At 37.4% G+C, this 72089-nt stretch overlaps 5 protein-coding genes and 1 pseudogene across 7 annotated transcripts; 3 read left to right on the top strand and 3 right to left on the bottom strand.

The window, feature by feature from the left end:
- Positions 1-28208: 28208 nt before the first annotated feature.
- Positions 28209-29825, bottom strand: LOC104430225 (UPF0496 protein At4g34320). The gene is made up of 3 exons (XM_039317729.1): positions 29413-29825; positions 28762-29140; positions 28209-28433 (listed from the first exon to the last, which is right to left on the bottom strand). Exons 1-3 carry the CDS (start codon positions 29823-29825, stop codon positions 28209-28211), a joined length of 1017 nt encoding a protein of 338 aa, XP_039173663.1.
- Positions 29826-33551: 3726 nt separating this feature from the next.
- On the top strand, positions 33552-41139 carry LOC104431272 (bifunctional ribokinase/ribose-5-phosphate isomerase A-like). Of its 3 annotated transcripts, none has more exons than XM_039318385.1 (9): positions 33558-33719; positions 33872-34000; positions 37099-37201; positions 38076-38123; positions 38383-38480; positions 38572-38686; positions 38809-38891; positions 39819-40383; positions 40803-41139. In XM_039318385.1, exons 1-9 carry the CDS (start codon positions 33627-33629, stop codon positions 40856-40858), a joined length of 1290 nt encoding a protein of 429 aa, XP_039174319.1. In that variant the 5' UTR covers positions 33558-33626; the 3' UTR covers positions 40859-41139. The 3 variants fall into 3 exon arrangements, with proteins under 3 accessions (XP_039174320.1, XP_039174319.1, XP_039174321.1); XM_039318387.1 differs by having other exon boundaries at positions 33579-33719; positions 33879-34000; XM_039318386.1 differs by lacking the exon at positions 37099-37201 and having other exon boundaries at positions 33552-33719; positions 33879-34000.
- A 1109-nt stretch (positions 41140-42248) lies between these two features.
- Positions 42249-45129, bottom strand: LOC120296078 (rust resistance kinase Lr10-like). The gene is made up of 2 exons (XM_039317728.1): positions 44383-45129; positions 42249-43244 (listed from the first exon to the last, which is right to left on the bottom strand). Exons 1-2 carry the CDS (start codon positions 45127-45129, stop codon positions 42249-42251), a joined length of 1743 nt encoding a protein of 580 aa, XP_039173662.1.
- A 2858-nt stretch (positions 45130-47987) lies between these two features.
- Positions 47988-51671, top strand: LOC120296077 (putative pentatricopeptide repeat-containing protein At3g18840). Its single transcript, XM_039317727.1, has 5 exons — positions 47988-48663; positions 48843-48933; positions 49042-49309; positions 49427-49660; positions 51408-51671. Exons 1-5 carry the CDS (start codon positions 47988-47990, stop codon positions 51669-51671), a joined length of 1533 nt encoding a protein of 510 aa, XP_039173661.1.
- A 7715-nt stretch (positions 51672-59386) lies between these two features.
- Positions 59387-62928, top strand: LOC120296076 (annotated as a pseudogene).
- A 1819-nt stretch (positions 62929-64747) lies between these two features.
- Positions 64748-66158, bottom strand: LOC120296075 (rust resistance kinase Lr10-like). The gene has a single exon (XM_039317725.1). The coding sequence runs from the start codon at positions 65864-65866 to the stop codon at positions 64748-64750; it is 1119 nt and encodes a 372-aa protein (XP_039173659.1). The 5' UTR covers positions 65867-66158.
- Between the last annotated feature and the right edge of the window lie 5931 nt (positions 66159-72089).

The following is a 72089-nucleotide window of genomic DNA, read 5'->3' as shown; positions in this document are numbered from 1 at the left end:
TCCTCTTTCCTTCCACTCTCCTAATGTGATTTTTAGGTCAACCCTATCAACAAACAAGTCCATTCCCCCCCCCAAAAAAAAGAAAAAGACACTTCCCTTTTCGTACGCAATCTCTCTAGGATGCGTTTATTTCACAAAAAATAAATATTTTAAAAAATATTTTCTTAAAAATTGAAGAGATCATTTTTCACATTTGATCATTCTTTATTCACTATTTCTCCTGTTTTCTTCCACTCTCTCGACGTGATTTTGGGGTCGACCCCATCAACCACCCACCCCCCAACACAGCAGCGAAAGAAAAATCACTTCTTTTGTTATACACAATCAGACAATCTCTTCTTAAGACATATTTGGTTCACGAAAAATGAATACTTGAAATATATTTTCTTAAAAATAATAACTTGTATCAGTTGAAAATAAGTAGCCAACGAAAAATATTTTTATTGTCAACAATAATTTGTGTCGTAATATTTTCATGAATGATAAAATATATTTTTCGTTTATTTATTTTTATAAACAATACGATGGGATCTTTTTTAAAAATATAGTTTCTAAATCATTCATTTTCTGTAAAATAAATAAAAAAAAAAATTATTTCATTTTTTTTCCTCATTTCTTCTTCTTCTCCATCTTCGTTTATTCATCGTACAAGTCATGATTGTGATGTCTGGAATTTGAGCCCATACATGAAACTCAATCCAAAACGAAGTGTTGGAAAATCTGACCGTAGAAAGAAAGTCCAAATTGTTTTGTGGCCTCCCTCTTCAAGACTGACTTGTTTTGCACTTTTGAGTCCTAAGTGGAGTTGCAATTTTGACCATGAGAAGAGGACTCAAAATAGGAAAGCTGTTGCTGATTTTTATATTAAAGATTTTGGAATTCAGATATCGAGCAAAGTAAGATTCGTGAGTCTTTTTTCTACACGTATGAGTCGGTCTACAGCGTTTCCATGTAGGAGACAGCGTGACGTTTAGTTCCACAGCCCCGATATATAAATATTTATTTTGTCTTGTATGAGAGCGTGAAGCATAAGGCATTAGTGGTGGCACATCAATTAGTTTACATTGAATTCTTTGAGATTTTCCCAAGGGCACAAAGGCTAATAGTCTCTCAAGCCTACCAATTCATAACTTATGATGCGAACCTTTAACTTGCAAGCATTTTCAAGTAATAGTCTCTACTAATCAATTCGTAATGAGTTGATTAGAAATTCAAGTAAAGTATTAGAATAAATATTTTACTCCTACAGTATCTAATATTCTTTAAACCTTGAGTTTTGATCTTTTTAAAGGATTTTCATGCATTTTCAAGAGAAATATACCAAAAAAAAAACACCATTTTTAAGCCTTTTGCTAATTTTTAGAAAAATAATTTTTTTTGTTAGTTTTTGGTTTTTCAAATTTTTATTTGTATATTCAAATTTAATTCTATCTTATAATATAAATTCAGTATATAAATATGTTTATTATATACTTTGGGTATTTTAGTATTTTAGGTATATTAGTACAGTTTCATATCTAATAAAATTTTATTAGAGAATGATCAAAGAGGAAATAGAAACCAAAAAGAACTTAATTAAAAAAGAGAGGGAAAAAAGCAAATAAAAAATAAAGTAGGCAAGAATATCGGAAGAGATTTTTACTATTTTCGTTTGTGAACTTTTACATTCAGTTACATTGATATGCAGTTTATACCAAACAATGTATATGATATAATGTAAATATATCCGACATTAATAATGCAATTCACCAAACATTAGATGAGATATAACAAAATTTTTGAATTTCATATCCTATTCTATCTAGTCATATTCTAGTTAGAAAGCCAGGCTACTAAACGTAGCCTATGAGTGTTTCAGTGACTCGAGTGTGATTGTAATCTCTATTGTATTACTTGATCTAATGAATTTAATGCAACCTTAAAAATGTTGTTCAACTGAGGCTCCATTTGTTTTGTAAAAAATGAAATTTTTAGAAAAAAAAATTCCTAAATCACTTATATCACTTGAAATAATTAGTCAATGTAAAATAATTTTGTTTTCAACAACAATTTTATGTCTACATATTTTCATGGATGTGAAAACATTTTTCCTTTACTCATTTTTGGAGGTGATATAAGCAATCTTTTTAAAAAAATATACATTTTTTTCCAAATTATTCATTTTCCACAAAACAAGACAAGAACACAAAAGATCACCGAATATTTTTTTATGCATTATTTGAGATTAAAAATCAGTCAACAATGGCCAACTTAAGAATAGAAGTTTTTCATTTAATAGTATAGAGTAACCTTAGATAGGAAGAACTTACTAAGTTAGGTTAAACAACGAATTGCATTTGTTAGAGAAACTAACTTTTTTTTCCCTTTGTAACACTTAACAGTTTCATTCGGTTTTATTGATTTCCAAAGTTATAAACCAAAACCAAACCACTAAATTAATAATAAAGAAACCAAAACAAAACCAATTAAACCGACAAACCATACTTGTCGGTTTGATTCGGCTGGATTTATCAATTTTCGGTTTATGTTTTTTTAAATGAACAGCCCTACCCGCGCGTAACTCTATTATAAAAAGGGAAAAAAAAAAGGAAAAAAAAAAAGAACAGGAGAAAAAAGAAGAAGTGGGAGACGGACAAGTGCTAGCAGATGGAAGGATCCATGTGTTGGTGATGGAGAGATCTATTGATAAGATCCATTGTTGGAATTTGCGTATGAAAATCTGTGGAGATTCGACTACAATACAATGGCAATTATAGGGCAATCTATTAGTCTAATCCCCTCGCATACAATGGTGTATATTTAAAAGAGATGATTTAGTTTAGATCTTGTCATGCCGTTATATCTTTTATAAATTGCCTCAAGGCAGTTTCCAAGGGCAGTTGTCATTGAAAAGGTATGAACGTGGGAAACCGTATGGTGGAATAATGGTCACTCAAAAGAGAAAATGTGGGTCAATATCAAGGCTAAGTTTTATTTTAAAATCCATATCCTTAAAAAATGTCCGGTTACACTATAGATAACACGTGCAACATAAATCAAATATCTTCATGCGAGGAGATAACTAAGAGGGAGCCTAAAGTTAGAGCCCATCAACAGATCCAATTAAATTCACATTTACTCAAAAGTTTAAGACAATGAATGATGGAACAATTAAGATATGTTAATCCTTCCATATCATATTGATTCTTTAATGTAGGATTTTTCAAATACAACTTCACATGCATCTAATATTCAAATGCTTATTATAAATGTAAGTACTTCTTTTTCCAAAAGCCTAGGCAACGTGAGGACCGGAGAAGGTAGATATTTGTTCCTCATATGACACATGCATTTCCCGTTTCAGTGAGATTCTCACTAGAATTTGAGTTATCCTTTTTCCCTTGGTAACATATGCATTCAACATCGTGCACCAAAAAAATCTCATTGTTGCTATATGATCCGAATGTTTTGTTAATTTTTTGTTTGTGGAACCTTCAAGTCGAATTTATGAATAAACAAGATGAATGACTTTGTTCCCATTAAAAGAATGACAAAAGTGCGTTCTTGATTTGCTTAAGATACAATCACTTTTTTTATTTTTCAAGAAATGCAAGTAAATCCTAAAAACTATTAAATTGGTGTAATTGTTGACTTTCGTTAGCTCCATCACATTCAGCTAATGGATTATGCTCTCATGACATTTTGTTATGTTTAGGAACACATGGGCACAACACGAAAAAAATGTTGCTACAACAAAAAACCCAAAATTGGTATATCTATGATAAATTTACCCTCTGTTAGTTTTTATTACATTTTATCGTTAGATTGTTGAGTTGGAGGACTCGTAGTAGTTGACAGACTAGGTAGCTCCAACACCGATACGCGATACGCAACACGACACGACACGACACGACATAGCATGCCAAAACATTATTTCTCAAAAAAATAGATAATCCCGATACGTTGGAATACATTGTATATTATATATATTTTTATATATTTGATAAATTATCATATTAATGATTATTTTAATCAAATTAATTTGATTCAAATTCACAAATAAATGAATAATAATAAAAGAGTCTAGAATAAATTTACACTAAAAACATTAAGTCACCATTTATTAATATAATTCATTATTTCATTTTGACAAATTCAACTCTATTTCAATAATCCATAAAACTTGGCAGGAAAAAAAATAAGTAATCCATATTCTGGACACAAGTGTCAGAGCGTGTCGGAAGAGAAGATTAAAAAAAAAAAAAAAAACTTAGTAGTGAATTGTGTGTCACAGGAAATAAAAATTAGAAGATAAGAGAAAAGTAGGGTTTTCTTCTTTTCCCATTTTTTATTTTATTTTTTTTACTTATTTACACTTTCACCTTCATTTATTGAAATTTTTTTAAATTGATCCCATATGTGTCAGAATTACGAATCGGAATTTCAAACTCATATGTTGGAATTATGTACTTGAGTATCAGGAGAATTGATTAGGTATTAGATTTTTCAAAACCCATTGACCAAGGGTCGGAGGATGCAGAAGAGTATCTAACACGTGTCGAAGTATCCGATACAACACGAAGGCTCTCGAAGAATCTCAGTACTTCCTAGTTAAAGGGTATATAAATTTGTAAATTTACCATCTGTTTATTATGGGTATACCAATAATTAATCCAAATTAACGGAAACTAACAAAGAATAAATTTGTGACAATTAGACTAGTTTGAGGTTCTTTGTGGTCAACAAATTAGTTTTATGATAAATTTGTCACATATATACTAGTTTTAGATTTTGTGGGGTCAAAAAATTGGTTTGAGATTTTTTTGTGGTATTAACTAAAAAAAGCCAAAAATTATCAAGAAAAAACAAGAAATACCAAAAAATGGCTATAAAAGGCCAAAAAAGGAAAAGAAAAAGCAGGGGAAAAAAGAGAGAGGGAACCTGAGAGATATGATCCGTAAGCGTTGAAGGGGGGCAACCGAGGCCCCAACGAAGACTCACCCTACGACAGGCCAGGGCTGTTAGTCATCACCGTGAGAAGGCGACGGCCTTCCTCACCCAGAGCGAGGGTTCGCCCTCGGGCATGTTGCTTCCACACCATTTTTCAAGCCTATTATGTCGGTCGTATACCATTGATGGGTATCACAAGCCGGTTGGGTTAGCGTCTCTTATAGCCACCCTCCTAGGCTCGCTTTCCAATTCCAAGTATCATGGGAACCCCCCTCGCTGATGGAATTGAAGAACTTTCGAATCTAAAGGCTAATTACCGGTGTCAGTGAAGAGATGGTTCCTCCCAATGCAATTCTCTTTCCTTTGTCGTACATCTACTCGTTGGAAGATGTATACTGGGGCTGAGTCTACGTGTCCTGTTGAGTGTTTTTTTTTTTTTGGACAAGGTCCTGTTGAGTGTTTGGGAGGGAAGAGTTTCTACAGAAATGTCTGGAGACCCAAAAAATTGTCATAGCGGTGGAAAATTGATAGATAGCTTTCGCGTTAACTAGGAAGGAAACTTCTCCAAAATTCAACCTCCCTCTAAATTTGACATTTGTGGATATACAATTTCCTCGTATCAGTTTTATGATCGTAGAAATGAATCAACTTGAATGTTGAGTCAAAACCATTTTGGGTGAGCCACCCATTGCAATTTATTCGAAGACCAATAGTGTCATCGATGTCACGCTGTTTAATATGAAGAACGATTCTCTAATCAATCTCAATGTCATCTTCACATTGGGACGCAGAAGAAATTAGCATAACGGTTTCATCTCGGTTTCAATCTCGGTTTCATCATCCTAGCAAGGTGGCACATGATCTCTAGAGTATAAAAGTGGCTTGGGAAGCATTCTTACCTTACCAATTTGTCCTTCAAGCATTTCCAACACTTTGTTCATTGAAGTCCACCCTTTTCGTGATTCAATTGGTCATAAACCCATAAAGAGAAATAAATTTGACCTTACTGACTTTGCGTTTACATATAGATTCTTCCTTTAACCTACTATTTACATTAGCAGCCTACATAAGGCATTAGTGGTGGCACATCAATTAGTTTACATTGAATTCTTTGAGATTTTTCCAACGGCACAGAGGATAGTGATATTGCTAGTATGAGTACCTAGAGGGGGGTGAATAGGTGCCTAAACAATTTATCGATATACGGAAGCGATTCTTAGCAAATGATAGAAAGTAAATTCTCTCTTAAGTAACAAAATGAAATACGATCGAGGTAGAGAGAATGAGGAAGAGAAAATTAAACACAGGATTTATAGTGGTTCGGCTTATTCCAAGCCTACGTCCACTCTTCCGCACTGACAGCCCACCGGCTGGATTTCACTATGATCAAAAGAGAAGTTACAGCACAGCTTTGCCTTGATTCCACAGTGTAGATGTTCTACCACACCTCCTCAAGGTCTCTCACAAATATAGACTCTCTTTTGTATACAAGTATTCGCTCAAAGGATTTATCTAAACAAATAGGAGCTTCAGACTTTGGAATTCTTCTATCGCGCACACCTTGAACAACTAAGACAGTCTTCCTTATATACTCCTTTATGCCATCATACCCGTTGGCACTTACCAAAGGAATTCCTCAAATCTACCCGTTGGACGAAATCAATTAGGAAGATTGTTCAAGCTATAAAAGGAACGTGTTGATAGCCCATCAATCGTTCGCCCATACAATCGGGGATCTCGGTTTCCATAAGCAGAACCTTCTACTAATATTTAGGCAATCACCGGATCTTCAATTATCGAGTCAATCTTCGATCAATCAAAGGACTCCGTTATGTCTTCTCCAACCACGAGATCTTCTCCAGTTGATAAGGTCAAATCCTCAACGAAACATCCAGTTCTGGATAGCCTTTCTTCAACGGATTATAGACTGTCAATGAGGATAGACTTTGAGTCTTGAGTCGGCTGTCCGGAGGTCTTCGAGACTTTAAATAGCGAGTCTGCACGCAAGCCTTCGACTAGATCGATAGAAACGTTTTGTCAACTTCAAAACACTTGAAGAAGATTTCTCCAACAATCTCCCCATTTTTTATGGTGACAAAACTTTCCTGCAGATTTGGATATCTTTGACCTGCAAAACATTCCTCAAACACATATGCATATCTTATAGAAATAAATGGCTAACAGAATAACACTAGAATCTGCAACCACAGAAAATAGGTTAGTCCAGTATATGATTAAGCCATTCATAAGATATCAATATTGGTTAATAGAAGCAGTCAAGTCCAAGTCTAGTTCAGTTCTCATCCAGACACAAAACAAAGTCAAACAGGTTCAAACCATAAACCTCAAAACAATCCAACAAACAAAAAGTTTAATGAATGAAAAGTTTTTGATCAAATTTTGATCAAATCTCTCCCCTTTTTGTCATCATTAAAAAGGATGAGATGAAGTTAAGATTGCTTGGGAACGCGGACAAGCTGGAAATCTTCCATAGGCGAACGATGCCTTCCAGCCTCTTAAAGTCTTCCTTTAGTTGTGCAATCTCCTCACTCTTGGCATTGGACTGATTCTGAATAGAGAGAGCTTGCATTTTATCATTTAATGAACAGGAAGAAGCTTGACCTTCATTCTTCAAGCTTTGAACTTCGCATCCCAAGGCATAAATCTGACCTCGCATCTCCAAGAGAATATCCATGATTCTCGCGAAAATCTGCTCCATTATCGGTCCGAGTACTTGCTTCGGCTCGATCGATGGAGTAAATCGGATGATGGTAGATCAGCATAATCTTGTAGATTTGGCGATGACACTTCATGACCTTCTTTGGAAACCGAGATGCATAAACATCCTCTAGGTCCGCTGGTGAGCGGCCCGACTCCTTCACTTGCATCGGGACATGAAGACTTCACTCCTTTCTCCCGATCTCCCCTTGTTTTCATGCCTACGGGTGGAGAAGAGTGTTCCTCATGTTCTCCTTCTTCTCTTCTTTCTTCTTCTGGTCTTTCCTCCTCTGTTTTTTTTTTCAGCTTCTAATTCTTCTCCTTCCTTCTCCTCTCGCTTCTTTTGTCATTTGTTCCGAGTCTTCTTTGTGGAACGGGACGACTTAAATTCTTTAAGGCCAATGCGAGAGAGGGTGATGTCTTCCTCATCATCTTCATCCTCTACGAGGAGAGCTCTTCTTTTCTTGGATGGAGCAACCATGGGCTCCTTCCCTTTTCTTTTAGCTGCAGAAGATATTTGATGAGATTTTGCAGGAGTCTTCTCCTTGAATTTCTCCAACTCCTTGCTCAGTTCTTTCGAGACGCATTTTGGTAACCATTTTCAGACCTACCACCATATGATCGCATGGTCGAACACAAAGGATTTGTGGAGGCTGAATATTCAGATGTCCGAATAACTTCGTAACAAGGCTTGGATAAGGAGTTGACCTCTGTCCTTCATCATTGCTCTATACATGTGAAACATCACAGTATGAGGGAGAGAAAACCTTTTTCCAAAAAGAATGGCATACATCAGCTTGGCCTCTGAACTTGAGACATCGGTCTTGGAAGTTGATTTCGGTCGGAGGCAATTAATCACAATCTTGTGAAGCAAGATGTTGTATGCACCCATCCTTAAGTAGGTGATCTTTTCATCTGTTCTCCTGTCCTTCACTAGTTCAAGTGTGGCCCGAGTAATGTAAACTTTGTTTGTTTGATATCTTCCTCTTTCGACTTCTAACACATCTCGCCAAAGATGTTCATATCCACAACATAGTCTTGGTCTTTTACGCTGAAAGAGAATCTATTCGCATCCAAAAGCTTAGATTTGAATAGAAATATGCAGTTAATTCAGCATATGCCTCTGTAGAGTCAGAGCAAAACTTTTCAAGTTGAAGATAACTGAACTTTTCCCTTAAGTTCACATTCACTGCATCCAGAAAATCAAAATCCACACTCCTAGGGTTTATTACCCCACGCTTCAGCAATTTTGAGTACAGATCCTTTTGCTCCTTTGATCTAAACAAATCTCCCCTTTTTCCTTGATTTTCAACCGCAACACCCATCTTCGGTTGAAATTGACTGTATAATTTATCATCATCATTCCCATCTACAGATTCGGCCCCGATCACGAGGATCACTTGGGATATTTGCAAGGGTTTCCTCAGCCACCCCTTTTCGAGCAATTCCCAAACTTTCCATTTTTTTCAGAAAAATATATTCGTTCCCATGTCCTTTTTCTTTAAGAAAATCATCAATGTATTTCAAAGGAGTACGAATTCCTTTTAGGGCACGATATAACTGGTAAATATAAGCGGGCTTTTGAACTCTTACGGTGGTCCGCATCCTCGATGATTTCTTCCGTTGTTGATGATCAACTCCTTGAGGACTAGATGGAGGAGAATGACGTTGTTGAGAATGTTGTGGGCTCGCTTGCTGTTGCGGGAGTCACTTCATCTTCAGTAAGATCGAAGTGCGTAGGCCCCTCACTCATTCTCTGTGGTCCCCTGCTTGCGATTCTTGAGGACTTTCTTGAAGATGACATCTTTCTCAGTTTTTGGAAGATTCCTTGCTTGACTTTCCCAGGAAAGATGACAACTTTTTTGAGGATTGAACGAAGAAGACAAACGGGAATGGAGGATCGATGCTTTCTAGGGTTTTTGGGAGAAAAGTGAAGAGGAATCGACGGTGCACGATCGGTTAAAAGAAGGGTAAACGAACCGTCACAAAGGAAATAAAAATATGCCTTTTCAAAATAACTGTCTTTTTCCGCAAAAATAGCTATTTCAAAATAACTTCCTTTTGAAAATGAAACGATGCAATATTTACGTCAATTAAATATAGCAACAATTTAAACACGGTCGACGATCTTACCTTTTCAAGATAAGATTCAAGGGAGAAAGACTTACAATCGACGGACGTACCAAGATTGTCTTTTAGATAAAGTCTTGTAAGTCTGAGTCTAAAAGTCTTTAGACTTTGATATCCTCATACCTCAAAATGTTGAGTCTGGAACGAATAGACTCAAATTGATTTTTCTCCAAAGGCTTTGTGAATATATCCGCCAGTTGATTCTTTGAGTCAACAAATTGAATTGAAACATCTCCATTTTGAACATGATCTCTAATAAAGTGATGTCGAATTTCTATATGCTTTGCTCTTGAGTGGAGAACTGGATTTTTGGTGAGGTTGATAGCGCTGGTGTTGTCGCAATTAATCTCCGTGCATGAGTCTTCAATTTCAAAGTCTCTTAGCTGTTGTTTTATCCATAGAATTTGCGAACAACAGCTTCCCATGGCTACATACTCTGCTTCTGTTGTTGAAAGAGACACAGTGCTTTGTTTCCTTGAAAACCAAGACACTGTCCTGCTTCCAAGCAACTGACAAGTTCCCGAAGTGCTCTTTCTATCAATTCTGCATCCGGCCAGATCTGCGTCTGAATACCCCAGAAGATTAAAGTCTCCCTTCTTAGGATACCAAAGACCGATGCTTGATGATGAAGCCACGTATTTAATGATGCGTTTCGCAGCACGGAGATGGGATTCTCTAGGATCTGATTGAAACCTTGCACATATGCAAACACTCAACAAAATGTCAGGTCTAGAAGCGGTAAGATAAAGAAGTGAACCAATAATGCTCATGTACAGCTTTTGATCAACTTTCTTCCCTTCTTCATCTTTGTCTATCTTCAAAGAACTTGACATCGGTATGTCGGTCTTTTGCACTTCTCCAGTCCAAATCTTTTGACAAGATCATTAACATATTTTTCTTGATAAATAAAAGTTCCTTCCTTCAATTGTTTTACTTGAAGACCAAGAAAGAATGTTAATTCTCCCATCATACTCATTTCAAATTCATCCCGCATAGACTTAGAAAATTTTTGCACATATTTTCATTTGAAGATCCGAAAATAATGTCATCCACATATATTTGAACAAGTAAGAAACTTTTGATTTCCTTTTTGATAAATAAAGTCGTATCTACTTTACCTTTGACAAAACCATTTTGTATTAAAAACTTACTTAATCTGTCGTACCAAGCTCGAGGTGCTTGCTTTAAACCATACAAAGCCTTTTCAGTCCAAGACCGAGTCCGGCTTCTTTGGGTCTTCAAACCCTCGTGGTTGTTCCACATAAACTTCCTCATGGATAAATCCATTTAGGAAGGCGCTTTTGACGTCCATTTGGAATAACCTGAAATTCTTATAACAAGCAAACGCAAGTAATAGTCGAATAGCTTCTAACCTTGCTACTTTTGGAGCGTAAGTCTCATCATAGTCTATTCCTTCTTCTTGCGTATATCCTTTGGCCACGAGTCTTGCTTTGTTTCGTACGACTTTTCCTTTCTCATTCATCTTGTTTCTAAACACCCATTTAGCTCCAATAACCGTTTTACCTTTTGGTTTGGATGTCAATTCCCAAACATCATTAATGCTGAACTGTTCGAGCTCTTCTTGCATAGCTTCAATCCAGCTTTCATCGACAAAGCTTCTTCTATGCTTTTTGGTTCAATTTCAGAAACAAAAGCTACAGCACTAGACTCTTCTCGCCTTTTGGATCTGGTGCGAATTCCTTCATTAATTTCGCCGATTATTAGATCTTTGGGATGATTGGACTTATGCTTCCAATTACTTGTTGATTTGTCTATTTGATGATCTCTCTCTTTGATTGAATCTTCACGAACATCCTGATGCTGGTTTTCCAGAGTCTGAGATGCTTCTTGAGTTGTAAGCTTTGGAAGGTTTGGAGCAGGTTCAGACTCTTCTTGATGAGTCTGACTTGATTCATCTTGTGTTGAGTCTTGAAATTTGACATTCATTGACTCCTCCACAGACTGGCTTTTCTTGTTATAGACTCTGAAGGCTTTGCTTGATGTAGAATATCCAAGGAAGATACCTTCATCTGATCTTTCTTCAAACTTACCAACTCGATCTTTTGCATTTTTCAGTATAAAACATTTGCAACCAAATACATGAAAGTATGAAACAATAGGCTTCTTATCTTTGAACAATTCATAAGGGGTTTTCTCTAGAATAGGTCTTAAGAAGACTCTATTGATGATATAACAAAGCTGTTGAAACAACTTCAGCCCAAAATCGTGAAGAAATCTTGCTTTCTATTAAAAGAGTTCTAGCCATTTCTGAAGAGATCTGTTCTTTCTTTCCACAACTCCATTTTTGCCGAGGAGTATATGGAGAGGAGAACACATGATTAAAGCAGATTCATCACAAAATTTTGTAAAATCTTGATTTTCAAATTCACCTCCATGATCTGTTCTTATACAAGAGATAACACATCCTTTTTCATTTTGAATCTTTTTAGCAAACTTTTCAAAATACGAGAAGGTTTCAGACTTACTTGCAAGGAAATATACCCAAGTAAAACGGGAGTAATCGTCCACAATTACTAGGCAATATTTCTTACCTCCAATACTCTGTGTTCTGGTTGGTCCGAAGAGATCCATATGTAGCAACTGTAGTACATGATTAGTAGAGACATGATTTATTGGCTTAAATGAATTTCTTACCTATTTTCCCATAATACATGGAGTACATGGATCAGTCTTTTGATAAGGTAATCTAGGTAGTCCTCGAACAAGCGTTTTGATGAGATTTTGGCTAATTGCTTCATGTTGACATGACCAAGCTTTTGTGCCATAAGCTTGCTTCGTCTTGAATTGAGATAAAACATTGCGATTCATTTGGTTTCACATCCAGAAGATAGATGTTTCCATGTCTACGACCCATGAAAGACTGAGTAGTCTTTACTGATTCCATAACATATTCCTTCTTGAAAGAAGATATTGAAACCAGTATCACATAGTTGACTAATGCTGAGAAGATTGTAATTGAGTCCTTCCACTAAGGAAACATTACTTATTGTGAGATTTCAATTTTCACAGTTCCAAATCCCACAATACTTCCTTTGTTGTTTCCTCCAAATGAAACTTTTCCACCATTTACTTGAGCAAGCTTTATGAAACATTTTGAGTCTCTTGTCATGTGTCTTGAGCATCCACTGTCAAGATACCACTTTACCTTTTTCTTGACGGTGACCTGCATTTAAAAAAGAGTCTCAAGCTTTCTTTGGTACCCAAACTTTCTTGGGTCCTTTGGTGTTAGTAACATAAGCAAAGTATTAGCCCATATTTTCTTAACAGGTTTCCAAACCATAGGACACTCTTTTTCAAAATGATCCGGACTGTTACATTTTGAACATTTTAGAGCATTTCTACCTACAGATTTAACAAAAACTTTCTTGAAGTGATTTTTGTAAACCTCACTCGAGAGTCTTTTCTTAATTCTTTCTTTTACTTTAGGAAAATCAATCAAGGGAATTGTTTCTTGTCATACCTAGACTAGACTTATTGAAGTAAGGTTTTTGTGCTGAAAAGAATTTTCTCAAGTTTTTCAGACCCTATAGAAAATTTCTTTGATATATTTGATAAGTCTTTTTTTAAAAAAGCATTTTCTTTTAAAAGATTATCTTCATTTTCTTTAAGATTGGAAACAGACAAGTCTAGACTTTTAACTCTTTCTGCTAAAACATTTTCCTTTTGTTTTAGAGCTGAGTTTTCTTTTTCAGTTCGGAAATTCTTTTGAGAGAAGTCTTAAGACTAAAGCATAGTTCATCAATATATTTAGAAACTTTGACAGGAATTTTAAAATTACTTGCCTCAAATTCACTGTCTGAGTCTGATTCAGAGTCTGAGTCTGATTGTGCCATCAGACATAGATTGGCATATTCATTATCACTTTCTTCACACTCTGTGTCACTCCAGTTTCGGCTTTGAGAGCTTTTCGAAATTTTTCAGCTTTTCCTTTCTTCTTCTTGAAGAGAGGACGGTTAGGTACGATGTGTCCCTTTTTCTTACATTCAAAGCGAGACTATGTCTTTGTTTGGTTCTCATCATCAACAGACTTGGTCATTGTCTTTGAAAGCTTTGTTTCTTTGAGTTGAACCTTCTTCCTTTTTTATTCAGTTTTCTGAATCTTCTTATCATGAGAGCAAGCTCCTCATCATCCATATCTTCTTGATCTGTATCATCAAAATCATCATTTGATTTTAATGCAATGGATTTCTTACCTTTTGGATCTTCATCTTCATTGATCCGTTCCACTTCATAAGATTGAAGAGTTCCAATTAGCTCGTCGACAGATAGTGGCATAATTCTCTGCGTCTCTCTTATCGAAGTCTTTATGTGATTCCAATCCCTAGAGAGTCCACGCAGTAGCTTGTTTACCTTCATGGGATCAGAAGTTGGTTGACCTTGATTTTCAAGACCATTCACAATATCTGTAAAACGACTAAACATGTCGATATTGATTCTCCTGGTTTCATTCGAAGGCTTCGTATTGACCGAGAAGAATGTTGATTCTTGTTTCCTTCACTGATCTATTCCTTCATAAGTGATATACAATCTGTCCCAAACTTCTTTTTTTGTACCACAAGAAGATATTCTATTATATTCAGTTGGTGATAAAGCACAATATAAGGAGTAAATTGCTTTTGCATCGAGTGTTTGTCTCTTGATTATTTCTTCCGAGACATTCCGCTGGTTTCTTCAGTTTCTTTTCCTCTTTCGGGCGATGCAGTGGTAGGAGTAATTCATTTTTCTACAACGTCCCATTCTAGAGGATCCTTTGATCGTAGGAAAGCTTTCATCTTGTTCTTCCAGATGTTGTAATCCTTTCCATCAAAGTAGGGTGGTATGGTATTGCTTTGCCCTTCCATCAGCCCCCGGTGCTAGCATACTAGCCATGGATCTTTTACTATGAAGTAAAACACTTCAAATAAAGTAAGTACACGAGGCTCGATACCAATTGATATTGCTAGTATGAGTACCTAGAGGGGGTGAATAGGTGCATAAACAATTTATCGATATACGGAAGCGATTCTTAGCAAATGATAGAAAGTAAATTCTCTCTTAATTAACAAAATGAAATACGATCGAGGTAGAGAGAATGAGGAAGAGAAAATTAAACACGGGATTTATAGTGGTTCGGCTTATTCCAAGCCTACGTCCACTCTTCCGACCGACCCCACCGGCTGGATTTCACTATGATCAAAAGAGAAGTTACAGCACAGCTTTGCCTTGATTCCACGGTGTAGATGTTCTACCACACCTCCTCAAGGTCTCTCACAAATATAGACTCTCTTTTGTATACAAGTATTCGCTCAAAGGATTTATCTAAACAAATAGGAGCTTGGACTTTGGAATTCTTCTATCGCGCACACCTTGAACAACTAAGACAAGTCTTCCTTATATACTCCTTTATGCCATCATACCCGTTGGCACTTACCAAAGGAATTCCTCAAATCTACCCGTTGGACGGAATCAATTAGGAAGATTGTTCAAGCTATAAAAGGAACGTGTTGATAGCCCATCAATCCTGTTCGCCCATACAATCAGGATCTCGGTTTCCATAAGCGAGAACCTTCTAATAATATTTAGGCAATCACCGGATCTTCAATTATCGAGTCAATCTTCGATCAATCAAAGGACTCCGTTATGTCTTCTCCAGCCACGAGATCTTCTCCGTTGATAAGGTCAAATCCTCAACGAAACATCCAGTTGGATAACCTTTCTTCAACGGATTAGAGGCTGTCAATGAGGATAGACTTTGAGTCTTGAGTCGGCTGTCCGAAGGTCTTTAGACTTTAAATAGCGAGTCTATAAGCCTTTAGACTAGGCGATAGAAACGTTTTGTCAACTTCAAAACACTTCAAGAAGATTTCTCCAATAGATAGTAGTCTCTCAAGCCCACCAATTCGTAACTTATGATGCGAACTTTTAACCCCAAGCATTTTCATTTAAGAGTTGCTATTATTAATTCGTGAATGAGTTTATTAGAAATCCAAATAAAGTATTAAAAGAAATGTTTTACTCCTACACAACCAAAGAAAATAAAAGAAAATAAGATCGGAACTTAATTACACAAATTAATTAATTAATGCTCTTTCGGTATCTAATTTTATTTAAACCTTGAGTTTTGATCTTTTTAAAGGATTTTCATGCATTTTCAAGAGAATATACTCAAAAAACCATTTTTTAGGCCTTTTGCTAATTTTTAGAAACAAAATATTTTTTTTTTGTGATTTTTTGGTTTTTTCAAATTTAACATTAAAATAATTATATTATATTATATTTTTTAAAAAGGGATCCGGTCGGGTCTCTGTATCCGATCCGTACCGAAGCCAACCCAGATCCTCCGGCCCCGGTCTCAATGCATGGGCCCTCAATCATACTGGGCTCGGTACATTGAGCCCAATCCGGCCTGACAACAACAAAAAATCAAAAGAAAGACGAAGCGGCCCAACCCGAGAAACAAGCCCAAGTTCGTCTTAACACAAACCAAAGCCAATCCTACTAAAAAATGGCCTCAACTCTGCCACAAAAATGAACCGAACATGCTTGGTGATTCGTGCCCTACGTGAAACCCAAGTTTGGTTTTTTTTTTTTTTTTAAAACTCTAGCATCAGTACGAGCCGAGTCTAGCCATCACATGGCTACCGTGCATGACCACGGCTACCACCACCTTTCCTCCTTGCCGGCCGAGGATCGGTCTCTTGCGGAAACACGATGCAGACCAAAAAAATAAAGGACCAAACCAGAACATAGAAAGCGAAGGACTGCAACGGCGATCTATCAAAACGCATTTGACAAACCACGAACGCCAAAAGTGGACGAAAGACTAAGAACGAGCGCACACATTTCAGTCAGACATTTTGTCGAACGTACGGAGAGCGCCAGCTAAGAGGCAGTTATAAGCCCGCCCGAGACTCAGGCTCTTGCCGAAATCAACATACAATGAATGAGCGAGGCCCGACTTCAGTCAGCAAGTCTCGGTCGTAAACGAAAGACACGAACGTGCATCTAGCTTAAGCACTCCATCGAGCACGTGGCGTGCATCGGCGGAGGAACGAATAGAAGCTCAACCGGGATATTGGGCGAGGACCGAGGCCGACGGCAAAGGATAAACAGGGACCTAACAGCAACAAAGCGTAACATAGTGAGGTCGGAACTCGCACGAATTGGACAACGGTAGCCCAATCCGGCGAGCCCGAAACAGGGCACAAAGCAGAGCGCTTTCGCGCGTTCGGGTGAAGGGGTCCTACCCGGATCGTCGACGGCGACCAAAAGACAAGCCCGAGACGAGTCGGGATATGACCGGCCGTCCTCGTGTCGTCGAGCCAGGATCCTAGGGAAAGGCGGACTTACGCCAAGGTAAAAATCGGGGTCCCACCGGTGGCTTGGTGCCGGAAGAAACGGGAGCCGCGAAATTGGGGACACCCGCCGGGATTCGTCGGTCCCAAACTCTTTCTTTCGTCTGGGTCGCAGTCTCTCAGATCTCGCTCTCGTCGATCTCCCTCGCCCAAACTCACGGTCCCGCCACCTCTTCTTCTCTCACCCGATCGCCCCATTTATAGGTCGAAAGGCCGGTCGGCGGAGGCGCTTCGGACGCCGGTCCTTGGCCCCGCCTCTCTTGGCCGAATCGGCATCACATCGCCCGTCACATCCATCGCCGTCCGCCTCGTCTGCGCTGCTACTGTGCTCTGCGGTGTCCTTGTGGGCGTCAGCGAGAGGAGGAATAAAAAGGGGGAGACGACCGGGCCGGGGGACAGATGAGATATGAGCCTCGGCCCGGAGAAGGAAAGAGGAAAGAGGCCCCCCGGCCTTTCCGTTTTTCTTTCTCTTTTTTTTTTTTTTTAAATATATAAAATAATAATTTTTTTAAAATAATTCTATTTATTCGAATTGTAGTTAAATAAGGGAAAATGAATTAAATAATATAAAACTGAGTCGAAGCAAATAATACTAATACCTACGTGATATGCTATTTAGAGAAAACTTTTTTGCAAGTTACTGAAATTTATGTATTAATAGGGTGCCACATAGTTTTCTTGTAAATTGCATCTCTAGCACATGGGTGAAAGCCAATTAAATTTTGTGAGACGATTTGTATAATTCATCGTGAGATCGAGAGATTATTTTATGAGAAATTTTGGGGTTAAACACTACATGAGTTATTGAGTATAATTAAGGGTTGGAAAACGCTAAGAATATTCAAGACTTGAGTGCCTGTGATCTCTATTGTATCGCTTAATGTATAGTAAAATTCTTTATTACTCTCCTTGCGGACATAAGTTACCTGACCAAGTCATGTAAATCTGTTATTAAATTAATTTTCTTATTCAACCTATTGTATTATTTGATTGATTGCTTGGCGAAACAATTATCATAGGAAAGTTGATGTCCATTTTTGAGAAACAAGATCAACAATAAAAACTGTTTTGCCTCAAAACTTCTTCTCTATCTTCTTTGAATGTGTTTATTCGATTGTCTACACTTAATCACTTGATGTGTACTTTGTAGTTGCTAAACTAGGTCACAAACTTCAAAAGTAACTCCACTTTTTACTTGATCAAATTGTTTCATGAAATAAATAATCACTATAAGAAAAGCATTTTATACGGCAATAATATATTGCATGAGGTCACGACTTACTTGCGTAATTGTAGATCGTTAAAATAGTTTGTTATCGTGAAAAAAGATGATCGTTGGATATGAAAAGAAATGATTGTTGACATGAAGAGAAGTGATGGCCGATCATAAAAAATGATTATATTTGATCACGGAAAGTGGTAATGGTGGGGATAAGATACATATTCCCAAAAGGTTGTTGTTGATTGGTTGTTTGTAAATAGCACTAAATCATATTGTTCATCACAATGTTCAAATAACTTTTTTGTCACTCTCTCTTCTTCTCTTTTCACATGCTACTTTCATAACACATTTAGGCTACGTTTACTAGTATGAATTTCTAATCAAGATAAGACTAGATATGATAGGATATGATATGAAATTTATGAATTTTGCTATATCCTATCTATTGTTTGATAATTACAGTAATAAAGTTGAATATATTCATAACACATCATGTATATTGTTTGATATAAATGGCATATGAGTATAATTGAAGTAAATTTCACAAACAGAAATGATAAAAATCTTTTGTGGTGAAATCCAAGAGAGAAATTGAGTGTTTGTTGTTGAACTCTTTTCTCTGCAACTTTAGCATATATCCTTAAGGTATATTTGTTTAAAATGCGACCACAATAATAGTGAGGGCAAATAATACTTTAAGAATAGTGATCATCATTATACATCAAATCATTAGAGCATTATAAACTATTGCTCTATCTTTATCAGCAATCAAATTTGTCCAACAATCTTAAGGTAATATTATTCTCATGGAGATGTAGATAGTGGTCGCACTAAGCGCTCGGAATCTTGGACACATAAGTGTCACAACCTTCCCAGAGATGATCCACCGGGGGAAGGCTAATGAATTACTAAGTGTAGCATTGAGCACGAACTCTCCTAAGCCCTATCAATCGTAATTTGGTACTTGATTCGACTATGATATTTATCTTACCTTTTGGAGCCACCACTAATCAGTTATAAGTCAATTAGACACCCAAATAAATTATGGGAGTACATGTTACTTTGCGAACTAGAGATCCATCAATTTAGAAACTTGGCTACGTTAGATTAGTCTAACACATTTTCGGCACATTTTCTTTTTATTCCAAAAATGATTTATAGATAGTCTTTATCCATTTTATTTTAAGCCATTGACATATGAAGGGTGATTATATAGGTGTGCAATCAGGAAAATAACACCCAGTAATCAAAATGGTAAATATATTGTAGAAAATTTAAGAAACCTGGATTCACTAAGCCAAAGTGAAGCATGCCATTATCCATCACCACTAGCTTTTCTTCAAACTATTATTTAAGAAGATATGTAAATGAAATACATGAATGTTATGCATGATTGTGCATGATAAATTTTAAATGATATGTCATGGAATTAATTCTAAATGTTACCTATTAATTCTAAATGATCTACTAAATGCCATGTGATGTAGATATTTATGAAAAATGGTTAACCTAATTAATGCAATTTACATGAGACTTTCTAACATATTTTTGTTCTTTTCTTTATTCACTAACAAAAGACAAATGACCCTAAAAGTCTACAAATTAAATTAAATGATTCTAAATCTTGCATCTACATGATTAGTGAAATGCAACCTAAATCCTAGGTGTGAAATGACATGGTTTTATTTCTAAGATAATGCATGCATGTAATTCTAAATTAACTAACATGTATGGATGAAATAAGAAAAAACAATGTATTTATTCTAAAGTGTAAGCAATATATTTTAATTTTAATTTTTTTTTATAAAAATAGCAAATTTAAAACCTAAGACTCTAATGTGGCGTAGTGAATTATCTACCATCATTGAACCATATGCAATGTGAATGACGCAAGTGATGTAATTAATAATTAATATTATCTATGTGACTTAATTACTAGAAACCAATCTAGAATGCATGATTTTCCAAATGGCGAGCATTGCATGAGATGCGACTAACGAATCCTAAGTCCACATGCAATCTATCTGAAGCCTTAATGACCTTTTTTATTTGGTTTTTATTTATTTAATAAAACTATGGATTTCCCTAGATCTACATGAATTCTAAAATTAACAAACATCACTCTAAATATGAAAATCCTAAAATGTGAATCATAACTGCGCCCTAACCTCTAAATGTGCATGTGATGGTGACATGCAATGATGATTGATAATATTATGATGTATCAACATACACATTATGATTAGGATTTATCACATCATTAACAACATGCTAAATTGTGTCAATCATTAATTAAATCCACCATAGTAAACGGCTCAAGACAATAATAGAATCCCACCTTAATGTCTAAAGGTTCAAAAGCCTAATATGCCTTGGTTGATGCAAGGAAATAAGCGAGGGAGTTAGAACAACCTAAGGTTCTATCAACTAATAACATGCAATTAAGAACATACATTAAAACTAAATTATCATAGAAAGTTGAACACAACTCCACTTACCTGCACAAAACCAAACAAGACCGATGAAGAGGGACCCCAAGCAACTTGAGGAACACTATACTAGCCGTTCAATGCAGGCCAGTGGTGAAGCTTCCTTGAGGAGACCGGAACTAGCGAAATTGGAATAATACTGGGCAATGGTTGAAGAGCAATTGGGCTGAGGCCACGACAGATTGGTGGGCTCGTCGGCCTGCTAACGTGATGAAGGTTTCGTCCAAGAGACAGAAATTGCCAGAGCGTACACGAGCAGGTTGGACTTTTTTCGCGAACGTGGAACCCCGCGGCGGGGCTTGATATCGAGGTGCGATAGGAATACTGGGTGCTCGTCAGGTACAGTGTCGGGGCCTGTGATCGTCAGGTTCGCTGAAGATCACTGGGACTGCTGGAGACGCTGTAGGAATTCGTCTACACAACTGGAATTTCTGGGATCGCTGCAGGAACCACTGGACGCTTGGGAAGACCACCCGGACACATCGAAACTGCTGGCGAACAACTCCCAGGCGGCTGTGGAAACTTGCCATTTGCTTTTGCGCTATTTTCTATTTGGTGAGTAAACTTTTTTTAAGTCTGAAGTCGATAAACAATTGGATAAGTTCAACAATACTTTTTATGGAATTCCTGAGATCACGTCTTTCAATCTCGAATTTCTGATTTGATCGCTAATGGAGTTGTTGATAAGCATCATCCTTAGCACCAGACTGATAGAGAGCAGTGAATAACTCAGGTCATTGGTCATGTACGCTGGAAAATGAATAAAGCAGTCCTTTTCAACTTATTTCATAGAATCGCTTACCATCTGCACGGGTATGGAGGAAAATGGTGAAAGTTGTGGCTTGGGTTGGAAAGTTCTGCATGTAGCATATCAAAACAAAATTTAGTGGCTTTGCATAGACATTCGTTAATAATGTATGTCAAATTCATAGCCTCATGAAAGTTTGACCAAAATCTGACCAACGATTACTTCCTCATCTAATGTCTGTTCCACCCGATTTTTGTTGTGTTGGGATGTTGCGATCCCTACTGTAAAAAATGTGCTATCAAAGTTAGGAAAATCACTAAATTTTCTAACACTGAAAAACAGGCAACCGGTCCTGAAAAGTTAAAAACTAATTGCTGAATTTGGATGGAAATATGGATTCAAAAGATTCATTTTGGTGGTAGAACTTGTTTTCAAAATTTAAGATAAGTTTCCAGCCTTGTATCTCGCCGGTCAATGTTTAGTCCACTATTGGTCAATTTTAGGTCAAACTTAATGAATTTCAGAAAACCTGGGCAAAATTTGAGGTTACGTCATGGACTAAATCTAATCGTATAATACTTTTATTTTTGAAAAACGTATTGTAACAAAAGAAATAAATAAAATTGCTAGATAGCCATAATGCGGTTGCAAGATCATATTATTTCGGGCACAACACACATTGGGAAGAATAATAATGTGGTCGGACGGTTATTAGGCCAGTATTCAAACAGTGACCAATGACAAATGAACCTACTAGACTACACACTAAAATAGGCTCTGGTCTTGTCTCCCTTCCACATTCTTAAGCTTTTTAGGTTTATCTGTCGAGATCCTCTAAGAGAGGATAAAGAGAGGAAGACCGAGTCCTAGATTCGTGTGGATTCCTCTATATTGATTGGTTCAAAGATTGCGATTAGTTAAATCAGGTATGTGATTTCGATTCAAATTTTAAAGCTTTAGATTTTATCTAATAATTATAGATAGTTGATTATCTTACAATATGCTCTATAAGGCTACTGCAAAAGGGTTCCTACAATCATATCGAAGTTGCATTTGTCAAAGGCTACCTCCTCATGATTCGTCTCTTGCGTCCAACCCGGTACACCTCCTCCTCTGCCACTCTCGTCGGTTCACCGAACCGTACTCACTGAACTTAGAGTTCTAACTCAATCTCCCTCCTCCGCTGTCACGTTTCTCCTCTAACCTCAGGTCCCTTCCTGACTTGAGCCATCGACTCTGCAGACTTCCAACGATGGTGAGGCAACGAGAGTCAACAAGGGCTCCAAGTGCACTCGCTTTTACTATGGTGACTGCCAAACTCGATGATGGCATCGGCGACCAATGCTGGCCACACCTCTTCCCCTTCAATGCCCTTTTTATTCCTCTTATGCTTGAACACAAGATATTTTCTTTTGAATTTGGAACCCTTAATAATAAATTTTCAAATTCAATAATAAAAAGTGCCACATCAACACACCACATAAGCACCGTTTGCCACGTGGGTTATCACATAGGATAAAAAAAAATTGATGGTGACCATTTCAGTCCATCGAGTAAGAGTACCCACATTTTTCTTATGACAATTGAAAGTGGGCTCATTTTTGTTCACCGGCATAATTAAATTACTTGATTTTTCCTTTTAGATTAGGCCAATATGTAAATTATATTAAAGCCGACTTTCAAATTTGACGTCCATTTTCAAATGACCATTATTTCATTTCAATATAGAACAAGTAAAACGTTGTACAATATTAATGACTAAATTTCAAAATCTCCACACGGTTACCTAACAAATCTTCTATTTTGATAAGCCCATATCCTAGTCTTTGAAATTCATATCCATAGTCTCTATTAAGAATAGTCCAAATCTATGCCTCGAATCGGGCGTGTGCGCGAGCAAATAAGTAAATAGTTAAGCAAAGACTACATTGGACTTATCCTCTGAAATTTTGTAAGTTGGGGATAGAATTCAAAAACTCTCCACAGAAGAAGACATTTGTATTTGCAACAAATAAAAGTTAGCTTTGGAGAAAGGATTAATACTACCAAAAATACCCAAATTAATAGACATGTGATAAATTTACTTTAAATTAATTTTTTTAATCATGAAAAGTCCCAAACCGATATGTCTCTGACAAATTTAACCAAAACTAATATTTTGACCACAAACAACTCCAAATTAATATAGTTGTAACAAATTTATAATCCATTAGCTTACATTGAATTAGATTGATATCACGAAAAATCATAACCCGGTACACTTGTGACAAATCAATGATAAAATCCCAAACAATACACCCGTCATTTACTACACATCATCTAATTCAATAATTTCATAGTAAAAATCAATGAAAACTAACAGATAGTAAATTTGTCATAGGTGTATTATATTGGGGTTTTTTTATTAAAAAATTAATTTTAAATAAATTTATTATTAATATATCATGAGATTTTTTCGTGGTATAAATCTCGTAGAAATTGATTGAATTTCTAGAAGAGCAACTCACGGTATCAGTGTCACCAGGAGGATTAGAGACGAGTGAAGTGACTTCAATCTCCAAAAGTGGGAAGGGGAAAATTGGCACGTTTTTGGTTTGACACTTGATGTACGTATGCGCCTCTCAGAGATCGTTTCCTGGACCTTTTACTGTTCCAAGGAACAAGGAGGCCCTTGTGTTGGAATGCTATGGGTCCATTGGAGGGATAATCACTCGGGAAGTCGATTTCACGGGACAAACCAACGACCTGGAACTTGAAACTTTTGCTAGTGTTTTCTGATTTGCTGTATAATTCAAAAGATTTCTATCAATTCTGCTGATTCTTTGTGTTTGAATAGTTGTAAACATGGAACTTTTTCTGTGAAATTTCATTGCAGTTTGTTAGTATAGAAAGTTGATGAAGCCAGAGACGTGTTTCCCGGGAGAGTTGGAATGTGAAAACAACGACTACTTATGTGTTTATTTTTTGTTGCTTGGAAAACAACTTGGAACGTATTCCCACCTTAATAAATTTGCATTAGAGGCAAGGTGTGGCCCGATAGGCACTTCCTTCTGAGTCCGGAGGCAGAGATGGCGAATCATATTCTCCTTCGTTGTTCCTGGGCTGACTGTTTTGGGTGGCCTCTTATGCTTTCATCCGGCTAACTTGGGTTACATGATCGGAGGATCCATTGAGCATGAATTATGGAATTGCAGGGCCCCCATTTGCCTGGGCATTAAGAAATAACTCTTCCATCACTCACTCCGGTTCTTGGTTGATTTGGAAAGAACATAAGAAGAGAGCCAAGGAATGAAGATGCCTGTTTTGGTGATTATTGAGGATTGCTGAAAGATGTCACATTTTTTGGTATAGTGGAAACTTGTGCAAGCAAATGTTTGGATTGACGTTGTTGATGCTTTATCCTGTAACCGAGCTCGTTTTTGGTTATCTGAGTTTACTTTTAATATAGGTTTGCACCCCCCTTGGTACCCCTATACTAGTTTATCTTTTATCCAGCAAAAGAAGAGTAACTTCGAGATGTTTTCTGAATTCTGGTCCATGTATGAAGGAGGGCCCAACTCTTCTGGTTTTTTATGTTATTACCCAAAATGACTGTGCCCAAAACAACTTGATAGGCAATGAGACAATTAGATTGGCCGTCAAATCGGTCCATAATTTCCTCTGTGGCCAATACCCTCTGCATCATTCCACCGAGCCTGGTAAGTGAGAAGTGAGCTGATCAATATACCCCTTAACAGTATCACCTTTTAGTCGAGTCATGTAAACAACATTTTCGTGTATTCATGAATTGTTTTGATTGTACTTGAAGAGATAATTAAAGGATTTGTTCCCTTATTTTGGCCAGTGACAAAGATCTCGTATCTGAGAAGATTAAAAATGCGGTGACATTAAAAATCCCAATGATTCTGTTCCAAATTCAGTACTACTAAAAACGTTACTTGTTATCAGGCACTCCTGATATGAAATGATATTTAGCTCATTAGGACCGTCTGTGCATTGTGAGCACCTCACGATGATATTGACAAGATGCCTTGTTGTTCATTTGGTTAATGGATCTTTACATTCTGCCTACTGATATATGAACATTGTTCTGTTTTTTCTGTATCCCTATATGCCTGGTAGATTGAGCTTAAAATGTAAACTGCAGTGAGCAGAAGTGTGTTTGAAGTGAAAAATATGCCGCTGAAAATGGCCTATCAACCCCAAAAAATGTTCTGCTTCCAAAGACAGGTTTTATGCATGCTTGCAGGAGTTGCGGGCATCTCTGGGTTCAGGTTGTCTTAATTTTGCATCTGTTTTGACTGAGGGAGTGGGGTTTATAAATCTAATGGAGGCATACAATATGGACCTCGAAGGTTCCACATAAATTGATCCCACAGTTTTACTCAGTATCATTTGTTACCAGGATTCCTTCGAGTCAAAACTTTCTAATGCTGAAGAAAATCATCAGTTTTTTCATGTGGAACTTGAGAAGCTGTATCTGAATAGGCAGTTGGTTCAAGATTTGACATGATAAATGAGGCGTAAGTCCTGTTATTTCTCAAAATATGAATTGTCCTATGGAATATAAGGAAAATGAAATTACAGTTTTCTCCTTTAGGGAATAATATAGGGGATAAAATCATCTTGAATTCTTCTATTACTGAAGAGGAGAACATCCATAAATTGTAGTCCCTATATATTGGGCTGAATTGGAACAAAAACAGTATGGCAAATCTCGTTTCAGGGAAAGAAAGACAAAAAAAATACTACTAGGTATCTCCAATATCAATGTTAGAATATAAATGTGCGCGGAAGCATGGTATAGTTTATATTTGATAGAGGATGGACAAGGGAGTAGGATAGGATATTTTGATAAGGTTTATGGGACAACGATAATTTCACTAGTTTATGAAAATAATTTTACAATAGTTGAAGGAGGTGTTGGTGAGGGAGTTGTGTGGTTTTTATGGTTAGCTCCCTTACCCAAAACATGGAGCACTTGCTACTTTATATAGCTGCCAAAGTTGGTGGACTCTAAAAATGAAACTTCTAGACACATGAGCTTGTAGACAATTCTAGAGACTTCTCTTACATGTTGGACATTTTCCTCTTTCTTCTAGAAAATTCATCTAGGGAATTCTAGACAATTCTAGAAGTTTACCAACTCTAGGAAATTCTAGAAAATTGATCACCATTTCCAACACAATGACTAGTGGAAGTCCTGTCTGTTGTCCCTTCCAGCTTGAGTGAGCTTCTTTCCCCTATTGCAGTTTATAATGTGACCATTGGCTACAAGTAGCATTGTCCATCTTTCATGGACAAAGCATTTGGAGCGGACCCGCAGAAGTTCATGTGCAAGTGTGACATGTCTGCCTCGATGACATCCCCACATCAGAAAATGATGTCACCTCTTCGCTGATGGACACAATCAGTTGCACGACCATTCTGAGGGCTAATCCAGGAGCAGAAAAGAATCTTGATGGTGAATTGCCTTTTGCTTGCTCTTGGAGTTATTCTGACTGGCATATGTACATATCTCATACTTTTCTTCCATTTGTAATCCAGGATCTGCAGAAAAAGGCCAATTGCTGGCTCTTGTCATTACTGGTGCAATTTTGCCAAGTATTGATCAGGAAAAATCGACATCTGCAATTTCTTCCTCCATTAATTATTGTCAACATGTAATTTGTCTCTAGATGACTGGATTTACTGATTAGTTTTATTGAGGAGTACTCTTTTACTAATGAGGCACATTGACAGGATATGTTTTCTTCATATAGATGATTTCGTCTTTCTGAGTTACTGCTGTCTGGTCTTCCATTTGGCTTATGCAGCTTTCATCTTTTGTCAGACTCAGACATTTCTCGTGAACATAATGAGCTCTAAACACAATTCAATGAAAATTTAACTATTCTGTCCTAGGTACTAACTTCTGCTTTTGGGAAGAACCTGAACCATACCGTTTCCATATAACAGGTCAGTTTTATGTCAGTGATCTGAACTTGTTTAATCAGCATATGGAACTATACACGAGCAACCAAAACAACGAATTATTACTTAATCTTTGAATATTGAGGACTTTCCATCCTATCCTGTACTTTCAATTGTCCATCAAACCTGCAAAGATCTATCTATTTAGCAATGCAACAAGAGAGAGTTTCATCATAGGTTTTGACGTGCCACATGGTTGCAGTTGTTAATGAGACTTAGTTAGGCTCATGGATTTATAATCTTAGCTCCGAGTTTAAGATCAACAAGGAAAGTATCTTGGCAACATATAATCCCTGGAAGATTGTTATTAGAAGGGACACGTCAATGATTATAAGAGTGACCACCTTCGACTATCATATGTCAGCCAATCCAGCTTGGATGGATCGTTTTTTAGCATTTCGTAGGAAAGTAAAATGTGAAAAGGTTGTACTTTCGTCCTTAACATCAATTTGGGATTGAAGAATTCCTGTCCAAAGCTGATAAAGGCCTTTATAATTGAAAGCTGCATTTAATAATGATTATTCAACAAATCGAATGCCAAATGTTGATGTCTTCCGCTTTATTGAAGAGAGAAAGCAAGGCAAATGGAGGTCCACCACACATCCCTCTTAGGAAGAAAAACACTTAGCAACAATTCTCTATAGCTACATCGGGGCACCATTGCAATTGGTGGGAGGCTTTATAATCCTCTGAAGCACCACTAGCCTTGATCTCTGGATATTGCAGCTGCACATATCGACATCCTTTCCCAGTCCTTTGGCGTCCTTCATGAAGTCTCTCAGCTTCTTCTTAATGTCTGCTATTCCGAGCTTTACTGCCTCTGCTCCCGCCTCAATTGGAAAATCAGCTTTCTGCAAGAGGCTCTTCATCTGTACCTCCAAAGGGTCAATCATAATTCTCATTTTATCCAGGTCCTTGAGATGAGAGCAACAAAGATACTGGCCTGTAGAGATTTTAGTTGTGAGAAATTATTCATGTAATCGTGGTGACTTCTCTTTCAGACTCTCTTGCATTTTGGACTACTAGACATTTTTCGCATCATTGTAGCTACTTAAAAATCAAGCCAGCCTCGCAATGTTCATTATGTTAGATGCGAAGACCTCAAGGAAAAAATATGGTTGTTGACTTGGTTTGATGAAATTACGGGGACAGTCACTGTAATTACAAAAAGGGAGGGAAAAGCTTTGTAGCACTCACTTGCATCGAGGTGATCACCTCCTCCCGTCTCTTCAGTGCTTCTTCACAATTCTTCCAAAGGGAGTCAATCCACTTGCCAATCACATCCATGGCCGTTGCAGCCGCTAGGGCAACAACAACTGGCGGAGAAGCCACCGTAGCAGCTGTGACAGAATAGATTAGAATGGCTGCGAAAGTTACAACTGGTATCATGCTTGAGATTTTCCTCCACATCTGTATGCTCTTAAGCTTCTTCTCAATCTTCTTCTTCTTGATCCACAACTTCTTGAGCATGAACTTCTGTAGCTTGTAAATTGTCTGAAAGAGCTCAAAGAACTCCCTGGTGAAAGGGTCTCCGGTCTCCTTGAATTTTGTCAGTTCCTCCAAGATTTTTGAGTAACTAAATTTATCCGAGGTCTTTGCATCAGTTTCTCGTGAAACAGAAAAGCATGCATAGTCCACACCAACTTAACCTTGTAATGTTAGGATATCAAACTCTAGGTATCAACTCAATCTCATTGGCATGTTAGGATATGAAGTTGAATGCAAATGCACGGAGAAAATAGGGGAGATTGAATGAGTTAGCCAATAAATGAAAACAGTGAGCAAGAATCAATATACTAAGATACATGTGCTCGAAATGAAGTTCCTTGAGAACTGAGATACATGTACCTGCAACAGCCCTCCCCATCTTCTTCTTCAAAGCAATGAAGGGCGGTGAAAATCTGCAAATGGGCATCGCGCACATGCTTCAAGCAATTCTCAAGGGAAGCACAGAAATCAAGGGTGGGCAAGCTGTCATTGAAGTAGTCTTGTACAAGCTTGAACAGCTCTTCATTTCTCCAGATATCTTTCTTGCTATCCAAGATGACTTTGACCACTTCCTGGTTCATCTCCAATAGGCACTCGGTTATCTCTTTCAGAGAATCCAGTGAGAGAGCTCCGACATCAACCCTGGAAGAAAGAGTGCTGAGGACTTTGTCTGTCCTCGCTTGGAGGTTTGCGTTGAAGGTTTGCAGATCAGGGTCGGACTCACACGCTGCTCCATCCATGGGAGGGTTTCTTCTGGTGTTGGAGTTTGCCATTGACCTTAAGGAGAGATCATGCAAAAAGAGAGGGTGAGTACGCTAAAAGGAAAAGAAATGAAGCTGTTGCAGAAGTTTATCTCCCTATTAGAATTTCAGAGCATGCAAAAAAGACAGTGAAAGGAAGAGAATGGGAAGGAATTCCGAATTATGTCAGAAGATAGAAAAGCAATGATGCGAGACCAATGTTAAATAGGATAGGAAAGAGTGCTGGCCCAAAACAAGCAATTATATCAAAACTCAGAGCCAGAAAACGATACTCTACTTCGAGAACCGAGTCTGTCTAGGATGATGAATATAGCCAATTACAATGCATGGATTTGATGAGATTCACTCCACTCTCACATGGATGAGTGACATTTTATGTGAGAAAACATAGTATATGATTTGATACTGGGGTCACTATTGGTTTAATAAGCAAAAAGCACATATATTCACTAAATGACTTGAGTTTTTTTTTTTTTTAATCGGTTTTACTCTATTCCTACTCTAATTCTTACTCTTAGACTTTTGTCATATCTTCTTACAGGAGTGTAAAAGTCGAAACTTATATCTAAAACTACATCGTTCCTAACCAAACTTGAGGTGGGGATTCGAATCTCCCAACTCTCTCTTCCCATGTGGCCATTGGGGCAAACCCCAGTGGTTTCATATGCTATATTTGAGTAGCTAAAAAGACGTAGAATTCACAATTTTGTTTTTAGGGGCAATCACTTAACGGTAATAAATAAAGGGTCCACAAAAAAATTAAAATTTTTAAAAGTTTTGTCTTTATCGTCTTGAGAAAAAGAGTTATATCATAACTGATTTTTGAAGTTCAATCCACAAAAGAATTTGTCGATTGAGAAAACTAGAGAATTAAAAACAAAAAACGACTTAACAAATCTCGTTGACCTTTTATGAATTTTCTATCCAATTATTTGGATTGGATACCACTTTAAAAAAAAAAAAGGTTGGAACTTTCACACAAGATATAGACTTCATAATTGAGGAAAATGTCATACAAGAATACCAAAAGTTATTATCATCAAGTAAGTAAGAAGACAAGAAAATATGCAATTTCTCACAAAATACCATTTGGAATGTTTGTCCCAAACCAAGAAAAATTCAATTCACTTCACAAACTGACATGCGCATCCACCGACCACGATGTGCTAGTGACCAAGCCGGCTAAACATAAACTCAGATGGAAAAACGAAAGGAATGAAATCTATACGATGTTTGATCTAAATATTCATTATCGTTGGGCTCACATAACAAAAGGCGGGCGAGCATAAGTGTCCACCTCTTGCCTATGTATCAGGTGATTTTTAAGTGCTTAGATCATGAAGACGCCCCAAAAGAAATCATTTCTAGGGTTTGTCCGAGAGTCATCCCATCGAAATGGGCTAATACATACATTTTCAACCACAACAAAGGAGTTCTTGAGTTAGGCTTTATGTGATAATCAAGCGTGGTCATGATTTTTAAAAAAAATTATGAGCGCCTTGTCTTATTCGTAGCCTGCATGGTAATCAACAGAAAGTTAAGATACCACAATCTGTATAAGATCTAAAATCATAACAGGAATACAATCCAACAAGCTACATAACTAACTCTTTTTGCACCATTGAATATAAATTAGATTTTTCCTTACCTAAATGATATGCTTCTTGCAATTGACTGCTACGGGGCAGAGAACTTCACAGAGAGAGAGAGAGAGAGAGAGAGAGAGAGAGAGAGAGAGAGAGATTGTTGAATGAGAGAGAGAGAGAGCTTGTTGAATGTTATGAAGATGAAGCACCCTCTCGTATGATTTTTATAGATCTTGATTCAATGATAAATTTGATTGCAACCACATAGATGGTGTGTGGAAGAAGCTAAATGTTAGGCAATGTTACCTAGAATGCTCATGCCACGTCAGTATTTCCTATTCCTGAGAAAATACCAAGAAGGTAGATTTAGAACCGATCCGTTAACACCCAATCTATTCGGTGCCATATTTGTATAGAGATTTGCAATGCAGATTATTTGGTGAGACAAACATTATGATACTTCCGTATTTATTATAGGACAATAACCTAGATATCATGCGGATTACCCCTTTAGCTATCGGATACTTGCCATCATAAAATCTTGATAGCCGATTTTCCTTTTGTGTTAACTAAATTGTGTTAGAGATAGAAAATGTTGTTGTATCATACCTCTTTTTATTTTTCCCAGAGAGATTACCTCTTACATCTTCTAGGTAAATATGCTTTGCATCTTTCATATTCTAAAATTGGAATTTAGCATGTTATATTTTATCAAAAGAAAAGGTTATGTTGGTGCGTGTCAGGTGACTCTCAATCTTCTAAGTGCCCACATGAGCCCTTAACCTATGAAGCCAAAAAAAAAAAAAAAAATCCTACTTGGAGCTTCACTTGGGTGCCCATATCAAATAATAGTTTGGCTTGTAAATCATATTAATTGATTGTTTTCACTAAGACACATCCATCGGAGCTTTTTAAAAATCTTTTATTGAAATTTCAATTGACCTCTTCAACGTCACCTTGAGTTTGAGAGAGATGTTGGAGATATTAATCTTCTTTGATTGATTGTAATTGATTTTATTTGGTATTGTAATATTTCATTGCTTTAGATATTTGTCTAAACAATTTATAAATAGGCTCTTGTATCATCAATATTATTCATATAGAAATATACGGAAATTCTCTTTTCCGCTTTATTTGTAAGTAAAAAGAACATTACATCCACCATTTTCAATAGACAAATTTACCTAAACAAGTATTACAAAAAAGTGATACATCACTTATGTGATTAGAGAAAATGGAGGCAAAAGGAAATTCATTCTCTCTGGACTCTCATGTCAGAGCAGTTAACACCCTAATAGAGGATAATTATTGTTGGTTGGGAAGTCGGAGAATTTTCAATTTATGAACTGGAGTTCACTAATTCAATCTCATTACTTGCATGTAAGCTATTCTGGGTCATGGCCTTTGCACAGGTCGATTATACCTTTGTTTCGCCTCTTATTTACCTTACACCGTTCTTAGGTTGTATTTGAGAAAATAAGTTCAATTTTACTCTTCTATCTAATAATATAAATTTGAATGTATATGATTTCTATTACAGTTTTTAGTTAATTATAAAAAAGAGGAAAAAAGCTATAAAAAATATCAAACTTATTCAATGTGACAAATTTACATCAAACTTGTTTTTATGACACAAAAAATTTCAAATTTTGCCAAATGTGACACATTTATCTTAAATTCTACAGTTGAAGGTCATTTTCATCTTTTATATTTAATTTTTTTTCCTTTTACTTTCCTTTATATGTTTTTCCTTTTTGGTGAGGGTTGCCCTCTTTGGATCTAGCGAGGCGACCTCGCCCGATGCCAATGAGGGTGGCCCTTGCTTGAGTCCGGCTTCTCTCCACCAGCCATGGGGAAGAAGAAAGAAAAAAAAAAAAAAAGAAAAATAAAAAATTTTAAAAATAAAAGTAAAAATCGAAAATGCTCTATAATTTAAAATAAATGTATTATATAACTATAAGTTTGGAGTTTTTTTTTTTTTTTATATATCATGGAAAAAAATTGAGATAAATATGTCACAGTTGGTAAATTTTAAATTTTTTATGTCAAAAAAATTTTGAGATAAATTTTATAGGCAAAAGTTTATGATTTTTTTGATGACTTTTTCCTAATAAAACTTCCCCAGTTTTTTTACTCAAAGGTCACCCACACCCTCCGTCTGTCTCCGAGTCTTTCTTCTCATGGAACAGGCCAGGGACAGTGTGCTAAGCAACAGAGCGAGGGAGAGATGGCTGCGGAGAGCAGAGCTCAGAGGAGGATTCAATCTCTGTATCGTCATCTTTCACCACAAGCTTCTGATGCGAGCTCCCTTCTTCAACCGGTCAGTATGCTCTCTCTCTCTCTCTCTTCCTCCCCCACGCGGGTGTCTGCTTTTGTTTCGTTTGCGGAAAATGTTTGATGTAGTTGGCGCTTAGTTGATGTCGTGATTTTTTTTTTATTTTTTTTTTTATTTTTCTGGTTTTGATGATGAAGACTGTAGTGAGAGCAGAGCAGTTAAGCCTTCGAGATGGTGGAGAAGCTGTGGTAATCGGTGGTATGGTGTTGGACATTCATGCCCTTCCTTTTTCTCCCCCTGCTCCCGGAACCACAACCCCAGGCAAAGTAAGTTTATTTTCCTTCGCTTATCTGTTCGTTCAGTCATTCTTATTCTGTTTTTGGTGAAGTCTTTTGTGGGATGTTTACCTTGCTTGTAATGCGAGATTAAGACTGAAATTTGTCGACGCTGGCTGGTTAAGAAATGCCAAATTGGGCATCGATTTTTTGTGCTCTTAGTCTGGATTTCAGTTGAAAGAGAGGTGGGAGTACTCTAATTTGGTCCATTTGGGGAAATTTCGAAGTTGCTGGAGTAATCTAACAAGTGCTAGTCTCTGTAATATGAGTTGACACTGGTCTCTGTCAATAACATGGAGAATAATAGGAGAGCATCATATAAAGATAATGCAGGAATGGAGGATAGACCCAACTAGTCATATAGAATGAGAAAGGTTGAATTGCAGAAACATCAGGATTGTGAAGATATATAATAGGACGCACAGTCTTGTGTCAACTTTTGCCCATTTAAGGATACGTTTGTAGAAGGGAGAAACTGGTTTAGAAGTAGGTGGTTTTGTCTTTGGAGGAGTGGGTTTCTGCTTGGATGAAGGTGGCGGAGAAGGTTTTGGAGATGTGTAATAGTAAGTGGCAGAGCAATATACCGGATGTGAGTACTTGCCACTATATTCTCCAATTGGTCCAATGGTTGTATCTGTCTTTCCCTCTATTAAAAATTTCATGCTCAGATGAATTGCACTTCTTTCTCTTGGAAGGCTTGTCGTCCTCGTCTTTTGGAGGGTTGGCAGTTCTCACACTGGCAATCTAGATCCCAAAAACAATGGCCTGTATGAGGATCTTGAAGTATACACGGAGTTGTACTTGATAGTTGATAGGCTCTATTTTAAGTCTTTCTCCTTCACCAGCTTCTTCTAGTATTTAAGGCTGCATTGTCAAGATTGTAGGAAAGATGGAATAAGAGTCTTTTTCATTTTCTCTTGAGTGATCAATTTTGGTGATCACACTGCCGTGCTTTTCTTGGTGAAATTTCACTCTAAAGGCTATATAGATATTACTCTAGAAACTGTAAAGGCTAAACTTTTTTATAGAGCTTTTCAAGGCTAGTCACCAAAGTATCTGGAAGGAGTTTGACTAACTTTGAACAAGGAATTTATCTTGCAACATGATGCACAAAGTCATCTATGTTGTGTACAGAGATCAAAAGGGCAGTCTTTGCTCTTGGTAAGGTTAACTTTGTGGTGTGGTTTTGAACTCTGTGCACCATTTAACTAGCGGAGAGTTGCCACGATTGAATATGGATTCTGTGGAGCTCCAATGTTTTGCCTGCTAGCCCAAAAATATACTATTGTCGGCCATTAGTATAGGCTAAAGTGTTTCGTTTGCTTTATCTGACATCTCTTTCCTAAAAGCTTGAATTACTGTCCTGTAAGAGCAATTTTTCAATGGCAGTGTATTAGTATTATTGTAGTAACAAAATTTTGTATTGTCCTCAACCTTGCTTATATAAGGCTAACTTCTCTAAGAAGTTGAATGAGATTTGAAGTTTGTAAACTTATGGCCTATATACACATTGTTATGGAATTCTAAAACACTTTTCTCATTCTTGAAGGCTGATGTCATTAAAAGTTTAGAGTTGCACAATTAGTCTGATAAGTTGAAACATGGTTTCATGAGTTTGCTCTTCACTTGCCACTCTATGGATCCTATGGTTGCAAATGTTTCTGAGTTCTAAGAGCCTTATGATATAGATGAATGGCGCCTGGAGACCAAGGAGAAAAAAAAAGTCCCTTTTAGAGGCCAAGGGAAGAGCCGTGTAGTGGGATAATATTTCTATCTCAAATAGTCATTTGTTGATACCATGAACCCCTCATGATATCGTAGCCATCTTCATAAAAAAATCGGACTGAGATTATAACCCTAGGCCTGATAATGCATCGTTACTAAGAGGAAGAATTATCCCACCATGACTGAGGATCCTCAGAAAGTAGTACTACTAAATGTGTAGATGCTCTATTACTCTTGATCCCTACCTCTTTAATCCAACGCCTCCAAGATCAACTATTTTAGTGAGATATCTTACCTCAATGAGAATAAGATCTATAATACCTATCCCTCTTATATATCCATATTTTACTTGAGTTAAACTAGCTTCCTTTTCACCAATAAATTCTATAAGAAAGCTTATTCACTATACTCCAAAGGATGTCAAGAGAATACGTTTGGTTAACCTGCTTTGATCAACATCCCTTTCCAGCTACTCAACATGAACACTTTGTGAACCTTTAAATCTCTTCTGAGTTGCTGCGCAAGTGGCTCTAACAAGGCTATAGCACCTTCGCTTTGGTGCTATATGCTTTGCTCTGTCCTTCCATGGTCATAAAGGATTGCAAGTAGTGGCCTGGACAATAAAAAACTAGATGGTGTACAAATCACACTATAGACTTAACTTGCTGGCAGCAGAAGATGCCCTTTCCATATCTCTGGACAATAAGTAGATGACTTTGTGCATCGTATTCCAAGACAGATTCCTTGTTCTGAGTTACTCAAACTCCTCCCTAATACCTGGTTGACTAACTACAAAAACTTCATCAAAACTTTCAGCCTATACAGTCTTCAAAGTCAAAATTCATCAAGAAAAAGGATGGCAGTGGGTCATCAAATTTGATCACTCAATAGAAAATGAAGAAGCCATACAATCTTGAATTTTTCCTACAATCTTGATGATGCAGCCATACATACAAGAAGATGAAGTTGAAGGAGAGACTTGGAATAGAGTCTTTCGACTCTAAAGGACAACCCTGTACTTCAAGGATCCTCATACGGCTCATTGCTGCTGGGATCTAGATTGCCAGTGCAGGAAGTGCCATACCCCTCCACAAGATGAGGATGACAGGCGGCCTTCAAGGAGAAAGAAGAAGTGTAGCTCATCTGAGCATGAATTTTTCATAGATGGAAAGATGGAGATCCAACCATTGACCCAGTGGTGAAGATATTGGTAGGTACCGGTACCTGGTTTCTTACTCTGCCCCTAAATATTACACATCTCCAAAACCTTCTATGCCGACAGCATCAGTTGAAAACCTATGTGAGAACACACTACACTGTTCATTACTTTCTGTGCGAGTCTATATCTGACAGTGTTCTTTTAGGTTCACTATGTTTTAGGAGGTGTAGCAAGGAATATTGCCGATTGCATGTTGAAGCTGGGAGGAAAGCCCTTCTTCATCAGCGCTGTGGGCCTTGACATGGCAGGTTAGTGTAGCACATCTTTTGACCCAAAAAAGAAAAAACGAAAAAAGTATAGCACATGTGAAGTAGCTTACGTACTTTCTGTTTCAGCAAGACTTTCCGAGGCACCGTTTTGGCTCAATTAATTATTTTGCCATACGAACTCGATGCATGGCCACCTAGGACATAATGTTTTGTAGAGTTTCAGCATAAAGGTTATTTAGTATTGGTCTTGTTCAATTTCCTTCTTGTCTTAAGCCATGGGACATGGAGAAAAATACCAGACAAATCCTTTAGCTCCATCTTTATTAAAAGACGTGATAAAAGTAAAGAACCTACTATCTTTTCTCAATAAAAGTGCATAATTTTGTTTTGGGCCTTGACTATGTCTATGTCCATCCTATCTGCTTCTGTTGTAATTTGAGAGAGTTTCCTTTAGATTCACAAAGTATATATGGTCAAGCCTAAGAATTTTTAGGATAAAAAATAGTTTTTTCTAAACAATCATCTGTTTATTGTAACTGGAATTCTTGGGTATGCCAGCCTGATTCTTATCAGGATCAATAAATTTTGAGGACATCCCAAATTGAGATCTTTTTGGAGGTCTGCGAGGGATTAGAATTGGCCATTAAGATTTTGCCAAATGTCTTCTTCACTTTCCAGATTGAGAATTTGTGAGTAAACTGTATATATTAAAGGTACTAAGATTTTAGAATGTTTTTCTTTTTATTTAATCCACCTTGATTTAGTGAATGTCTGTTCATCCTTCATGCATGGTTGTAGGCCACTTGCCAAGGTGGGCAAATTCTCTGTCGTTTCTTTATTTATCAGTATTCTTGTTGAGGTTTCTGTGTCTTCCCACGATTTTGCTAACATTATCCTGTGCCCTATGTATCAGGGAATCACTTGTTGGAGCATTGGAGATCTACTGGGCGTCCTATTGAAGGTTAACGTGCTCAGTTTAACTGCTTGTCTGACATGCCTAGTAAAATCTGCTAAATAGATAATAGTGATGAAATTTTGCTATATTTACCTTTACAGAAAGGTAAATACACTAAAATTTATTCTTCTAATCGTTCTCTTTTACTTCGCTATAACAATGAACTAGCTACTCTCCTCTTTCTTTGGCTTCAAATAAGTTATAGAGATGCATGTGCTGTTCATGAATGTGCTTCTCGTTGTTAAACTCAGCAATTCCAAGGCAGGTATCCTTCAAACCCATGATATTACAACTGCTGTGGTCTGCTGTGTACTTGATCCAAATGGTGAGGTAGCTGCTGGTGTTGCAAGCTTTGAGTCAATTGTAAGTTAATTTTGCTAAAAACATATCAGATTGAGCAGGCATACTTGTGTTCTCTCTAAGATCCATAAAGGCACTCATGGTTGAACTTTAGGAGAAATTTCTCACTGCTGAGTGGATTCAACAATTTAGATACGAGATCTCTTCTGCTCCAGTAGTGATGGTTGATGCTAACCTCAATGATCGTGCTCTTGAAGCTTCTTGTCGATGTAATTCTAAAGATTCAACATACTTTGATTTTTCATCTGGCTTGATTATATGATCTACTCTGAGTCAATAGAAAGCTCTTCAGAATTCACTTACTTGGTTTTTCTTTGAATTTTGTTCACAGTGGCTGCAGGACATAACATTCCTCTGTGGTTTGAACCGGTATCGGTTGCCAAATCCAAAAAAGTTGCTTCCATTGTGAAGTATGTGAGTGCTTTGCCTTGTGGTGTGCATTTACTTCCTTTTGTGCTGTTTTCTATGCGCTGTGTAAGCATATTTAAGTCTGAAGTTGGTAAACAATCAGATAAGATCAATAATACATTTTATGGAATTCATGAGATGTCAAATCTCAAATTTCTGACTCAATTGCTAATGGAGTAATTGATTACCACCATCATTAGCACCATACTGACAGAGAGCAAAATGTGAAATGCTATGATGAGAAAAGTGTAGTGCTCCAAATTGATTAATGCAGACCATTAGTTGTGTACGCTGGGAAATGATAGCAGTCGTTTTCAACATATTTCATAGAATTGCCTACCATCTGCATGGATATGGAGAAAAATGGTGAAAGTTGTGGTTTCGCTTGGAGAATTCTGCATGTAGCATATCAAAACAAAATTTAGTGGCTTTGCATAGACATTTGTTAATAATGCATGTCCAATTCATAGTCTGCTGATTACATTTCCAGAAGTCAGGATGGCTGGTGATGTTATGCTTCCACTAGGATATTAATTTGCAGTCTAGATTAGTTGAAGGAAACTCTTCCATAGTGAATACACTTAAGTGTGATACACACATAATCTTTTCTTAAATCAACTAGGAAATTATAAACCATACATCATACGCAATTGATTTATGTTTGTGATATTGTTTAACTTTGACAAGATCTCACTTTTAGAAATAACTGACCGCATCGAGTTCATATCAATTGGGCATGAAATAAAATGTTACTGGTTTACATAGTTGACTTCTTGGTTTTGGCATCCCTTTCAGCTATGAAAACAAGGTGACATTAGGAGAAACGAAATTCAGCTCATATGGGCATAGTTTAAGAGTGGCATTAAGCAGTTCCTAGATTCTGAAAGCTTCATCTTGGAGATCTGCTACTGACACAGAATGGGCTCTTCACAGGTAACTTACGTATCTCCCAATGAAGATGAGCTCTTTGCAATGGCTGATGCTCTATCTCCTGGGAAGTTATGTGGTTTGAGTGAAAGGTATAGGAGTGAAAAGAATTGTCCTGCTGAATCTCACATCAATATGCTAAAACCCGCAATAGTTCTTTTGCTTGAGAAGGGCATAAAAATTGTAGTCATAACCATAGGCTCTCGTGGAGTATTTCTATGCTCTAAAGAGGGGTCTATATTGACAAGAGCTGTTGTGGAGAAACCCCAATGCCTTGGCATAAGTTCAGAACTCCACAAATTGATCTCATCTGATTGCCCTTCACAAAAGTTTCATGATGCCAAACATATTGAGGGAACCTCTCGTCTCTTTGCTTTGCATCTTCCTGGCCTTCCTGCATCTGTTAAGAAGCTTACTGGGGCTGGCGATTGCTTGGTGGGTGCTACACTTGCATCGATATGTGAAGGTTTGAACATTATACAAGCCATCTCAGTTGGTATTGCAGCAGCAAAAGCCACTGTCGAGTCAGATTCGAATGTACCTTTGACGTTTGATTTAGTTGGAGTTGCAGGTATGAATATTATTTCAATAAAGACGGCTGCAAATTTATGTATTCTTGGATATCCTATCAATTTGGTTTGATTCTACTTCTTTTGTTATGTTAATTTCAATAATTTCACTAGAGTAGGTAAGAAACAAATTGGTGTAATGGAAATTAGTGTGACTCATCAAGGAAAGCTATCATGCAAGTTGTAGAGGCTGTTTCTGAGCAAGATATCTTCTCTCAATAGGTACAAGCTAATGAATGTGCTGAGAATACTGTAGAGGTGCATTTTGCGCTATATTTTGCTATCCAAGACAGAAACAGAATAAATTGGAAAAACTTTCGTTAGTTTAAGCATGATGCTGGATTCCTATTATCGTTAGGAAATGGATGTGAAATAATATGTAATGAGGCCAGGAATGATTGTGCCTAAACTTCCTTGGCAGATGATGCTAGGTTGGTGTACTCAGCTGCAAAGGTTGTTTATAATGGACCAGTGTAAGCTGCTGCTATCTTTGAGATAATGATGATTGTCGAGGGACCGGTGCAGAATTGGACTCAAGACTGCTCATTGTTGGTCAGCTTGTTTTGTTTTTGGGCTTCCATTTGGTACATTGGTAGTGTAAGATATTTACTCCACAAGTAGAGTTGAGATACTGACGTAAGTATGGTATTCAGTTTCTGGTACTGCATCAGTTTCATTAGTAGATGAATCTTTCCAATCCAAGATTGTGTGTGAAACATTTTATGGTTTTAATAAATATCCCCGGTCATTTCTCTGCTCATTTCAATTTCTTTTTCCAGCAGAACAAATTCCTTGATTCAGTACCATTTATTCTGAGTATTGGGGTCTTGGAGAGGTATCTGTATGTTTCATCCAGTGTGATGTTTTGGTTGCTATGGCACACTTCCCCCAACCTGCGGATTCAGATGCCTGCAAAGATCTCCTTACGTTTTTATCTGCTTCCGAATTCTGTGGTTAGCCATCTAATGTTCCGGCTAGAACGATGAAATGACATTTGAAGTGACAAGGCTCTCAATCTCTTTCATAGAGTAGACCAAACTGATCTCAAGTTAGGTACTTTGTCGCAATATACATCGATTGTGCGAGTGAACAGGTCATGCTCAGTCATTTAGATTCTTGCATTTGATCAGTAGCTTCATTGAAAAAAAAAAAAAGCAATGTTAAAAGGTGACTTTTCATTTATCAAGTAAAAAATTATTTTACTGATTTTTTTATTATTATTTAGTATACATTTGTCATGTATCATATCGTCAAGAAGCATAATCTGAGGACAACAAAACTAAGTACAGGAAAAAGGTTTAAACAAATTTCGGTTGGCAGAACGGTAACCATGGCCAATTTGAAGATTCTCATTGGTTTGTAGAAGCTGTGGAAAATGAGGAACCAATCCAAAATGCGCACGCAGCAGCTTCTACGGAAGCAAAGAAAACCAAAAATATATCTGGCCACTGTTTCTGCGCCTCTCCTTAAGGATTGAAAGCTCAAATCGAACCATCCAGAAAGAGCAAATCCTGGGAGATGTCTCGGAAGGAATCGAGACCAGATCATTCTCCAAAGAGTTCATGAACTCCACGGCGCTCCTATCCGAAACAGAACCAAAGGAGAAAACTTCTCATTGTCCATCCCCTTCACCCATCATTTTTGTCCTTGCCCTCTTACCAATGTGTTTATCTTTTCGAAGGAGGATGCAAGAGAATAAGCTATATGAAATACAATAACACAACATCAACCTAAGAGCTACAAGAAGACAGTCTCAAAAGTAATCTCTGTCAAGCTAAACTATCTCAAGTCCCTCCTAACATGATACTAGATTGAGGGACATATAACAAATACACAAAACATTTCCAATCCAACTATGCATGGAACTCTAAACATCATTTGTATCTCCCAAAGGAAAACTAGTATTAATTATCGGAGTACTTGATGAAGTTGAGAATGTTTCCAGCTCCATCTCAGCTTCATCATTGTTAACTGGCACATTAGGTGGATAAATAAGCGGTTTTGGAGGCATTTGGAGCTCATCAATATCTCCATCAAGCATTTTTAGGACTTTGCTCATTGAAGGCCGATGGTCAGGATTTAATTGTATACACCAAAGTGCAACTATTATCATCTTCTTTATCACCTTCCTTTCCTCTGCTACAATTTCTATTTCAACCCTTTTTTCTTCACTGACTTGGTCATACACCCACAATGGAAAATAAATTTGGCTTGAGTGTTCTGCATTTGCATTTATATTCTTCCTTCTACCTGCCATTTCCATTAGCAACATCCCGAAGCTATAGACATCCGCTTTATAAGATACACCACCGATGTTTCTATAGAACAACTCTAGTGCCATATATCCTAAGGTCCCTCTTGCAATAGTCAATGAAACTATGCTATGATTAGCAGGATAAAGTTTCGCGAGTCCAAAGTCAGAAACTTTCGGAGTGAAATTCTTGTCTAAAAGAATATTGTGAGGCTTGATATCAAAGTGTAGTATTTGCATGTCACACCCCTGATGTAAGTATTCAATCCCTCTCGCCACCCCAAGAGCAATCTCATATATTTTCTTGTAATCAAGAAACTTATCACCTTCCTTGGTGAAAATTTGCTTATCCAAGGATCCATTCGACATGAGATCATACACGAGAGCTTGTTTTGAGCCTTCAAAGCAAAAACCAATGAGTTGCACTACATTAGCATGGTAAATTCTTCCAATAGTAGCCACTTCATTAATAAAATCTTGGCCCTGGCCTTTGGACTGCTTCAAAATCTTGATGGCCACTTCATTGCCGCTTTGGAGTGTTCCTTTGTACACGGAACCATATCCCCCTTCTCCAAGTTTATGCTTAAAATTTGCAGTGATCTTCTTAATATTCTAGTAGGAGTACCTTATGGGCAAAAAGTTGTTGTGAGCTTGCAAAAATTCTTCGATGTTCTTGTCCATTGCTAAGTGCCTTCTTCTATAGATGTAGATTAGAAATATCCCGAAAAATGGCATCCCAAATTATAAACTTTGCTCCACAAAAATACACTGAAAATAATTATGATATGTTAGAATAAGGTTTTCTTAATAATTTTAAGAACAAATCATTGTGGCTTACCCGGTAGGGATATAAAAGCCACAGGTGTCCAAAAGGTCATATCTGAATGACCTGTGAAAGGAATGAATGATTTGAAAAGGAATTGAAGGAAAGAAGTCTGGAAAACAAAACTCACAAGGAAACGGAGTAGTAGCTAACGACTTTGTGCAAGTTGAGTTTTGTCTAAAAGAATAGGAGAAGTGGGATGCGTGCATTCGCAAGAAATATTAAGCTTTGTTTCACATAAATGATTGATGATACAAGAAATCCTTTTACTTTTTTAGCAGTCAACAAATACAAAGAAAATGTGATTTTAATTTTTAATTGATAATTTTATTTCTCCATGAATAGGTTAATGCAATTTTTAAGGAATTTGCTTGTACAAGTGTTTCTTAGAATATTATTAAGTGACTAGTTAAGAAAACAAGAAAATTTGAACTCTATGCCGATAAAAAACTAGTCATGTGGCTGCTCAAACAATGACCCCCTTTTTTTACAACGGGAATTCTATCGTCTAGTGGAAAGGAATTACAATCCAGATTCATTTATGTCTGCAGCTAATGATGGGTCTGTTGTGGTGACTTCTAATGCCACCTTTTTTTTTTTTTTTGCCAATTTTGCAACTCTTACATTTTGATTCCAATATGTAACACAAAGCTCCTGAAACCTTTCAAATACACAGATGTTGCCCTATACTAACATGTATACTTCGTCATGATTTTCTTGGATTTGAAATAATTTTTACATATTTGAATTTTGAGGAGAAAGTAGCAAGTGAAAGAGTGTGCACAATCATGCAAAATTGCGGTAAAGTTTCATTGTCAATTGATGCTTACCAAATTCAGAGAACTCGAATCCGCAAAATTGACCGTGGAAGATGCTAGTGAAATCAAAGAGGCAAAAGAAAGTCCTGTTGACGGTGTAACCGCAAACCTGACCCGTGAGGATGGAATGGAAATTGAGTGTGAGTGCACAAGTGGAGTTAGTCGCATCGTCGGCATCCAGGATAGGATAGTCGAGAAGAAATCCATTGGCCATGATGTTATGGATTTGCTCGTAGTTGAGGAGGCTAATATTTATCTGCTCATTTACCCAGGTCCCACTGAGAATGGTGCAAAAGTGCCTAGTATCTGATGCTTTTGGATTGGCCAAAGCATACAACTTCCAACTTGATGATGTGTTGGAAGAATACAAGCCCACAGTGCATGATGGATTAATAGTGATGTAGAATGAAGAATTAACCGGCTTTGAGCAGTTGACAATGACCACTCTATTGATTACCTCGTACGGCACATTAAAGATCTTATGGTCACTTATCATCGAGTGCAGTAGGTCAAGGGGCTTATCGTCATGTGTCAGCCAGTGATGGGGGAGAGACGAGCAATTGCCCTTGTGAATCCCGTCATCTACCAATCTGATTTGGCTATTGGAATAATCGATAGACAGCACATAGTATCTACCACCTTTTAAGTATAGAACAGTGCGATTACCTTCACAAACCAGCTCGTAGTTCCAGATATCACATTCTTTCGAATCACTCTTCAATCGGAATGGATCGCATATATTGTGAATGTCACCGCAAGATGATGCAACGCATGGCCAAGTAAGATTACTCTTCCGGTGGAATGAGTCGAATATAGCAACGCACGATTGATTATTCAGATATGCCACGCCAGTCATCGCTTGCACTAGAACAAGAATGAGTAGCAAAACTTGATAGGTACTCATAGGGCTAAGAGCATCAATCATGTCTCTGTTTGTCTTTGGCTAAAGAGAAATCAGTGAAGGATTGCTTTTTGTGTGCGGATGAGGCACAACTTAAAAGATCGGGAGTAGTTGGTACGATCCTCGACTTTGGAGTCGCCTTGCGCCGCGCAAAAGCACAAGTCAGTCAACCTAACAAATGCACGCAATTCAACAAATTATAGAAGTCCAGCGCCCTCCAAGGGGGCGAGTACCCAGTTGGCCAACGCAAGTATGCAGTGCATCTGGGAAATTACACCCATAGAAAACAAGAGACGATTTTTCTCTATCACTTGTGCTTTCATAGGGGGGCGTGTCCACAGCCGGCCAACGCAAAGATGCAGTGTATCCAGATCATTTACACCCATAAAAAAAATAGAGATGATTTTTCCCATTTGACTTTTCGTCACTCTGTCGACGTAATTTTTGGGTCATTTGACTTTTCGTCAACTCTCTCGACGTAATTTTTGGGTCGACCCCGACCCCGTCCACAAACAAGTCCATCTCTCTCTCATAGTTAGTCACTTCCTTTTTATGCACAACCATTAGTCTTAAGAAACATTTGTTTCACTAAAAATAATATTTTAAAAAATATTTTCTTAAAAATAATAACTTATATAACTTGAAATAATCAGCTAATGAAAAATATTTTTATTATCAACAATAATTTGTATCTAAATAATTTCAATGACGATTAAAATATTTTCTCTTATTCATATTTGTATGAAATATAAGGGATTGTTTTTAAGAAAATATTTTCCAAATCATTCATTTTTCGAAAAACAAACGAAGCCTTAAAACTGTTCATAGCACTAAATCATATATTGTTCATCATAACTATTCAAACAACAATTTCTTTGTAACTCTTTTCTTCTTCTCTTTTCACACACAACTTGGATAATACATTCAAGGTGAAATTCCAAGGGAGAAATTAAGTGTTCAACTCATTTCTTTGTAGATTTCATTTATATCCTAAAGGTCTATTTGTTCTAAGCCCCACAACAACAATACTAAAGGCAAATAATGCCTTATGAACAGTCATCATCATCACCCATCAAAGCATTATCAACTATTGCTCCGTCTTCATCAATAATCAATTTTTCTCAACAATCTTAAGGTATTATTGTTTTCATGAAGATGGAGATAGTGGTTGCATTGAGCGCTTGGAATCTTGATAGACAAGTATTATTGAGACTTTTGTTTCTATTTATATGGTTGAGTCATCTTCCTTGTGGCATAATAGATTATCTCATGTTGCTTAACTACTTTGAAATTTGTGAAAAAAAAAAAGTAGTATGATATTATGTCATGATCTAGATAAAAAGGAATGCGAAATAAGCTCACAAGCAAAGATGACTAAGAAATTATTCTCAAAGGTAGAAAGATCCAAAGATGAAATTGTTACGTTATTATATTATTTTTTGTTACTCTAGATATACTCTTGTTTATCGTATGAAATCAAAAGCTTTTGATGTGTTCAAGATACATGAGGCTGCAGTTAAAAATCAAAGTTTTGAAAAATGATTTGGGAGAAGAATACTTCTCATTAGTTTTTTTTTTTTTTTTTGGCATTTTGTGAAGAAAATTGGCATTGTGCATCAAGCAAGTGCACATTATACACCACAACGAAATAGATTGGTAGAAAGAAAGAATCAAATTTCGGTAAATATGGTTAATGCCATGATCTTTCAAGCGAAATTGCCAATAAATTTGTGGGGAGAAGCACTTCTTACTACATGTAACATTCATAACAAAATTCCATCAAGGAAATTTAAGATACTTGCATGTGAATTATAGAAAAGAAATATACTAAAAATCCTAAAACTTATCATGAAAGTGCAATTGAATTCCAAAACTTTCAATAAATGCAATTAAATCCTAAAACTTATTACAAAAGTGCAATTGAGTCATAAAACTTTTAAAAAGTGCAATCAAATCCTAAAACTTATGAAGTTTATGCAATCAAGTATTTCCATTAACTCCATTCAACTTGACAAATGAAAAATATTAACAAGTTTTAGAACATGATTGCACCAACTTGACAAATTTTAGACTTGATTGCACTTTTAAGAGTTTTAAGACCCAACTTCACTTTTGTGACAAATTTTAGGACTTGATTGTATTTTTTGAAAGTTGTAGGACTGAATTATACTTTCATGACAAGTTTTACAACTTTAAATGCACGTATCCTTACTTTAAAGTATGGAGATGCTTTGTATATGCTAAGCGAATCAAATTATGACCAAGAACATTAAGAAGTGTGTTTATTGGATGTACTAAAATTCTAAAGTTTATCGTTTATTGGATGTTGAATCTAATATTATTGTGAAATCAAGAGATGTTGAATTTCTTAGACACAAATTTCTTCAACATTCAGACGATACCTTAGCATATTCAAAAACAACAATTGATGCACGTAATTCTTCATCAAGAAAAAGTAAATTGTTTAATTTTCCAAGTGAGCCACAAAGAAGTCAAAGAATGAAGAAAACAACAAATTTCAATCCTAACTTTGTAACTCTCCTGGTATAAGGGGATAATGAAAATGTTGTGAATAAACTATCCATGGAAATTCATTTGGATAGAGATCCAAGAACGTTCGGTGAGGCAATGGATTCCAGAGAGCACCACTTTGAAAATTCGATGATGAAAGGAGGTGTCAAAGAAGAATTTTTCATACTTTGTAAGATTGTCTAAATGAAATTTTTGATCTTACACAAATACGAGTAGCATTTGCCTGCCTTGGAGACTAAATACAATACATGTAAAGCGATGCGCTCGAATGGTTTGACAAGATGCAGTTGATGCGTGATCGTCTTAAGTTCGACGAGTTTACTTTGACGGCGATGCTAAACTTGGTGGCGAAGTTACGTGTGCAGTGTTATGGGACACAGTTGCATGCTTATATGGTGAGGACGGGGAATGATACGGATAAGTATGTCATGAGCTCCTTAATTGACATGTACTCTAAATGTGGGAGTTTCGGAGAAGCATACAGAGTGTTCTGTGAATCAAAAGCGGAGGTCGATTTGGTTTCCAAGAATATGATGATGGCAGCTTGTTGTAGGGAAGGTAAGATGGAAGTGGCTTTAGATCTGTTCCAGAGATTGCCCGAGTTAAATGATACAGTGTCTTGGAATACTTTGAGTTCTGGCTATGCACAGAACGGTTTTGAGGAAGAGTCCTTGAATTTCTTTATGAAAATGAGGGACGCTGGATTTGGGTGGAATGAGCACCTGTTCGCTAGTGTTCTGAATGCTTGCTCCAGCATGCGGAATTCAAAGCTTGGAAAGGAGATACATGCTTGGGTTTTGAGAGAAGGAGTGATATCAAATCTCTTTGTTAAGAGTGCCTTGGTGGATGTTTACTGCAAGTGTGGAAATATGAAACATGCGGACTTAGTTTACGTGACGATTGAGTGTGAGAACTCCTTTTCGACAACTTCTATGATCATGGGTCATTCATCTCGAGGTAACATGTCAGAAGCACGGAGACTTTTTTATTCTCTGAATGAAAGGAATTCTATGTGTTACGTCAAAGCACAGCAATGTGAAGCTGTATTTGAACTGGTGAATGAATATGGAGGGAATGCAAACATTTCTTTTAATACACCCATAATCATCTGCTTGCTAGGTGCCTGTGCATTGCAGGGGCCCTGGATCCTGGAACACAAATTCATGCTTACTCACTGAGAAAAGGGATGGAAATGGAGGAGAAGCTGATTAGTGCCACAATCGACATGTACTTTAAGTCTGGCAGTACTGAATATGCAGGAAAGATATTTCAAAAACTCACAGAAAGAGACTTGATTCTCTACAATATCATGATTTCCTGTTATGCAAATCACAGGCACGAAGATCAAGCTATGAAGCTGTATAAAGAAATGTTGGAGAGAGGATTGAAACCTGATGAGGTCACCTTTATGGCGCTTCTATCTGCTTGCCGTCATAGTGGGTTAGTTGAAATGGGGGAAAAGTATTTCAAGTCCACGGTAGAAGATTACAAAATTGTGCCTGAAACGGATCACTATGCCTGTATGATTGATCTGTATGGAAGGGCAAATCAACTAGAAAAGGCAATGGATATCATGAAGAAAATTCCCAGAAATTTGGATCCTGTGATTTTGGGGGCTTTTTTGAATGCCTGTAAGATATATAGGAACCTCAGTCTCGCAAGAGAAGCAGCAGAATAGCTATTGGTTATTGAGCAAGATAATGGATCTCGGTATGTGCAGCTGGCAAATGTATTTGCAGCTGAGGAAAATTGGGCGGAGATGTGCAAGATAAGAGAGAAAATGAGAGGGAAGGAAACCAAGAAGCTTGCTGGCTGCAGTTGGGTGTATCTTGAAAATGGAATTCTTGCATTTACCTCTGGCGATACACCACATTCAAAAGCAGAGGTTATCTATTCAATCTTGGAGTTCCTATCTGCAGATTTACGTGCACTACCCAATTCAAGTGTTGGAAAGGTTACAACTTTAACATCAACATAAGGGGACAGATGAATTCAAATGCTTCGTACAGGAAGATCTATGGCTGCTTTCATGAGCATATATATTTAAAAGAGGATGAGGTACGGAAACATGGACTAGATTTAATTTGAATTAGATGTTGTCCCTCTCTGCATCATGATGCAATTGATATTTCTCTTTACTAGATAATAAGTGTTCATTATTCAGATTAATACACAGCAATGAATTCAACTGTAGAATGGTGGGGGCAGTTGCCCTCATCTAAATACTATTAAAACTAGCAGGTAGCCCATGCATTGTATGGGTTTCTATGGCTGCACTATGCATAAAATTTTGTTAGGATGAGCATGTAATAAGAAAGCGGCAAATATACATTCAATAGATTATTTCTGAAGAGGAGATGAGCGAATGGACATAACTTTTTAATCCTCGTATGTTATAAGAAAGCAAAACAAATAATATCATTGGAAAAGGTTTTCATGATATTCTAAGAGCAAGTACATTCAAAGAAAATAGATGGTTTGCCGCATTGAAATGAATATCTGTTGGGAAAGAAATGCATGAACTGCTTTTCAATTTACAATCGTATATCATATATGAAAGAAAATAGTAGAAACGGATTAGAAGAGGACAATTATAGGCCTGCAGTTTTGCTTATCAGCTGCAAACATTCTTGCAGACAATACTCACTTTCAACACTAATTCAATCATGTTTCAAGGGTCGATTATAAAAGATATATATTTTGAAGAATGAATTGCACTCGTTGGTGTACCGCACACTGGACCGTGGAGATAAAAAACAACTGTGATGGATAAGAAGTGCCGCCAGATGAAGCAGTGGCAAAGCTTGTTCATGTCAAAGCCCTCAGGCTAACAGAGGTTTTGCTCAATTAGTGGAATTTTATTTCAAATAGGATGAGCTGAAGATCACTACAGAGGATGAAGACGTGCATATAGTTCCAGGATTTGGTTTGGATGAAAGCCATTTTAATCTTATTCATATGTTTTCTGAGCATTGATATTCTCTTCATCAATTACGCTTGTCATGTCTGATGCATGAACGCCCAACTTTTGCAAACAGTCTTTCCTTATTTTGTAACACTCGAACTCTCCACATTAGTTATTGATCCACCATATGCCATGCCTCTCTATCTCTCCATAAATAGTATTAGTCTCTCTAAAAATCTGATGTGGCATCGAAGGAGAGTTTCTGGAAAAGCTGATGTCAAACTACAACAAGATTAGCTTGCAAGAGCTGCATATATATAGTTCAATTTTTTGAAAGATTTTTATCATTGCCACCTTTAAATCTCCCGAACCTACTTAATCAAGTGGGTTCATTATCTTCTATTTTCCTGATAAATCAACCTAGTATAATGAAAACGTAGTTGCTGCAGGTTACAACGCAATAAACTAATCCTACTAAATTATTAGTTTTTATTGATTTTTTGTCTTCAAGCACAAACCAGTATGTTGTTTATTGAAATAAATAAATTTAGACAATTTATGATCAGTGATTGGATTTGCCACTCTGGAAAAAAAAGACGTTTACCTTCACTCTGTATATTGTATCATATTATTGACGTAGAAAAACTTCTCAGATGTCATAAAAGAGGAGAGAAAAAATATTTGTTTGCAGAAATGCGCTGGGAAACTTGTTTGTTGCTACTTATATGGACACTTCTTATGTTTGGTTATTCTCTGACTGCCAGGTTGGAGCACCTTCTTCAGAACCATCTGACAGGTTAACTTGTTGAAATCTACTCTCGTCATGTTGCCGGTGAACACTGATATCATAAAGCAAGTCAGGAATCTAAATGCTCAATTTTCTGAAAATGGAAGAACCAGGAAAGAAGATCCACTTTGTGGAAGAAGACTGATAGCCTGCAGCTGGGACTTTGCTGGACTGTCCACGGTTTGCCAAGCAAGCCACCTTAATCTCCAAGGACTTCCTGCATACATGATGGCAAAGATATTCAAGAAGTTACTGTCTAGGAGAAGCTTGTAGCTGAATAAAGGTATAAAGGTGCGACGTCTCAAGCGGGTAATGATGTGTACAATAGTCTCATTAGTGGCTATTTGGATATGCTTATGTAGAATGCAGATATGGATTGCCAGACCATGTCCGGTCATATCAAGCTGTCTCATTCTGGACGTCTTCTTTCATCACGGTTTCAGCATGTGAGGCTCCATGTCATCAGTAGAATAAGGCAGTTTTTTTCTGGACGTCCATGGTGAATTCCTCCTAAGGTGCCCGCCTAAGCAAGTCCAAATATTTTGAATTCGCTGGAGTCATTACGCTTTGGAGCTTCTGGTGATAGGGGATGAGAACAAATATTTACCGTGGTCAACGTGGCAACACTTTCCAAACTCCGTGCTGATGGCGTATGTCTGTGATATATTTTCTTGAGTATCAGAGAAGAGTAACCTGTACTTTTCATGGTATGTGAATATTCTGAGCTCATTTCTTCAAACCAAATTGAAGTCATACATTCAGAGAAATAAACATCCTGAAGTACTCATCTTCTTCGGGTGTTATTTTCTCGCACACCCCTCTCGCAAAGATGATATCATTCTTTTGGATGCAATATCCCTGTCACTCATGAATTTTTTTTATTACCCAGAACCCTTTATGTATAATATGTAAATTCCCGATGCAGATAAATATTTCAGTGCGAGGAAGTTCAAGAGATTGACATTAATATATCTTCACAAAGCTAAAACAGATCCGTTGGAATCATGAGAACACGTAAGAGAGTATGCCCAACATCCTTCAGCAGATTTGATTCCAGGTAATTATCTGGAGAAGAGCTGGCTTTTGGATTTGAATATGTCGGTCTCAGAGTTCAAAGTTTATTAATAGGAATTATTGGACAGACATATCCTCACATGAACATGACAAAGCTAATCAGAATGTACTGAACTTTTAAGATCTTTCTCTCTTTGTTCAAGGTAGAATACAATTTCGAGTGGCTGAACGATTGAGTCGAGTTCAAGCTAGAAAATATTGACTTGAGTAACGAGGTTAGGACACTTGGAGTGTCAAAACTTGGCACGGAGGGACACTTAAATACCAAAAATTTGGAAATGTACACTTAAGTGCCAGTTTCGAAGGAGTAAAATGGATTACTTAAATGCCACTCCAACCAAAATCTAGCCAAATTGCTGACGTGGCAATTTTTTGGTGAGATGAGTGCAAAACGGCGTTATTTTGCACGCTGATGTGGCGAGAAAATGCAAAAATGACGTCGTTTTGGCCTATGATGTGTAAATAATTAATATAAAAATTAATTAAATTAAATTTAAAACTAAATTTATTTAAAATATTCTTTCAAAAAAAATAAAAATTTAAAAACTTAAAAGGGGGCCAAAGGAGGCGGCCTCACCGCTGCCACCTCCCGCCATCATAAGGAAGGGCCGGCGATTGAGGAGGAGAGGGTCGGCGGGGTCGTCGACCCCGGCCAACCGGAGGCGGGCCGCGACCCTCGCTCCGATTTGGGCGAGGCTCGCAAGCCCTCGCCGCCTCCTCGCCATTGCCGGGAAGGGCTAGCGATGGTGGGGGAGCATTGGCCGAGGTCGTCGGGCCTTGGCCAAGGGTTGGCGACACCGATCGATCGGCGGCGAGGGCCGTGACCCTTGCCCCAAATTTCGGCGAGGGCTCGCAGGCCCTCGCCGCCTCCCTATCGTTGTCGGGAAGGATTGGCAACGGTGGGGGAGCATCGACCGAGGTCGTCGGGCCCCGGCGGGGGCCGATGCCGGTCGACCCGAGGGTTGGCGACCCCGGCCGATCCTCCCCCCTCCATTGTTGGCCCTTCCCGATAGTGGCGGGGAGGCAACAGCGGCGAGGGCTCGGCCCTCAACCACCTCCTTGACCCTTCTCCCCCTTTTTTTTTTTTAAGTTTTTAAATTTTAAGTTTTTTTTTTTTAGAATATTTTAAATAAATTTAGTTTTGAATTTAATTTAATTAATTTTTATATTAATTATTTACGCATCGAGGCCAAAACGATGTCATTTTTGCATTTTTCGCCATGTCGGCGTGCAAAACGATGACGTTTTGCACTCACTAGCCAGAAAAATTGTCACGTCAGCAATTTGATCGGATTTTGGCCAGAATGACACTTAAGTGATTCATTTTACTCTAATTTTGACACTTCAATGTATCTTTTCAAAGTTTTGGTATTTAAGTGTCCCTCCGTACCAAGTTTTAGCACTTGGGCTGTACTTCTGCCCTTGAGTAACAATAGCATTATCAATTAGTTGTTAATTCATAAGGTAAATACATTTGAAGTTTTAAAACTTAAGTGCAATTAAGTTCTAAAATTTTTAAAAAGTGTAAAACTTATTGCAAAAGTATAATTGAGTCTTAAAATTTTCAAAAAGCATAATAAATCCTAAAACTTGTCAAATTGATTCAATCAAATCCTTCTATTAATTGCACTTTTTAAAAAGTTTTATGACTCAATTGCACATTCATAACAAATTTTAAGACTTGACATTTTTTGAAAATTTAGAGCTTGATTGTATTTTCATCACAAATATTAGAATTTTGTTACACTTCTTAAAAATTTTATCATTTAATTGTATTTAATGATAAGTGTTAGGATTTTCAATATATTTATGACCCATAAAAAGAAAAATATATCAGCAACGAGTACTAGACTATACCTTATTGCTCTCCAGCGAAATTGTCCTATAAAAGGTCAAACAAACCAGCCAACTCATGACAGAGCATTGTTTAGCCTTGTTAGGTGATTTATACAATCCTATATCAAAACTAAGAAAGTTGTGATTATGTATCATTCAATATTATTGTAGAAGTATGTTGATTGAGGTTTGAGTTAATTTTTGTTTTTTGATTGATAGAGGTGGGTTTAACTTACCAATTCACTCCTAACAAGGTTTTTCATTTATGCCAACCAATTAAGTGCACAATCCAACGGGAACACCCATCAAAACATGATAGCACTTTTTTTCTATTTTTTGGAGTAGGTAGCACTTGACAAGACACCATCTTAAAATCACCTCGTTAGTGAAAATATCACTATCTGAACGGCTAACCATTTATTGGTCCCTAAAAAGTGATGTATGTCACTTACCAAGCCATCTCATCCAATTATCATCTGAAGTCCTTATTACCCAAAAGTTTACTAAAATGATAACTTATAAATAGTAATTCAAGTACACTAGTGTGAGAGTGGCCATTTTCATCTCCTTAATTCCTACTCAAGTCTCTTTTTCTCTCACTCTCGCACGCATGTCTTGATTCCTACATAGCTAGAAATTCGAGAGAGAGAGAGGAGCTTGGGGAGAGCTTGTCGAGTGTTATGAAGATGAATCACCCTCTCATATGATTTTTATAGATCTTTAGATTCAAGGATAAACTTGATTGCAATCATATAGATTGTGTGTGGAGGAAGCTAAATCTTGGGCAATCTTTCCTAGAATGCTCATGCCAGGTCAATATTTTCTACTCTTGAGAAAATACCAAAAAGTTAGGCTTAGAGTCAACCCATTATCATCCAACCTGTTCAGTATTATATTTGTACAGAGATTTGCAATGTAGATTATTTGGTGAGACGGACATTATGATACTTTTATATTTACTATATGACAATAACCTAGATATCATGCATATTATCCCTTTAGCTATCGGATACTTGCCATCATAAAATCTCGACGGCCGATTTCCCTTTTGTATTAACTAAACTGTGTTAGAGATAGAAAATGTTGTTGTATTGTACCTCTTTTTATTTTTCCTAGAGAGCTTCCTTCTTACATTTTCTAGGTAATTATGCTTTACATCTTGTATATTCCAAAATTAGAATTTAGCATCCTATATCTTATAAAAAGGAAAGGTTATGTTGGTGCACGTCAAGTAGCTCTCATTTTCAAGTCTTCAAAGTGCCCACATGTGCCCTTAACCTATGAAACCGAAAAAATCCTACTTGGAGCTTCACTTGGGTGCCCGTATCAAATAATAGTTTGGGTCACAAATTGTATCAGTTGATTAGATGGTTGATGTTTTCACTAAGACACATCTACCTAGGCTTTTTAAAAATCTATTATTGAAATTCCAATTAATCTCTTCTACGTCACCTTGAGTTTGAGAGAGATGTTAGAGATATTAATCTTCCTTGATTGATTCTTATTAATTTTATTTGATATTGTTATATTTCATTACTTTAGATATTTTTCTAAAACGGTTTATAAATAAGCTCTTGTATCATTAGTATTATTCATACATAAATATATGTGAATTCTCTTTTCCACTTTATTCTTAAGTAAAAAGAATATTGCATTCACCATTTTCAAGAGACGAATTCACCTAAACAAGTATTACAAAAAAGTGATGCATCATTTATGTTTTTCAGAGAACATGGAGACAAAAAGAAATACATTCTCTTGACTCTCATGTTCAAGTAATTAGCATCCTAAAAAAAGGATAACCACTATTGGTAGGGGAGTCGGATTTCAATCTATGAACTGGAGTTCACCAATTAAATTCCATCACTTACATGCAAGCTATTATGGGTCATGGCCATTTGCATAGGTGGATCATACTTTGTTCTGCCTCTTATTTACCTTACAATGTTCTTAGGTTGTATACGGGAAAATAAGTTCAATTTTACTATTCTATCTAATTATGTATATTTGAATGTATATGATTTTTATTACAATTTTTAGTTAATAATAATAATAATAACTGCCTCATTTTTAAAGTCAAAGGTCACCCACACCCTCCGTCTCTGTCTCTGTGTCCGTCTTTCTTCCCATAAAACAAGCCAAAGACAGTGAGTACCGAGTGCCAAGCAACAGAGCGAGGGAGAGATAGCTGTGGAGAGCAGAGCTCAGAGGAGGATTCAGTCTCTGTATCGTCATCTTTCACCACAAGCTTCTGATGCGAGCTCCCTTCTTCAACCGGTCAGTGTGCTCTCTCTCTCTCTCTCTCTCTCTCTCTCTTCCTCCCTTCCCGCGCGTCTGCTTTTGTTTCGTTTGCGGAAAATGTTCGAAGTAGTTGGCGCTTAGTTGATATCGTGATTTTTATTTTTATTTTTCTGTTTCTGGTTTTGATGATGAAGACTGTAGTGAGGGCAGAGCGGTTAAGCCTTCGAGATGGTAGAGAAGCTGTAGTAATCGGTGGTATGGTGTTGGACATTCATGCCCAACCTTTTTCTCCTCCTGCTTCCAGAACCACAGCCCCTGGCAAGGTAAGTTTATTTTTCTTTGCTTATTTGTTTGTTCAGAGTCTTTTGTGGGATATTTACCTTGCTTGTAATGCACGTTTAAGGATGAAATTTGTTGATGCTGGCTGCTAAAAAATGCCAAATCGGGCATCAAGTTTTTGTGCTCTTAGTCTGGAGTTCAGTTGAAAGAGAGATGGGAGTGCTCTAATTTGGTACATTTGGGGAAATATTGAAGTTGCTGGAGTAATCTAACAAGTGCTAGTCTCTGTAATATGGGTTGACGCTCGTCTCTTTCAATAACACGGACAACCTAGCCAAAAATTATAGGAGAGCATCATATAAAGATAACGCAGGAATGGAGGATAGACCCGACTAGTCATATAGAATGAGAAAGGTTGAATTGCAGAAACATTAGGATTGTGAAGATATATAATAGGACGCAGAGTCTTGTGTCAACTTTTATCCATTTAAGGATACGTTTGTGGATGGGAGAAACTGTTTTAGAAGTAGGTGGTTTGGTCTTTGGAGGAGTGGGTTTCTGCTTGGATGGTGGTGGCGGAGAAGGTTTTGGATATTTGTAATGGTAGGTGGCAAAGCAAGATACTGGATGTGGGTACTACGACTATATTCTCCAAGGGGTCCAATGGTTGTATCTCTGTCTTTTCCTCTATGAAAAATTCCATGCTCGAATGAGCTGCACTTCTTTCTCTTGGAAGGCTTGTCATCCTCGTCTTCTAGAGGGCTGGCAATTCTCACACCGGCAATCCAAATCCCAAAAAACAATGGCCTATATGAGGATCATTGAAGTATACAAGGAGTAGTACTTGATAGTTGATAGGCTCTATTTTAAGTCTTTCTCCTTCACCTTCTTCTTCTAGTACGTGAGGCTGCATCGTCAAGATTGTAGGAAGGATGGAATAAGAGTTTTTCTCATTTTCTCTTGAGTGATCAATTTTGTTGACCACACTAACGTGCTTTTTCTTGGTGAATTCTTACTCTAAAGACTCTATAGGCTAAACTTTTTTATAGAGCTTTTCGTAACTAGTCACCCAGGTATCTGGAAGGAGTTTGACTAACTTTGGACGAGGAATCTATCTTGGAACATGATGCACAAAGTCATCTAGTTGTTGTGTACAAAGATCGAAAGGGCATTCTCTGCTCTTGGTAAAGTTACGTTTATGGCGTGGTTTTGAACTCTGTGCACCATTTTGCTAGCGGAGAGTTGCCATGATTGAATATGGATACTGTGCAGCTCCAGCGTTTTGCCCACTAGCCCAAAATATAGTATTGTTGGCCATTAGTATAAGCCAAAGTGTTTTGTTTGCTTTATCTGACATCTCTTTCCTAAAAGTGTGAATTATTGTCCTGTAAGAGCAATTTTTCGATGGCGGTGTATTAGTATTATTTTAGTAACAAAAGTTTGTATTGTCCTCAACCTTGCTTATATAAGGCTAGCTTTTCTAAGCAGTTGGATGAGACTTGGAGTTTGTAAACTTATGGCCTATATACACATTGTTATGGATTTCTAAAACACTTTTCTCATTCTTGAAGGCTGATGTCATTAAAAGTTTAGAGTTGCACGATTAGTCCGATAAGTTGAAGTATGGTTTCACGAGTTTGCTCTCCACTTGCCGCTCTATGGATCCTATGGTTCCAAATGTTTCTGAGTTCTACGAGCCTTATAATTTTGGATGGCGTCTAAAGACCAAAAAAAAAACAGTCCCTTTGAGAGGCCAAGGGAAGGGCTGTGTAGTGGGATAATATTTCTATCTCAAATAGTCATTTGTTGATACATTAACCCTTCATGATATCATAGCTATCTTCATAAAAAAAATCGGTCTGATAATGCGTCATTACTAAGAGGAAGAATTATCCCATCAAGACTGTGGATCCTCAGAAAGCAGCACTACTAAATGTGTAGATGCTTTATTACTCTTGATCCCTACCTCTTTAATCCAACGCCTCCAAGAACAACTATTTTAATGAGATATCTTACCTCAATGAGAATAAGATCTATAATATCTATCCCTCTTGTGAATCCATATTTTGCTTGAGTTAAACTTGCTTCTTTTTCACCAATAAATTCTATAAGAAAGCTTATTCACTGTACTCCAAAGTATGTCAAGCGAATACGTTTGGTCAACCTGCTTTGATCAACATCCATTTCCAGCTACATGGACACTTTGTGAACCTTTAAATCTCTCCTGAGTTCCTGCGTAAGTGGCTCCAACGAGGCTGTAGCACCTTCACTTTGGTGCTATACGCTTTGCTTTTTCCTTCAATGGTTGTAAAGGATCACTCAAGAGAAAAGAAAGAAGGCTCTTCTTCAATTTTTCCTACAATCTTGATGATGCAGCCATACATACAAGAAGATGAAGGTGAAAGAGAAAGAGTTGGAATAGAGTCTTTTGACTCTAAAGGACAACCCTGTACTTCAAGGATCCTCATACAGCTCATTGCTGCTGGGATCTAGATTGCCAGTGCAAAAAGTGCCATACCCCTCCGCAAGATGAGGATGACAGGCGGCCTTCAAGGAGAATGAGGAAGTGCAGCTCATCTGAGCATGAAATTTTTCATAGATGGAAAGATGGAGATCCAACCATTGACCCCGTGGTGAAGATATTGGTAATTACCGGTATCAGGTTTCTTACTCTGCCCCTAAATACTACACATCTCCAGAACCTTCTATGCTGACAGCATCAGTTGAGAACCTACGTGAGAACACACTACACTGTTCAGTACTTTCTGTGCAAGTCTATGTCTGACAGTGGTCTTTTAGTTTCACTATGTTTTAGGAGGTGTCGCAAGGAATATTGCCAATTGCATGTCGAAGCTGGGAGGAAAGCCCTTCTTCATCAGTGCTGTGGGCCTTGACATGGCAGGTTAGTATGGCACATCTTTTGACCCCAAAAAAAAAAAAAAAAAAAAAAAAAAAGTATAGCACATCTGAATTAGCCTACGCACTTTCTGTTTCAGCAAGACTTTCTGAGGCACCATTTTGGCTCAATTAATTATTTTGGCATATGAACTCGATGCATGGCGACCTAGGACATAATGTTTTGTAGAGTTTCAGCATAAAGGTTATCTGATATTGGTCTTGTTCAATTTCCTTCTTGTCTTAAGCCATGGGACATGGAGAAAAATACTAGATAAATCCTTTAGCTCCATCTTTATTAAAAAACGTGATAAAAGTAAAGAACCTACCATCTTTTCTCAGTAAAAGTGCGTAATTTTGTTTTGAACCTTGACTATGTCTATGTCCATCCTATCTGCTTCTGTTGTAATTTGAGAGAGTTTCCTTTAGATTCACAACGTATATATGGTCAAGCCTAATAATTTTTATGAGAAGAAATAGTCATTTTTTTAAACACTCATCTGTTTATTGTAACTGGAATTCTTGGGGTATGCCAGCCTGATTCTAATCAGGATCAAAAAATTTTGAGGACATCCCAAGTTGAGATCTTTCTGGAGGTCTGCGAGTAATTAGAATTGGCCATTAGGATTTTGCCAAATGTTGTCTTCACTTTTCAGATTGAGAATTTGCGAGTAAACTGTATATATTAAAGGTACTAATATTTGAGAATGTTTTTCTTTTTTATTTGCTCCACCTTGATGTAGTGAATGTCTGTTCATCCTTCATATGGTTGTAGGCCACTTGCCAAGGCGGCAAATTCTCTGTCGTTTCTTTATTTATTGGTTTTCTTGTTGAGGTTTCTGTGTCTTCGCACGATTTTGCTAACATTATCCTGTGCCCTATGTATCAGGGAATCACTTGTTGGAGCATGGGAGATCTACTGGGCGTCCTATTGAAGGTTAACATGCTCAGTTTAACTGCTTGTCTGACATGGCTAGTAAAATCTACTAAATAGATAATAGTGATGAAATTTTGCTATATTTACCTTTACAGGCAGGTAACTACACTAAAATTTATTTTTCTAAGCGTTCTCTTTTACTTCGCTATAACAATGAACTAGCTACTCTCCTGTTTTTTTGGCTTCAAATAAGTTATAGAGATGCATGTGCTATTCATGAATGTGCTTCTTGTTCTTAAACTCAGCAATTCCAAGGCAGGTATCCTTCAAACCCAAGATATTACAACTGCTGTGGTCTGCTGTGTACTCGATCCAAATGGTGAGGTAGCTGCTGGTGTTGCAAGCTTTGAGTCAATTGTAAGTTAATTTTGCTAAAAACATATAAGGTTGAGCAGGCATACTTGTGTTCTTTCTAAGATCAATAAAGGCACTCACGGTTGACCTTTAGGAGAAATTTCTCACTGCTGGGTGGATTTAACAATTTAGATATGAGATCTCTTCTGCTTCAGTAGTGATGGTTGATGCTAACCTCAATGATCATGCTCTTGAAGCTTCTTGTCAATGTAATTCTAAAGATTCGACCTGCTTTGATTTTTCATCTGACTTGATTGTATGATCTACTCTAAGTCAATAGAAAGCTCTTCAGAATTCACTTGGTTTTTATTTGAATTTTGTCTGCAGTGGCTGCAGGAGATAACATTCCTCTGTGGTTTGAACCAGCATCGGTTGCCACATCCAAAAAAATTGCTTCTATTGTGAAGTATGTGAGTGCTTCGCCTTGTGATGTGCATTTACTTTCTTTTGTGCTGCTTTCTATGTGCTGAGTAAACTTATTTAAGTCTGAAGTTGATAAACAATTGGATAAGTTCAATAATACATTTTATAGAATTCATGAGATCTCAATCTCAAATTTCTGACTCGATTGCCAATGGAGTAGTTGATTACCATCATCCTTAGCACCATACCGAAAGAGAGCAAAATGGGAATTGCTATGATGAGAAAAGTTTAGTGCTTCAAATTGATTAACGCAGACCATTAGTTATGTATGCTGGAAAATGATAGCAGTCGTTTTCAACATATTTCATAGAATTGCTTACCATCTGCATGGATATGGAGAAAAATGGTCAAAGTTGTGGTTTAGGTTGGAGAATTCTGCATGTAGCATATTGAAACAAAATTTAGTGGCTTTGCATAGACATTCGTTAATAATGCATGTCCAATTCATAGCCTGCTGATTATATTTCCAGGAGTCAGGATTGCTGGTGATGTGATGCTTCCACGAGGATATTAATTTGCAGTCTAGATGAGTTGAAGGAAACTTTTCCATAGTGAATACATTTAAGAGTGATACCCACATAATCTTTTCTTAAATCAACTAGGAAATTATAAATCGTACATCATATGCAATTGATTCATGTTTGTGATATTGTTAAACTTTGACAAGATCTCACTTTTAGAAAAATTGCCCGCGTCGAGTTCATATCAATCAGGCATGAAATAAAGTGTTACTGGTTTACATAGTTGACTTCTTGGTTTTGGCATCCCTTTGAGCTATGAAAACAATGACATTAGGAGAAACGAAATTCAGCTCACATGGGCATAGTTTGAGAGTGGCATTAAGTGCTTCCTAGATTCTCAAAGTTTCATCTTGAAGATCTGCTACTGACACAGAGTAGGCTCTTTGCAGGTAACTTACGTATCTCCCAATGAAGATGAGCTCTTTGCAATGGCAGATGCTCTATCTCCTGGGAAGTTACATGGTTTGAGTGAAAGGTATAAGAGTGAAAAGAATTGTCCTGCAGAATCTCACATCATATGCTAAAACCCACAATAATTCTTTTGCTTGGGAGGGGCATAAAAATTGTAGTCGTAACCATAGGCGCTTGTGGAGTATTTCTATGCTCTAAAGAGGGGTCTATATTGACGAGAGCTGTTGTGGAGAAACCCCAATGCCTTGGCATAAGTTCAGAACTCCACAAATTGATCTCACCTTATTGCCCTTCACAAAAGTTTCATGATGCCAAACATATCGAGGGAACCTCTCATCTCTTTGCTTTGCATCTTCCTGGCCTTCCTGCATCTGTTAAGTAGCTTACCAGGGCTGGCGATTGCTTGGTGGGTGCTACACTCTCATCGATATGTGAAGGTTTGAACATTATACAAGCCATCTCAGTCAGTATTGCAGCAGCAAAAGCCACTGTCGAGACAGATTCGAACATACCTTTGATGTTTGATTTAATTGGAGTTGCAGGTATTAATATTCTTTAAATAAAGACGGCAGGAAATTTATGCATTCTTGGATATTCTATCAATTTGGTTTGATTCTACTTCTTTTGTTCTGTTAATTTCAATAATTTCAGTAGAGTAGATAAGAAACAAATTGGTGTAATGGAAACCAGTGCGACTCATCAAGGAAAGCAATCGTGCAACTTGTAGAGGCTGTTTCTGAACATGATACCTTTTCTCAATAGGTACAAGCTAATGAGTGTGCTGAGAATACTGTAGAGCTGCATTTTGCACTATATTTTGCTATCCAAGACACAAACAGAATAAATTGGAAAAACTTTCATTAGTTTAAGCATGATGCTGGATTCCTATTATCTTTAGGAAATGGATGTGAACTAATATGTAATGAGGCCATAAATGATTGTGTCTAAACTTCCTTGGCAGATGATGCTAGGTCTGTACTCAGCTGCGAAGGTTGTTTATAATGGACCAGTGTAAGCTGCTGCTATCTTCAAGATAATGATGATCATCAATGGACCGGTGCAGAATTGGACTTAAGACCGCTCATCGTTGGTCAACTTGTTTTGTTTTTAGGCTTCCATTTGATACATTGGAGGTGTAAATTATTTACTCCACAAGTAGAGTTGAGATACTGACAGAAGTGTTCAGTTTCTGGCACTGCATCAGTTTCATTAGTAGATGAATCCTTCCAGTCCAAGATTGTGTGTGAAACATTTTATGGTTTTAATAAATACCCTCAGTCATTTCTCTTCTCATTTCAATTTCTTCTTCCAGCAGAAACAAATTCCTTACCATTTATTTAAGAATTGGGGCCTCGGAGGAAACTGTATGTTTCATGCAGTGTGATGTTTTGGTTGCTACGGCACACTTACCCCCAGCCTGGGGATTCAGATGCCTGCAAAGACCTCCTTACGTCTTTATCTGCTTCTGAATTCTGTGGTTATTCTAATGTTCCGACTAGAACGATGAAATGACATTTGAAGTGACGAGACTCTCAATCTCTTACTAATCTCAAGTTAGGTACTTTGTCACAATATACATCGTTTGTGCCAGTGAACAGATCATGCTCAGTTGGTTAGATTCTTACATTTGATCAGTAGCTTCATTGAAGAAAAAAAAAAGAAGCATGGCAATTCACTTAAAAGGCGACTTTTTATTTACCAAGTAAAAAATTATTTTAATGATCTTTTTTATTTAGTATACATTTGTCATGTATCATATCGTCAAGGAGCGTAATCTAAGGACAACAAAACTAAGTACAGGAAAAAGGGAAAATAAAAATTCGGTTGGCAGAACGGTAACCATGGCCAATTTGAAGATTCTCATTGGTTTGTAGAAGCTGAGGAAAATGAGGAAACAATCCAAAATGCAGACGTAGCAGCTTCTACTGAAGCAAAGAAAGCCAAAAGAATAACAAGCCACTGATTCTGCACCTTTCCTTAAGGATTGAAAGTTCAAATCGAACCATCCAGAAAGAGCAAATCCACGGAGATGGCTCGGAAGGAATCAAGACCAGATCATTCTCCAAAGAGTTCGTGAACTCCAAGGCGCTCCTATCCGAAACAGAACCAAAGGAGAAAAATTCTCAATGTCCATTACCTTCACCCATCATTTTTGTCCTTGCCCTCTTACCAATGTGTTTATCTTTTCGAAGGAGGATGCAAGAGAATAAACTATATGAAATACAATAAGACAACATTAGCCTAAGAGCTAGAAGAAGACAATCTCAAAAGTAATCTCTGTTGAGCTAAATCATCTCAAGTCCCTCCTAACATGACACTAGATTGTGGGACATATAACAAATACACACAAAACATTTCCGATAACTATGCATGGAACTCTAAACACCATTGATATCTCCCAAAGGAAAACTAGTATAAATTATCGGGGTACTTGATGAAGTTGAGAATGTTTCTAGCTCCATCTCAGCTTCATCATTGTTAATTGGCACATCAAGTGGATAAATAAGCGGTTTTGGAGGCATATGAAGTTCATCAATATCTCCTTCAAGCATTTCTAGGACTTTGTTCATTGAAGGTCGATGGTCAGGATTTAATTGTATACACCAGAATGCAACTATTATCATCTTTTTTATCACCTTCCTTTCCTCTGCTACAATTTCTATTTCAACACTTTTTTCTTCATTGACTTGGTCATACACCCACAATGGAAAATAAATTTGGCTTGAGTGTTCTGCATTTGCATCTATATTCTTCCTTCTACCTGCCATATCCATGAGCAACATGCCGAAGCTATAGACATCCGCTTTATAAGATATACCACCGATGTTTCTGTAAAACAACTCTGGTGTCATATATCCTAAGGTCCCTCTTGCAGCAGTCAATGAGATTATGCTATAATTAGCAGGATAAAGTTTTGGTAGTCCAAAGTCAGAAACTTTCGGAGTGAAATTCTTGTCTAAAAGAATATTGTGAGGCTTGATATCAAAGTGTAGTATTTGCATGTCACACCCCCGATGTAAGTATTCAATCCCTCTCGCCACCCCAAGAGCAATCTCATATATTTTCTTGTAATTGAGAAACTTATCACCTTCCTCACTGAAAATTTGCTTATCCAAGGATCCATTCGACATGAGATCATACACAAGAGCTTGTTTCGAGCCTTCAAAGCAAAAACCAATGAGTTGCACTACATTAACATGGTAAATTCTTCCAATAGTAGCCACTTCATTGATAAAATCTTGGCCTTGGGCCTTAGACTGCTTCAAAATCTTGATGGCCACTTCATTGCCGCTTCGGAGCGTTCCTTTGTACACGGAACCATATCCCCCTTCTCCTAGTTTGTGCTTAAAATTTGCAGTGATCTTTTTAATATTCGAGTAAGAGTACCTTATGGGCAAAAAGTTGTTGTGAGCCTGCAAAAATTCTTCGATATTCTTGTCCATTGCTAAGTGCCTTCTTTTGTAGGTGTAGATTAGAAATATCCCGAAAAATGGCATCCCAATTACAAACTTTGCTCCACAAAAATACACTGAAAATAATTCTGATAGGTTAGAATAAGGTTTTCTTAATTATTTTAAGAACAAATAATTGTGGCTTACCCAGTAGACATATAAAATCCTCAGTTATTCCAACGGTCATCCAACCTAGGAGACCTGTGAAAGGAATGAATGATTTGAAAAGGAATTGAAGGAAAAGAAGTCTAGAAAACAAAACTCACGAGGAAACAGAGTAGTAGCTAACTACTTTGTGCAAGTTGAGTTTTGTCTAAAAGAATATGAAAAGTGGGATGCGTGCACTCGCAAGAAATAATAAGCTTTGTTTCACATAAATGATCGACGATACAAAAAATTCCTTTTGCTTTTTAGCAGTCAACAAATACAAAGAAAATGTGATTTTCATTTTTAATTGATAATTTTGTTTCTCCATGAATAGGTAAATGTAATTTTTTTACAGAATTTGCTAGTACAAGTGTTTCTTAGAATGTTAGTTAAGTGACTAATTAAGAAAACAAGAAAATCTGAACTCTATGCCGACAAAAAACTAGTCATGTGGCTGCTCGAATAATGACCCTCCTTTTTTACAACGGGAATTCTATCGTCCAGTGGAAAGGAAGTATAATCTAGACTTATTTATGTGTGCAGTTGATGCTGGGTCTATTGTGGTGACTTCTAATATCACTTCTTCTTTTTTGCCAATTCTGCAACTCCTACATTTTGACTACAATATGTAACACAAAGCTCCTGAAATCTTTCAAATACATAGATGTTGCCCTATACTAACATGTATACTTCGTCATGATTTTCTTGGATTTGAAATAATTTTTACGTATTTGAATTTTGAGGAGAAAGTAACAAGTGAAAGAGTGTGCACAATCATGCAAAATTGCGGTAAAGTTTCATTGTCAATCGATGCTTACTGCCATAATAAAACTTGACTCTGCAATCCTGATTTCCGACGATGCTAGGGAGATCAAAGAGGTAAAATAAAAGTCTCTGGGTGGTGAATCTGCAACCCTGATACTTGAGGTAGTCACGGAAATCGAATATAGAAAAGCAGGAAATCGTGTTGAGAAGAAATCCATTGGCCATGATGTTATGGATTTGCTCGTAGTTGTAGAGGCTACTATTTATCTGCTCATCAGTCGCAGAATAATTTGATACCTAGGTCCAGCTATGAATGGTGCAAAAGTCCTTAACATATGATGCTTTTGGATTGGCCACAGCATACAACTTCCAACTCGATGATGTGTTAGAAGGATACAACCCCACAGTGCAAGATGGATTAATAGTAATGTAAAATGAAGAACTAACCGGCTTTGAGCAGTTCACAATGACCACAGTCACCAAACTATTGAGTGGGTAGTATAGCCTTTTCAAGGACAAATCGAAATGTCTCAGAAAGTGACGAGGGAGAGATAAGCAATTGCCCCTGTGAATCCCGTCATCTACCAATCTGATTTGCTTAGTGGAATTATCGAGAGACTGCACATAGTATCTGCCACTATCAAAGTACATAACAGTGCGATTACTTTCACAAGCCAGCTCGTATCTTGATAAACCACATCCTTTTGAATCACTCTTCAGTCGAAATGGATAGCTTATATTGTGAATATCACCACAGGATGAAGCGACGCACAGCTGATTACTTGGCTTTGCAGTGCTAGTCAACGGTTGCAATAGAACAAGAATGAGTAGCAATGCTTGATAGGTATCCATGGAGTTAAGAGCATCAATCATGTGTCTGTTTGTCTTTGGGCGAAGAGTAATCGGTGAAGAATTGCTCTGTGTGCGGAGGAGGCACAATTTAAAAAGATTGGAAGTGGTTGGGATGATCCTTGACTTTGGAGTCGCCTTGCCCCATACGAAAAGCCCAAGTCAGTCAACCCAACAAATGCACACAATTCAATAAATCAAAGAAGTGCAGCGACGTCGGGGGGTGAGTACCCAGCTGGCCAACGCGTAAATGCAGTCCATCTAGAAAATTCACGACGTGAAGTTTGGGTCGAAGTTTGGGTGCATCTAGGAAATTGCATTGCACCCATAAAAAGTCAGAGATGATTTTTCCCTATGACTTGCGCATTCATACGGGGGCAAGTACACAGCCGGCCAACGCAAATACATCATTTACACCCATGAAAAAATTAGAGATGATTTTTTCCCATTTGACTTTTCGTCAACTCTCTCGACGTAATTTTTGGGTCCATCTCAACCCCATCCACAAACAAGTCCATCTCTCTCTCCCTATCAATCACTTCCTATTGACACATAATCATTCGTCTTAAGATGGATTTATTTTATGAAAAATAAATGTTTTAACAAATATTTTTTAAATAATAATTTATATCACTTTAAATAATTAACTAATAAAAAATATTTATATTTTGAATTTCGTTAACAAAGAAAATATTTTTCTTTTATTCATACTTATAAGCAATATGATGAATTGTTTTTAGGAAATTACTTTTCGAATTATTCATTTTTCGAGAAATAAATGAAGCCCTAAAATTGTTCGTAGCACTAAATCATATATTGTTCATCATAACTATTCAAACAACTACCTTTTTGTAACTCTCTCTTGTTCAATTTTCACACAGAACTTTGACAATACATTCAATGTGAAATTCCAATGGAGAAATTGAGTAATTGTTGAACTCATTTATCTCCATCTTTGATGTATATCCTATTTGTTCTAAACCCACGACAACAATAATATAGGCAAATAATACCTTAAGGATAGTGATCGTTATCACACATCAAAGCATCAAAGCACTATCAACTATTGCTCTATCTTCATCAGTAATAAAATTTTCTCAACAATCTTAAGGTATTATTAGATCGTCAGCGGTGGTGGGGGCGGCGGTGGCAGCAATGGCGGTGGCGAGGTCGAAGCTTCTTCCATGGCTTCCCTTCTTCCCCCCGAGTAGTTTTCTCAAGACCTCTCCCCTCTGCGCACGCAGGAAGAGAAAAGAGAAAAGGGTGGGGGAGGGAAAACGGGTCGGGTCACCAACGGACCGACTATTCTGGATCCGGATCTTCTGAATTCGGGCCTGTCGGGTCAGGTCAGTTGGCGAGGGCGAGGGCGTTGTAGGAGAGGTTGTTGAGGTGGTCGTGGGGGTGGCGGAGGAGGGAGAGGGACCGGGCGTGGGTGACCTTTGTCGAGGACGGACCGCCATGACCCACGGCTGGTGAGGTCCTCGAAGGAGGCGAGCTCGTGGGCGAGGTCGCCCAAGGATGAGAAGGAGGCGGACGAGTTGGTCAGCGGGTCGCCAATCAGCGGCTGTGGTGGCAAGCTCGGAGCTTCTTCCATTGCTTCCTTCTTCCCCGAGTAACTTTCTCGAGTCCTCTATCCTCTATGCATGCAGGAGAGAAAAGAGGGTGGGGAGGGAAAACGAGTTGGGTTGGGTCAGGTCTTCGATGGACATGCTATTCTGGATCTTCTTAATTTGGGCCGTCGGGTCTGGTCTCCAAGGGACGACCATTCTGGATACGGATCTTCTGAATTCGGGTCAGGTCGGGCGGCCTTTCAGAAATATAAAAAGTTTGCGTCAATTATAGCAAAGTAGGGCTATAAGAAGACTTCATTGGATAACTGTGTGTTTGTTCAAAATTTTTTTGATGATGACTTTATTATTATCTTGCATTATGTTGATGATATGCTGATTGTTGACAAGAATACTTCAAGAATTGAGTTATTGAAGAAACAATTGAGCAAGTCTTTTGCCATGAAAGACTTGGGCTTGGTGAAGCAGATTCTTGGCATTAGAATTACCCGAGCCAGAAATGCTAAGAAGTTGTTTTTGTCGTAAGAGAAATATATCGAGAAGATTCTTCAGAAATTTTACATGGACAAGGCTAAAGTGGTTAGTACTCCTCTTACTGCCCCACTTTAAGTTAAATATGAAGCAAAGTCCTACGATTGATAAAGAGAAGAAAGATACAGAAAGTGTTCCATATGCCTTAGCTGTATAAAGCTTAATGTATTCAATGGTATGTACATGCCTAGACTTAGCGCACGCAATTGGTGTTGTTAGTCGCTATTTGTCAAATCTAAGCGGAGAGCACTAGAATGCAGTAAAGTGGATTATGAGGTATCTTTAGGAAACTTCAAATTTGAAACTCAGTTTCGGGACCGGAAAATTCCAGTTAGTTGAATACATAGATTCAGACTTGACATAAGATATTAATACTCGTAAATCTACTTCTGGTTATTTGATTTCTTTTGCAGTTGAAGTTGTGTCATGGAAGTCAAGATTGTAGAAGTGTATTGCACTTTGTCGCGACCTATATTTTCGGGTGCACCACCTAAAACTAGGTTAATGGACTGTTAAGTTTTTACACTTAGCTCGGGCTCTCCCAAACCCATACCAAATCACGACTTAAGTCTAAATTTTTAAACATGCAAGAGGTTATTATCTAGGAGTCACCACTAATCGGTTTATGGTAGGTCGATTAGACACCTAAGTAAAATAAAGGGAGATTTATTTTACTCCTACGAACTAGAGACTAAGGGTACGGGGACTTGATTACACTAGAATTTTCAAATGCCATTTCGGTACCATTTCTTTTTAATTTTTCAAAATGTTTTTGCAAGCAGATTTATTTTAACCTAAATTACTATCATGCAAATGTGGTGACCACACGGGTGCTCATCCATTATTTAAAACATTCAAATAAATAAATTGCATCACACAAAGCAAGTAATCATTTTTTTTTTTTTGGATTTTCTTAAAAATTGGAGTTCTTTTATAAAAATGCATTTTTTTAACTAAATGACTTAATCCTATTGATATGCAAATTCTAGTTAAATGGGTCTATTATGCAAATTAATTAACATGCACCTCATGACCTAATTTTACTAATGAACAAATTCTGATTAAATGCCTCTATTATGCGAACTAGTTAACATACGCCTAGTATTTTTGCAATTTTTTTATTGGAATTCAAAATTTATGAAAACCCTAATTAATCTATCTAAAAAGGGATGATTTTCTAATTTATTCTAAGGATTAATTTGACTTAAACCCTATCCTATCTTAGAAAACTATTTTTTATTTTAAAAAAGAGAATGAGAATATGAAAATGTGCCAATTATATCTAAGACTCTAAAAAGGCTATTTAAGTCTAATCCTAACTTATTTCTTTTAAAATATCTAAAATGCAGTCCTAAAAATATTATCTAAAAATGCAATCCTAGAGATATAATCCTAAAAATTTGATTAATTAAACCTACGTGTCTATTATATTAAACCTTAATGTCCCATATGCTTATGCAAATTTTTTTTGAATATTTTGATTTTTGATTTTTTAGTTTCTTTTTAGTTTTTTTTTAAAGCTGAATAATTGTTAAATTAGGGTTAAATCTAAACAATTAATATAATCACTAAATAAAGGATCAAAATAATTGAAAAAATAACCTGTCGTTTCACAAAAGTTAAATTAACAATTATTCTAACCCTAATCATCACAACAACTCAAAATAATTAAAAATCTAGTCCAAAGTCTTACGGACCAAATTAAATAATTATTATGATTTAACAATTGAGATTCCAAAAAAACCCAAAAATTGAAAATAATTAGAAAATGATCCGATGTCTCTCGGATATTAATAATTATTTTAATTTCGGAAAAAAATCTCTACAAATAATGACTACAAAATTCATGAATATTAACACTCAATATTGCAATTTAGCTAACTAAGCTTAAAGATGCTATCAAATAAAATAAGAAGAAATAACATAAAAATAGAATAAACTAAACTACCTAAAGTGGACCAGGAGAGAGCGGCGTCGACGGGGAGCGGATTGCAGGCGGAGGCAGTGGCGCGGACGGAGCTCCGAGGGAGGCAGCAATGGCAGTGATCGCGGAGCGAGAGGCACGGTTGAGCTGATGTCCGGGTACGGAGTTGATGCGGGGCTCGAGCAGCGGTGAGGGCTCGGCTAGCGTCGGGGCGTCGCGGACTGCTGGGGGTGACGGCGTCGAGCTCCGGGGCAGTGGGCGTCGATCCGGGTAGCAGGGATCACCGGCGGAGGCGGTGCGGTGGCGCGGCGAGCAGGTGTCGTGGGTGGCGCTTGTGGCTCGAACTGCAGGACAGTGGGCTGGCGGGGCTGGCGTCGGCGAGCGGACCAGCGAGGTGGGGTGCGGAGGCGCGGCGGAGCTCGGAGATCGACGGGCGGCGTCGCGGGCGGATCAGGAGTGTTGCAGTGGCGCGGCGTCGGCGAGG

Source organism: Eucalyptus grandis, chromosome 7 (assembly GCF_016545825.1).
Source record: "Eucalyptus grandis isolate ANBG69807.140 chromosome 7, ASM1654582v1, whole genome shotgun sequence".
Taxonomy (NCBI): domain Eukaryota; kingdom Viridiplantae; phylum Streptophyta; class Magnoliopsida; order Myrtales; family Myrtaceae; genus Eucalyptus; species Eucalyptus grandis.
The sequence above is the reverse complement of the archived record's forward strand: the minus strand, read 5'-3'. Positions and strand labels throughout refer to the sequence as shown.

Coding starts and splice junctions, on each gene's coding strand:
- LOC120296075 (XM_039317725.1), bottom strand. CDS start 65,866: ATGCCATTTTTCGGGATATTTCTAATCTACACCTACAAAAGAAGGCAC.
- LOC120296078 (XM_039317728.1), bottom strand. CDS start 45,129: ATGACTGGCGTGGCATATCTGAATAATCAATCGTGCGTTGCTATATTC. Junction 43,245..44,382: donor ATTCCATCCTCACGGGTCAG/GTTTGCGGTTAC, acceptor TACTCCTACTAG/AATATTAAGAAGATCACTGC.
- LOC120296077 (XM_039317727.1), top strand. CDS start 47,988: ATGCAGTTGATGCGTGATCGTCTTAAGTTCGACGAGTTTACTTTGACG. Junction 48,664..48,842: donor CATGGGTCATTCATCTCGAG/GTAACATGTCAG, acceptor TGTGCATTGCAG/GGGCCCTGGATCCTGGAACA. Junction 49,310..49,426: donor TTCCCAGAAATTTGGATCCT/GTGATTTTGGGG, acceptor CGGTATGTGCAG/CTGGCAAATGTATTTGCAGC.
- LOC104431272 (XM_039318385.1), top strand. CDS start 33,627: ATGGCTGCGGAGAGCAGAGCTCAGAGGAGGATTCAATCTCTGTATCGT. Junction 33,720..33,871: donor CGAGCTCCCTTCTTCAACCG/GTCAGTATGCTC, acceptor TTGATGATGAAG/ACTGTAGTGAGAGCAGAGCA. Junction 34,001..37,098: donor GAACCACAACCCCAGGCAAA/GTAAGTTTATTT, acceptor GTGTTCTTTTAG/GTTCACTATGTTTTAGGAGG.
- LOC104430225 (XM_039317729.1), bottom strand. CDS start 29,825: ATGGCAAACTCCAACACCAGAAGAAACCCTCCCATGGATGGAGCAGCG. Junction 29,141..29,412: donor GATGGGGAGGGCTGTTGCAG/GTACATGTATCT, acceptor GGATAAATTTAG/TTACTCAAAAATCTTGGAGG. Junction 28,434..28,761: donor AGGTGATCACCTCGATGCAA/GTGAGTGCTACA, acceptor TTGGAGGTACAG/ATGAAGAGCCTCTTGCAGAA.